The sequence below is a fragment of the Hyaena hyaena genome, unplaced genomic scaffold (genome assembly GCF_003009895.1).
Source record: "Hyaena hyaena isolate Hyena2069 unplaced genomic scaffold, ASM300989v1 scaffold_613, whole genome shotgun sequence".
Taxonomy (NCBI): Eukaryota; Metazoa; Chordata; class Mammalia; order Carnivora; family Hyaenidae; genus Hyaena; species Hyaena hyaena.
The window spans coordinates 392,182-453,129 of record NW_024081245.1 but is presented as its reverse complement, the minus strand read 5'-3'; the positions used below and the strand labels follow the sequence as shown (position 1 = coordinate 453,129).

The following is a 60,948-nucleotide window of genomic DNA, read 5'->3' as shown; positions in this document are numbered from 1 at the left end:
CCAGAACTCAAGATCCTTATCTCCAATTTCTGGTCCCAAATATTCAGGAATGACAATGGTTTTTCAATCATCATTAGCCTATTACCAGAGACTCTAATGGTTGCACAATAGTAATCTCACAGGAGGAGCCGAGTTCCTAAGAAATCTGCCCTGGTAGATGAAGCATGGATGGAGCTTTAGACCAGTTCCCGAAGACAGACTATGAACTCTCTTGCCCTTCCAGTACAAATTAAAAATAAAAATGCAAATCTCTAGATGTTTGTTTAAACACCAACTTTCAAAGTCCGTACTCTCTTGCTGCTTTTTTTTTTTTTTACAAATAGTTTATTGTCAAGTTGTCCATATAACACCCAGTGCTCATCCCCACAAATGCCCTCCTCCATGCCCATCTCTCCCCTCCCCCCCACACCCATCAGTCCTCAGTTTGTTCTTAGCATTGAAGAGTCTCTCATGGTTTGCCTTTCTCCCTCTCCCCCACTATTTCCCCTCTTCTTCTCTTGCTGCTTCTTAAGGACTCTAAGCTCAAAAACATGGAACAGCTCTGGCTCTGTGACTTCCTCAAAGGCTGTTTAATCTCATGAGTAGCTCCACACTAACCGTAATGGCCTGGCCTGTGCAGGGTTAATTTCTACTTTCCCAGACCATCTATTCAACATGAGATTCATGATGTACATGGTCTGCTCATTTCTGGAGTGAGGATTAGTGGGAATTTAGTCATGAACTTTAGCTTAAAGGAAGCTAAGGAGACTCATGTGAAGAATCAGTGAAACTTGAATTTGTCTGGGTTCTCCTAGCCTGTGCATTCTCATTTGTGGTCTCTGCACAGCATCATATTAATCCAGGCATGATATCCCCTAAAAAGCTGCACCATCAAAATTTAATGTTTGGTAATTCTGACAAGTTTTGGTGATGGGAGATATCAAACACTGCATGTCACTCCCCTTAATGTTTCATTGGTTCTCTGTCCTGCCTTGACCTCTCTTCTTATGTCTTAGAGAATTTTTATTCCTTTTCTGAGGTCTTGGAGCCAGGAGACATCTGTGTTCCTCAGAGGCTCACTTTATCATTTAAGTGGATTTAAGACATTTTCCTAACAAAGAGATTGCTTGTTAAGATAAATTTTCATACTTTAAGAGAAGAAAAGTCTCCTTAAATTCCATTTATTGATTTGGAATCAATAAATATTGGTTAACACAATATACCAGGTGTTAACATTAAACACTTTATGTACATTATTCCGCTCAATCCTAATAATCCCTTGAGAGGCAGAAGTACTACAATTTAGATAAAACTTCTGTCAAAGGAGGCTAAGAAATTTGCTTGAGAGAATATAAATTGTAAATAGTGAAGTTGAGATTTGAACCTAAGACTGACACCACAGCCTGTGTTCTTAATCACTGCTGCTTAGTATATTCCTAGCACATAGTATTTGGAATATGCAGTACTCTTTTACTATGCACAATATTATGGTGGGACACAAAAGAAATTGCTCTCAATAAGGCAAAGGATTCAGTACTCTCGAAAACAATACACATATATATGGACTATGGAAATTTTAAAAATTTATGAATATGATACTACTTATTTTATGTGCTACTATGAAATCTGTGGCAGTGTAAATAGTTAGAAACAGTTCCATCGTTTTAATATAGAGTTGGCTGTGGGACTGAGTCTGTGAGTCTAACATCACAACTTCCTATTTACTGAGTACTTCTCTGAGGATGACACTGTGTTTTCTGGGGGGGTATAGAATGAATTATAAAAGATGAACCAGGTCAAGAGCTTATTGTAATTGGAGCAGACGCTATGTATCCTTTAAAAGTTATTGCAAAATTGCAAAAAGTATACTATATTTTAGATGAGTGGTCCAGGTCGTCCAGGCTTGGAGTGGTTAGAGAAGTCTGCACGAAAAAAGGTGAAATTCCAGTCCAGTTTTGAAGAATGAGGGTTTAAATTGTTCTAGAGAAGGCTGGAAGTCCGCTCCTGGCGGGAGGATCAATGGAAACTACTTGTTTTATTCCAATCTGCTCCTGAACACAACACGGTCCATCACACCAGTTACTCGTACTTTGGCACTCAACCAGCAAGCGCCTCGCAAGCGGGCATCGCTTCGCCAGCAGCCGCCAAGCTCAAAGTCCCAACGCGAGGAACCACTCGCAGGACCACTCCTGCCTCTCCCAGCTTCCGCTTCCGGTCCTTCAGGCTCCGCCTCAGCGGAAAAGGTTCCGTGAGGAGGGGAGAAGAGGTGGGAGACTGCGCGAGCCGCGCAGGCGCACTTTGGGCCACCGCAATGGCGCTGTCGTGCTCCCTGAATAGATATCTGCTGCTTATGGCTCAAGAGCATCTGGAGTTCCGCCTGCCGGTGAGCCCGCGGCGACCTCCACGATTTCAGGACGGGAGAGGACGGCACGGTGGGGGTTGGTGTGCGGGCGGAGGCGATCTTCCCAGCCTGAGCAAGCAGGGATCGGGGGTCTGTGCTTGTTGGGGGTATCACGGGCACCCCAATCCCGCGGTCCCTGGGAACGATCTGAGCTTGGCGGAGGGTGTGTGAGATAAAAGTCCAAGACAGACTCTCTCAGCTTTGCCAAGTATTTTCATTCATTCTTTTGCCCATGCGCCAGGTATTGGAGTTAGGTGAATATAACCGGTCCTCTTGCTCGGAGAGCTCTGCGTCTAGCGGAGAATAGACAGTCGACAGAAATAAATGCCCAAGGCAGTGTTTTAAGTGGCAAATATCATAGTCCGTGGGGCAGGGTGGGATTGCTGATGGTGGTAGTAGGTGGTAGGGGTTAGATGCTAGAGAAGTTGGAAAAGGTGTTTTATTCATTCAAGAAACATTTTCCGAATACTTGTAATTGCACGTGCTGGACGCTGGGGATATAAAGAGGAAAAAGACTTTCTGTCTTCAAGGAGCTTACTGTTTAGGCTAAGGGCTGAGCAGATGTATAAACATATAATGAAATAACGTTTGTAAGTGCAGTGATAATGCTTTGGGAAACATGAGAGCATACAAGAGGAATCGAATCCACCTGTGGAGTGGAGGATGTTGGTCTTTAAGATTGTTTCCATATGACACTTGAACAGTAACCAAAGTATGAGTAGGAGTTAGCCAGGCCAAGCAGAGAAATAATAAGTAAATTAGAATTACAATTCATTATTATTGGATTATGAAATATGTAACTGAGAGTGAGAAGAAGAGAGCAGGAGAGGTAAATAGGGGCCAGAAAATTCAAAGCCTTGAATAACACCTTGGAAACGAAGAGAAAATTTATTTAGCTGGCAAGGGAAATTTACTGAAAAGTGTTAAGCAAGGAAGTGACAATCAGATTTTTCCTTAAAAATTACTTTGGTGAGAATAATGAGGACAAATTTGAGAGGAATTTGAGTCTAGAATCAGAAACCAGTTGGCGTAGTTTTGTTAATAGATCAAGGAGGCCTGAACTCTGACAGGGGGTAAGAAGATGGGATAGACCGAGAAAATATTTAGGTGATAAAAGCATCAGGACTTGATGATTGAACATGGGGGAAATGGGCCAGTTAAGAATGACTCCTGGGGTACCTATAAGAGCATCTCTTTTTAAAATGTAGCAGCACAGGCAGATAAAAGATTTGAGTTTTGGTTATGCCAAATTTGATGTGTTTGTGTAGTATCATTAGAGATGACCGTGGGCAGTGAATATATGAGCACTCACAGAGTACAGTATACTGATAACAAATGTTTGGGAGGCTTCTGCATATGAATACTAGTAGTAAATGAATACTAGGGGAGAAAGTGAAATTATTTAGAGAAAGCACAGTGTCAAAAGAGTGATGGGCCAAATGGAGGTGCTTGGAAGCACTGATATTGAGGGAAAGTGAGGAAAGGAAGTCATGAAGAGGACAGGTAATTATCAGAATAGGAAAACTGAAGACACAGAAATCAGGAGGGTAAATTTTTAGGAATTTTGCTAAAGCTGTTGTGTAGAATTTTAGGGGGGTGAGCTAGATTGCTTGGTTTAATGGTCACTGAGAAAAAAGGGAAGATAGACTGCTCCTATAGCAGTCTAGAGCATAAGAAAGTAAGAGATTGGTTAAAGTCTTTTTTTAATTTTTTAAAATGTTTTATTTATTTCTGAGAGAGAGAGAGAGAGACAGTGTGAGCAGGGGAGAGAGAGAGAGAGGGAGACAGTGTGAGCAGGTGAGGGTCAGAGAGAACCATGAGATCATGACCTGAGCCGAAGTCGGATGCCTAACCGACTTAGCCACCCAGGCGCCCCGAGTTTGGTTAAAGTTTGAGGGAGGCCTAGGGTCAAGCAAAATTTATAGACTGAAGAGAAGGAGAAAATGGCTCTAAGAACACAATGGGGGGTGTTGGCCTTTCACTACAAGGGGAAAACAGACAAAGGAGAGTTAGTTTGGATGTGGGGTAGCTGCCAGAGGGTCTGTTTTCTAGGTAATGAATGAGTCAGGATTATTTCTTGAGAGATTAGGGACCAAGCAGTTGAGTGGAGAAATTGAGAAACATAGTTTAATTTAAAATAGTCATTGGGAGGCGTCTGGGTGGCGCAGTTGGTTAAGCGTCCGACTTCAGCTCAGGTCATGATCTCACGGTTCGTGGGTTCAAGCCGGTTCGTGGGTTCAAGCCATGCGTTGGGCTCCATGCTGACAGCTAGCTCAGAGCCTGGAGCCTGCTTCAGATTCTGTGACTCCCTCTCTCTCCCCCTGACCCTCCCCTGCTTGTGCTGTCTCTCTCTCTCTCTCTCTCTCTCAGAAATAAATAAAACATTAAAAAAAGTAAAATAATAAAATCGTCATTGAGAGCAAAAGAGGGAGCTGATCAGTTAAAAAATTGAGAACACAGGTGTTACAGCACATGCTGAAAATCTAGCTGAGGGTGAAGAGCATGTATTTGTATTGTGCCTGAGATTCTCTGATTTTCTTCAGTTTTGCTAAGTTCACTGGCCTTAGGAATTATGAAGGAAGACTGTGGCATTGATTCAGGATTATCTGTTTTTCTGGGCTGGTGCATTAGCAAGATAGAGGTGTAGGGCATAGAGCTTCATGGAAGAAGTAATATCTTAATAGACATTAATTGATAAAGAGTTGTTTTGATGGTAAAGAGGACTGGAAAGCCCACTTGAGTAAGAAACAAAGCGAGTGTAAAGGCATGGAGGGAGTTGATTATGGTGGTGGTGTGGGGTTTGTGGGGAGTGAGGATGAAGTAATGGGCAATGAGGATCCAGATTTTGGAGTATTTTGAAACTATTACAAGGAATTTGAATCTTATTTTAGATTTAATGGGGAGCCATTGATTCTTTTTTTAATCCAGGAAGTGACCTTTTTTTTTTCTTTTTAAAACCAGTAAGTGACCAACAAGCATTGGTGTTTTAGAGAATTCTGGAGTACCAAAGAGAGGATATCACTTAGAAGATACAGAAGTGGAAATAGAGTCCACGCAGGGTGCGTCCTCCCTAGTCAGGCAGTGCAGTAAGAGTCTGTGGCTAGGTTGCAGTCTTCACAGCATCCCCAGTGCTTGGACATTTTACCTCTTTCTCCCTCTTTAAATTATTCTTAGTCAATGTCTTACCCTGGTGCCAGTTTAATCTCCCAAAAATCTCAGTTCTATTTACATTCTCATTGTCCCAAGGCTGAAACTTCTTAATCTGGCGTTAACCTACCATTGCACGGTTCTTTTCTCTGTCTCCCTCCCCACCTCTCCACCTCCCCACTGCAGTGTGACCAGAAGTGAATCCTTATCATTCCCTGAATGATGCTCTCAGGTTTTGTACTTTGGCCTATGCTGCTTTTTGTCTGGTTGGCCCTTTCCTGTTTCAGCGTTCAATCTGTTGATTTTACATAGTCAATATTCATTGAGATTTACCCACATATTCTATTTCAGGTTTAGTTTTTACTTGTTTCTTTTTCAAATCTGCTATTTTCTTAATAGGTTTTCATCCTTTACCAAAATTCTTAATTATGTCTTTTATCCCTTTCAATATAGAAAGCGTAGTTATGTTAAAAAGGATAAAAGGAGTCCTGTGGGTCTGTTACCGTTGTGTATTATTTCTCTTGGTTCTTTTTCATATGGGGGCTGGCTTATTTTTAAAATATATGTTAGATGTATTTGTAAAGTTATTTAAAGAAATTACAGGACTGGGATGATGTAAATCCTCTTGAAGATAGAAACATTAACGATCTAGGATGGCTTGAGCTCATTTTCTGGTATTAAGTTTTGTTTCCGTTCTGATTCACACATGCTTCTTTAGTATGTATCTTTTGGGGATCTCAGTCCAAACTGAGCAGTTTATCAAGCCATCTTTCTTCTCCATGGATGGCCCAATATTCTTCTGTTTCTCTAGCTCCGTTAAACTGTTAAAAGAACTTTCCATCCTCACACTTGCTTTTGGAATTGATAAATGCCCCGGGAAGCAAGTGGTTGCACCTTGGGATTTTTGTCTTTTCCTGAAGTTTGGTTTGGTGATTCTTAAAATCTCTGCATGCCTTCAAGCAGATGCTAGGTTTCTCTAGTTCTTCTCAGCAGAAGGCTTAATCTGAATTACCTAGTTTGCCATCACCAGAAGTGCTTCTGTACAGATTCTCTACAAATTACAGGGCTTAAGTCGGTTTCCATGAAAACTTCTAAAACTGAAGTAATCGTTTGTCCCTTGAACTCTAACATAATATGTTTTTTTTAATGTTTTTTCTTTTACTTCTTTAAGAGCACTTACTGTTTTACACCTCACATTTCAGTTACTAGATTGAATGTTTTGTCCTACTAGACTGTAAGCTTTCTGAGGATAAATGTGTGTTTATCTTTACATAGCTTAGTGCCTTGCACATGATCATTTTTCAGTAAGTATTGAATTGAGTGAAAGGATCCTTTTGGGGAAGGAGTCAGGAGGACTGTCAACACTTTTGAGCCAGTCTACTGTTTGAGAACTGCGAAGGGGGAAAGTTGTAATGAGTAGCTGCCTTTATGATTTAAAACGAGAGATTAGGAATGTAAGTGTGGTCTGGTTTTACCTTTGTAGAGTTAATCAGGGCCAATTTTAGTTGGCGCCTGCTTTATTGTACTGAAAGTACAGTTCAGACATCTGGGTTTTATTGCTGGCTCTGAAACAAAATAAGTGGGTGAAAAAGTGAGTGGCTAAAAGAACTGAAAATCTCATATGAATAAATGCATCAAGCATGCCCAGATCAGGCTGTATTTTTATATCCAATATAAATTCTTTTGTTTCTAATGGAGAAAGATTCCCAACTAGAAAAGTGAGTTTCCATAAGGAGAGTAAAAATTTTGTGTTTTGCTTTTTCCAAGTAGATTGAGTAGTTTAATATAGGTTTTGCTCATAAATTTGAAACTTGGGTTATCATATTTACTCTCAATTTTAAGTCTTTGCTTAAGTTCTGGGTAGTGGAGCTAATGTTGTGCCCTAAACTTCAGTAATCCTTCACTTTTTTTTTCAAACTAGGAGTTTTTAAAGGTTTTTTATAAACCGTTGTGGGTTTTTGGCCTGTTACAATTTTTTTTTTTTTTTTTTTGAGAAAGCATGCACACATGCACACAAGTAAGGGAAGGGCACAGGAAGAGAGAGGGAAAGAATCTTAAGCAGGCTCTGTTGGAGAGTCCCCAGTCAGTGCTTCATCTCACAACACTTAACTGACTGAGTCACCCAGGCGCCCCAGCCTGTTACTGATTTTTAAGAAGATATCTCAGGAGCAGCAAACTTTGATGTTTTAAATGTAAAACTGATTTTGGGGTGCCTTGGTGGCTCAGTCAGTTGAGTGTCTGACTTCAGCTTAGGTCAGGATTTTGCAGTCTGAGTTCAAGCCTCACATCTGTCTGTGATGACAGCTCAGAGCCTGGAGCCTGCATCGGCAGATTGTGCCTCCCTCTCCCCCCACCCCCCACTCTTGCTTTCTCTCTCTCTTTCGCTCAAAAATAAATTTTTTTAAAAATTTTTTAAATGTTTTTTTATTTATTTCTAGGAGAGAGAGAGAGAGACAGCCTGAGCAGGGGTGGGTCAGAGAGAGAGGGAGTCACAGACTGAAACAGGCTCCAGGCTCTGAGCTGGCAGTCAGCACAGAGCCCGACGCGGGGCCCGAACCCACGAACCGCGAGATCATGACCTAAGCAAAAGTCGGACACTTAACCGACTAAGCCACCCAGGTGCCCCTCAAAAATAAATATTTTTAAAAATGTAAAGCTGATTTCACAATATGCTTTAATACAGAATGAACAATAATTGTTCTAGACCAAAGTAACTTAATCTATAACTTCATTTTTTTTCTTTTAAGAATTATAACTGTCAGTCTTGCTGGATTTCTTGAGCCACCAGACTTAGTGTTGTAGTCATCATCTTGATTCCTTTACTAACACCCTGGTTTCTGTGCTCCTGTTGCGCAGACCTCCTTACTTTATGAGGTAGCTATGATTCCCATTTTACAGGCGAGAGAACTAAGAGTTAGAAGACCAATGTCTTGTGTAAAACCACATGGTCCTTATTTGGAAGAGATGAAAATAAAATTGTGGTCCATCTGACTCCCAAGTCCAGTGATATACCTCCTATTTAAATATGTATCACCCATGTTGCAAAATGACTCTTGGGTTACTTTAAGTGATTTACTCATAGACTGTGCTAGTTCTTAGTCTTAACATATAATTCAGTTGAATTTATCTCCCCTAATACCAGGGATTAAAATAAAAAAGATTTGTTTCATAGACAAAAGGAAACACAGGGAAGGCATGAGTGCTCAAACCTTTCTTTTTGGTCTTGAAGTGGAGGTTGTAGGTGGTCTAGGTATGCTCTGTCATGGTGGCTGTGGCTCATGAGGAGCTTGGTGTTCAAGGCTCCTTGTAGTTGAGGTGAAAGGGGGTTATAGGCACCCAGCACAGGGGACACATCTCTAATTAAGTTACCTCCATAAGACATACAGAGACCAGTGGGACTCTACCTCTTTATGTTACTTGAGGAGAGACAATTTGTTAGCAGTACAAATTGTAGAATTTGTATAGTCCTCTTGTGTTTCACAATGCAAAGTGATTGCTTCATAGAATATACATACTATCTGAACAGATTTCAGCTTTGCATTCCTGATTATTTTTAAAGTAGCTATTGTTTTCTCTTTCTAGTTCTTTAACTTTATCCAGAGAGAAGAGGAAGTTAACTTGCTATTAACTTCTGTTTAATGCATCCACAGTGATGCTTCCTGGTTAATCGCTTATTTCTTGTCTAAAAATGTTAAACTCATCTGTTTAATAATGTATTTTATTGATCACTTGTCAGAGTTGCTAATCTATAGTTTTTGTTATCCAGTTTTTTCTAAAATCAGGGCATTTTCTGACCAAGTCTTTTTGGCAATCCTCTTGTCTAAAATTTCTCAGAAATTATTTATTGTGGTTGTGACTGTAAAGTTTTTTCAGAACCTAGAGTTGTAATTTGTCTGGTGTTGAAATTTAAATGCTCAGGTAGATCACCAACTCACTCTTTAAAAAGACCTAATTATACCTGTATCTGTTAATAGACTTAAAGTTTCCTGTGTTAAAATGTGTTCCTTCTATAATATTTTCAATATAGGAAATAAAGTCTTTGCTTTCACTTTTTGGAGGTCAGTTCACCAGTAATCAGGAAACTTATGGAAAGGTAAGTTGAATTTATATTTTTCATTAGACCACGTGCAGTATATTTATAAATAGAACCTTGTGTTTGAAGAGAAGAACAGCAAATCTTTTTTTTTTTTTTTTTTAATGTTTTTACTTCTGAGAGAGAGAGAGACAGACAGCATGAGCAGGGGAGGATCAGAGAGAGAGACACACAGAATCTGAATCAGGCTCCAGGCTCAGAGCTAGCTGTCAGAGCCCGACGCGGGGCTCGAACCCACAAACCATGAGATCATGTCCTGAGCCATAGTCGGACGCTTAATGGACTGAGCCACCCAGGTGTCCTGAAGAACTGCAAATCTTAAGTTTATATTTGTATGGTTACTTGTATCTGTTTCTAGGGGCAATTGAATAAAAAGGATATTTTAGGGAAAAAAATAGTTGTCGTTTTGAAAAGCCATTTATTTTCAATACTCATTTAGTTTACTAGGTTTTTTTTTTTTTTTTAACTCAATACCTGTACCATATTTGGTATCTGTCCCTTAATTGGAAAAAAAGGGCTGTCTTCCGTTGATGAGGTATGATTAGAATTTCAGACTCATATTGAGAATTATTTAAAAATTTAAAATTGTGCATTTATGAGAGTGTGAATTGATGAGGTTTGTATTTTGTATTTGACAGTTTGTCAGTGTATTAGAAGTTTGGAAAATAGAAATAAATCATTCACGAATCTTTTTCTTTCACATGACTTATAATTTAAGGGTACTGCCTTCCAATCTCTTTTCATATGCTTTTTTCCCCTTCAGTTCTAATATTATGAACTTCTGCAGTCTCTTTCACTTGATATTGTTAATAGAGGCACATATTGCTATATAGCCTTCATCACTAACAGGGTTATATAATATTTTCCATTGATTAGTTCTACCATTATTTATCTATTGATTTCATTTCATTCAGAGTGCTTTTAAAATTTTCGTGATAATAATAGTACTGAGATAACCATCTTTCTTGTGTTTGAATTATTTTGAATTTTTCTGTAGAGTAGTATAAATACTGGAAGAAGAAAGACTGGGTGTGGAAGGGAGGATTTCTTCCAAAAGATGAGAAAATTTAGTTGAAAGTTGGCTAGGGTTGGACTTTATTCCTGATTGACTTTCATATATTGAGAGAGGAGAAAAAGAGGGAGAGTGTGGATATAATTGGGTGAGGGTGATAAACTGATGTCAGGAGGCTGCTTTTTTTTTTTTCTGTGTTCTGGCAAGGTGTTATTTGGGTGGAGATGAAAAGTACCTTAATCTTGAGGGTTGAAACAGGATATAGCAAACCCTCCTGATGCACCTGGAACTTTTTTCCTTAGATAAAATAATAATAATTAGTGATAATTTAATAACATACCGTATGCTTTTCCATCATAGTTATTTCAAAGTATTCCTTTTCTACACTCTCAGATGACCACAAGTACCTAAAAAGAGGGATCATTCAAGAAATACATTACTTAGAAGTGAGAAATAAAATAGCTGCATTATAAGGAATGATAACAGTAAAAAAATTCTGAGATTATACTTTGGGGTAAAATTTGCATCCTATGCATTAATTATTTTGCTCAAAATACATAAGAGAGCAAATACAAAATTAATTTTAAGCTTAACTTTGTATTTGCTGATCTTTGCACTTATAGCCACTTATAAAAATGTTATGACATTGCACTTTAGTATCCTAACAGATAACCTGTTAAAATAATTTACTTTTTTACTATTGGAGCAATTTTTGTTTTGGTTAGAGTGAGATCATACAAGTTGCAAATAGGAATCTCCCCTTATTGACTTCTTGAATAGAAGCATATGAAACCATAAAACCAGTTACAAGTAAGTTGTATATTGTTATTTTTTTTCAGTCTCCTTTTTGGATTCTTAGCATTCCCTCTGAAGATATTGCCAGAAACTTAATGAAACGAACAGTGTGTGCCAAGTAAGAGAAACTGATAATGTTTTACTGCAGATTGTGCACCGTACTATACTACTCTGTCCTCCTTTTTTGCTCTATTGGCAGAATATAGAAGTTGTGGGGAGCTCACGGTAGCCTGCCATTATATGAATTTACCACTGGGTGGTGGTGGTAGAACAGAGTTCTCTGCTGAAACTGAGGGTGGGGGAATCTTAGTGGTGGAATGCATAAATACTTATTTTGGGATATTTTTTTTAAACTTCTGCATTAAACAGGAATATGGTATGAGTTGTAATTGCTGTTATTACATAGGATAAATGCCACATTTAATTATAACCAAAGTATACAAAGCCTAAAGATGTTTTTCTTATAGGTGGCTTTTAGTTGGGTGAGCAGATTCAACTTGAAATGACAAAAAGTGAAGACTGCCATAAGATATGTTTTGCTATTTTATCTGTTAGAGAGCGGAATCCCGACTGTTATCTCTTATGTGAAAGGAAAGGAAGATTTCGTTTTCAAAGGATAATATTCTTAATCCTAATGGCAGCATTAATTGCAGTTATAAAGCAGTTTGAATTTAGATGCACAAAACCCCTCTACTGTGTAGATAGCAGTTCCATTACAATGAGTTCTTGCTTGTAATGTTTGTAATGACATTTGCTTGTAATTGTCTAAATGTTCCTGGAAATTAATGGAAGCTTTAGGATTAAAAAAAATTCTTTTTGAACATTCATTTATTTTTGAGAGACAGAGACAAAGCACGAAGGTGTGGGGGTGGGGGGGCAGAGAGAGAGGGAGACACAGAATCCAAAGCAGGCTCCAGGCTCTGAGCTCTCAGCACAGAGCTCAATGCAGGCTTCGAACCCACAAACCATGAGATCATGACCTGAGCCGAAGTCGGACACTTAATCAACGGAGCCACCCAGGTGCCCCAGATTGTTTTTATAGTAATTTGTTTTTTGTAATCATTAGAAAAGTAACTAGTAGTTACTAAATGTTAGTAAGTAATAGCTATGTATTAATAGTAACATTTTAACTGGTCTTTTTTCTTTTTGTTTTATGGAGAAGACTGAGAAAATTGGATTTACTGTAGTTTTTCACCCTGTTTCACTAAAATAAATGATGTTACTGCATGATATGTATTCTAGTATGAGAATACAATGATGAAAACCTGGAAAAATCTTTTGACTTATGTTACATTTCCCTCCTGTGTAAAGTGACACTTCTCTGTGTAATTTGGACTAAAGCTATGTTGATTTTTAGGACACATTATTCATTTCTAGCTTAGAAAATATAGATAATAATTGTATTAGTGGAGCAAGCTTAAAGAACTAGGTAAGTAACTGTTATATATTACTGCACAAGCTTATTACTGAGGTTAGTACTGATGATTTATTTCCTAGGTCCATATTTGAACTATGGGGTCATGGAAAATCTGCGGAGGAGCTGTATAGTTCTCTTAAAAACTACCCTGTGGAGAAGATGGTGCGTAGTGAAATGTGGTTTTATATGGGTGTATCTATAGATACTGTAGAATTACTCAGTTTAAAAGAATTTATTTCCATTTTTTTAGGTTCCATTTCTACATTCAGATTCTACATATAAAATAAAGATTCACACATTTAATAAAACGTTGACACAAGAAGAAAAAGTCAAACGAATAGATGTAAGTGAATTTAGTTAAAATAAAAAAAACCTATGAGAGTATGTAGTCTGGCTGCTGTTGATATATAGCACACTATGTCTTAAGTAATTTTTATATTTTGTCTTAATCCTGATACCAAACTTACAAGACAGGTATTATTCTATAAGAACTATTTTTCCTTGAATATTCTGATGGGACATGAGAATTACTTTTATTTTTTAGGCACTTGAATTTCTGCCATTTGAAGGAAAAGTGAATTTAAAGAAGCCACAGCATATATTCTCTATATTGGAAGATTATGGTTTGGACCCAAACTGCATCCCTGAGAATCCACATAATATTTATTTTGGTAGATGGGTAAGCAAGATTTCTTTTTACTTATTTCAGATTGTTTCTTCAAAAGCTTAACTAATGTTAGACCTTTGAAGACTCAGAACTACTGTATGAAATAAAACCAGTGGAAAATATGTGGTTATGGGTTTTGTTTTTTTCAGAGATTCCTATGAAGTGCAAGAGGCTTGTTAGATAGAGGACCTATGTTGGAGGTGGCCAGGAAAAAATAATGTAAGGCTTGTCTGAAAGCCTCAATTGCTTTTTAAGCAGAGAGAAGGCAGAATGCTGTGATATGTGAAGGATCTCATTTGTGGAGCTCTAATCTAAGTTTACCTTCTGAAAAGAAATTACTGCAGAGCAGTTCTGCCCTCTTAGCCTAAGGCTGTAAGTGGGTAATGGAAGCTGGGGCTTCTATTACAGAATTTTGTTATTTAGGAGAAAAAAGAGGTGGGTAAAGTTTATTCACCACCTACCCTTGGAAGTATTGTATTCAAATTCAATTCAAATTTAGTTTGAAAAGTCAAAGTCAGTTGCAACACACTAACAAATACAAGGTATTTGTCCATAATCACTTCAATCAGAGTTTTTAAATGAACAAGTTTAGAGCAATGGTGAGTGGAAAGAACTTTTTATGATTCAGATCCTGTGGTTTTATTGTGAATAATGATCTTAAATCTGTTAAACAGTTACACTAATTTGAAGAATCTCTGATCTAGATTGCAGATGGACAGAGAGAGCTTATTGAGTCATACAGTGTTAAAAAGAGACACTTTATTGGAAATACAAGCATGGATGCTGGTTTATCATTTATCATGGCCAACCATGGAAAAGTGAAAGAAAATGATATTGTCTTTGATCCATTTGTTGGAACAGGTATTTTTATTTAACTGTTAAAATAGTGCATAGATGTTACTTGTTTATATTAGTCAAGATCATAGTAATATTTTTGCTGAAAGATTAGTACATTTGGACAATAATCTTAATTATCATTAGACAGTGGCTGAGAGACAACTGTGTATTTGTGTAATAGCCCTATATATAACACTTTTGCCACTTCAAAGATGATGCTGATACAATTTTGTGAACTTTTTCCCCAAGTAAGCCACTAGGTGGAGGAGCATACCGTCCATTGCAATATCATGCACTGTGGAAATGTTTTAAAGCTACATAGTTTATTTAAATAGGAAAACTCTTGGGTGGAAAAAAGAGTGACAAGACAGAAAAATGTGTTCATCATTTAAAATTGATAACCATATACTTACATGGAAAAAAAAATGGACAGTGTGGCTTATCTTTGATTTGGCTTGTAGAGGTCTATAAGTAAGTGTGAAAATAAGAAAAGTGACTAATTACCAATGGGTAAGAGCCTGGCTGTTGAGGCTGTAATCTAGGTTTTCTGTATACACTCGATTAGATGTCCTTATAATTAACTGTGTGTAGAAGTCCTAAAATTCCAAGTTTACTTCCTATGACTCTGTGAAGACATTTTCCTGCTGCACCCCAGTTTTTGCTGAATCTTATTCCTACCTAGGGAATACTCATTTAGGTTTGTCTGACTAAATTCACTGTGATTCAGATTTTGTAGGAACACATTATATTTGTGGTTGGAGTTTCTCTCTGTAGCTGTCTTTCCTCATCAGAAACTTGGGAAGCATTGTTGATGTAATAGCTAACATTGTTGAAGTAAAAAGAAAAAAGAAAACTTCCTGAGGAGATTATGGCACAGGGAGAGGTTATGTGACTTGGCCAAGGTTATACAGTGTATAAATTTCATGACTATACTAGAGCTGTCTCCTTCTGCGTTAGGATCTGTTGGCCAGCTGTTACACCATAAACTAACTTGAGGAATGTGTCCACATGTGATTAGGAAGAAACAGTATCAAAGTCAAGAGATTTCTAACTTGGAATGATTTTCTGTGTTCATTGTTGAATTAATCTGCTAGTGAGTCTCCCTTCTCCCACTCCACCAATGTCTCCATATATCCCACATCCAGCGTACTACCTGTTTTTCTTATCTTCATTATCCTAAGTGCCTCCCCCCCACTTTTTTTAAAGTTTATTTTATTTTGAGAGAGGAAGAGAGAGCAAGCACATGAGAGGGGGATGGAGGGAGGAGAGAGATGGGGAGTGGGGAGAATCTCAACCAGGTTCCATGTTATTAGCACAGAGCCCAATGCGGGGCTCAAACCCATGACTGAGATTATGACCTAAGCTGAAATCAAGAGTCGGACACTTAATCGACTGAGCCACTCAGGCGGCCCCTTACCCCCACTTTTTTATTAAACTCTTGTTGGAAATAATGCCAAACTTACAGTTAAGATATAAGAATAGAAATAGAACAGAGAACACTTGAATATACTTGACCCAGATTAAACTATTAACATTTGGCCTCATTTTGCTTTATTTGTTTTCTTTTTATGTTTTTTTTTTATGGAGACACGTTAAAACCACGTAAATATTTTATTCCACATCTAATTTACCCCTCATCCCTGTCAGGGTGTCAGGTTTAGCATTCGTTGATTATTCTTGCCCGAACAAGTCTTATCTTTGATGGTTACAAAATGGGATGATTTCTAATAACGGCATCACCTCTGCAATAACCCTTTGACACTCATTGTGTTATGAGCAAGAACCATTTTTTTTCTCTTCTATGTATATATTATTAAAACAAACTTGTAGATTCCCTTTTTCCCCTTAGCGGTCTATAATTCATTAATTATTTTGTTGCTCAAACTGTCCCACATTTGCCAAGTAAGAGCCCTTTTGCCCTGGATCTGTCTTTGTGACATGTTTCTATCTTATTTTATTTTTGAGCACTTTCTTACTTTCTGGCTTATCTTTTTACCTGCCCAAATCCTGGAATCAGTCAATTCTCCAAGGGACCAGTTTTTCTTTTAGTGAGAATGGGATTAGAGACCACCGAAGTCTGGGTGCTAGATGTCTTTGTTTCTCAACTCTTTCAGCAGATAAGCTAGGATGCTAATGTGTATGCAGATACCTGTTCCTACATATATACTGTGTGTGTACATGGATATACACACAAATATTGTAGAAACTGTGAATTTTCATGTACACTACAGATTCTAGTTTATGCCAACTTTCTGCCTATTCCTATTCCATTTTTACATGTGCCTCCTTTCACAGTGGGAATTTTGTTTTTTCTCATCATCTACACATGTATTCTTTTGCTCATTCCTATAATGCATCTAAAATAGTTTCAAAATTGCTTTGCATTAGCAAAACAGTTCAAAAACCCTATCAAAATGATACGTTTTTAGGATATGTATTCAGTTCTCTACCTAACAGTCAGTAAAGTCAGATATTGTGCTTTCTTCTTTTTCTCCTTCATTTACAAATCAGTTTGGAGTTCAGTTTTTCTGTTTGCCATCAGTTTTAGATTTTTACCTCCTTCCATTCTTGTTGTTTTATTTTTAAATATGTAGAAGATCAATTTGCTTCCAAAAGTCAGCTATAAAAGAGGTGTACTCATACAAATGTCACTCCACTCCTTGTCTCTTCCATCCTCCCCCCTGCCCAATCCCTTGTAGATAACCAAGTTCTTTGTTGATTGTTCATGTGTGGTTTTTTTTTCTTTTAATGATAAGCAGATATATGTACATTTTATTTCTACTTCTTTCTTATACAACTTTGCTTTTTTCACTTAAGTATTTCCTGGAAATCACTTTCTGTTAATTCATAGAGATTGTCTTCATTCTTTTTTATAGTCATATTCCATGGGTGTATGTACTATAATTTATTCAAATGGTCTCCTATACTTGGACATGGGTAGTGTCCAGTATTTTACAGTTATAAATAATGCCTGCAATGAATAATCTTTTGTATATATACTCGCATAATTTTGGAGATGTGGCTCTAGGGTAAATTCTTAAAAGTAGGATTGCTGGGTTGAAGAATGTATGCGTAAGTCGTTTTGTTAAACATTGCCAAATTCCTCTCTGTTGAACCATTTTATATTCTTGCCAACAGCGTATGAGAGTCCTGTTCCCCCACAGCCTCACCAGCACAGTTCATTGTCCAGGTTTTCAGGGGTTGCCAGTCTGTTGGATGAAAATGTTATCTCGATGTAGTGTTATTTTGTTTTTCTCTTATGAGTGAAGTTTAATAATCTTTTATATTTTAAGGGGCACTTTTATAACTTTTTTTGAATTATCTTTTATATCTTTTTAATATATATTATATTTATATATTATAATATATAATAATATATAGTATACATTAATCCAAGCAGCTCCACACCCAGTGCAGAGCCCAATGCAGGGGGTCACCATCTCCCTACCACGAGATCATGACCTGAGCCAAAATCAAGAGTCCTTCAACCAACTCAGCTTTCCAGGCACCCTCCTTTTTGTCCCCCTGTTTTTATATATGTATTGTATAGAAAATGTATAAATATGTATATTTTGTGTGTGTGTATGTGTGTGTGTACACACACACACAAAATTAAATCTTTTCTCTCCATTTGCCATTTAACTTTGCAAGTAATTGATTTTTTTGCCTTGCAAACATTTTCCCTACATCTAAGTTATGCAGAGGAATCTGGCTGTGTTTTTCTTTTAGTGCTTTTATAGTTTTAATTTTTTTCTTTTAAATCCCTGGTTTATTTGGAGTTTTTCTTGTATGCTATGAGGAATGAATCTAATTTCTTTTTCCAAGTGTTAAACCCTTTATTAATCTTTAATTTGTTCTTGGAATTTAAAAACTTTTCCTGTGAATTGAGAAGTCTTTGAGATACATACATGTACATAATACTTAATAGGTATACATACATGTAGACATCACCATAAAGTTTAAAAATAGAGTTCCTAGTACACGTAAAATTTCCTTCCCTTGATGTATACAAGATTTGGTATATTATGAAGTGCTAACTGCCTCAGCAATCAAAATGGTGATTACCTTCAATGTGGTTAAGAGGCAAGGAGCCCTGCCTCTAATTTGCTTTAGAGCAGCTCCTTAGAATGGTTAGGATATCTTGGTCATGTGACTGTTTACATAGGAAAATTAATGGAAAATTACAGAGAGGAAGATCTTTGGAAAAAATGCTGCTAAAGTATATTTTGTAATTTGTGTTTGTAGTTTAAGCATAGATTTCAAGCTTTATTTTTTGGTGGTTTAGTTTTGAATTTGGTGATAGTCCCTAACTGTGATAGACACAGTTCTAAGTATCATTTGTCCTCTTTCTTGGGCCTTTGTCTCACTGATGGGTAGTACCTTCTGAAGGACTGCAGAAATAGCCCTGTGCCCTCTTCCATGGCCATAGTTTTTCATGAAGTATTTGATGATATTTTTATCCTTATGCTTCCTTTTCTAGTATTTAAAAACAAAGTCAAATGTATACAACCCTTTCTTATTTTAAAGGCACAAAGTTAAAATGTATTACTTTCCCAGATGCTTTATCCACCAACTTCTCAGGGAACCTGTGATTTTTCTCACTGTTGTAGAGTAGAAAGCTTCTGGGAAACTGAAAGAGAGCATAATCTTTTCCTGCCTAAATGCCTTTCCTTTTAGACAGTCTGCTTTTGTTGTCTAGGATGACAGTATGAGCTGTAGAAACACATTCTTTTTCCATTTTAGTGAATACATTAGCTTCCATTTTAATAAGATTAGAATTTTTTATTTTTTATTTTTGAGAGACAGAGACAGAGCCTGAGCAGGGAATGAGCAGAGAGAGGGAGAGACACAGAATCCAAAGCAGACCCTAGTCTGTGAGCTGTCAGTGCACAGCCCGATGCAGGGCTCGAACTCACAAAACAGTGAGACCATGACCTGAGCGGAAGTCAGACACTTAACTGACTGAGCCACCCAGGTGCCCCTTAATAAGATTTTTTAAAAAGTTGTATGTCTCCGTTTTTTTTTCCCAAGGGGGAAGATACATATCATTGAAACAGCTCAATCCTCTTAGTAGTTAGGAAGTCCTGTTGTTCTAATATGAGCACAGCTATAGGATTGAAGAGCATGAATATGTTGAGTACCTGTAATGGTACCAGCCTGCCTGTGATATACAGGAGTTGTGAGTGGTATACAAGTCTTACTAACTGAGTGTGCCCCTTTACTTACTTTGTTTGATAACAAATTTTACTTTTGTTTATCTAAGTGCTAAGCTAAGTCTATATTTCATTTCAATTGGTGCTGAACCCAAAGGAAATTAAATGGTGTAGAGAAAAGAGCAAATAGAATGAGTTTAAATCTTTACTCTATCAGTTATTATGTCACATTCTTGTCTGAGCCTCAGTTCCATCATTGATAAAATGGTAATAGAAATATATTCTGAGGTTAAGTGAGATTATATATACACACACACACATATATATATAAATATATATATATATATGAAATTCTTAGGAAGTTGTCTGACACATAGTAGACATTCAGTGAACTGTAATGGTTATCATTATTATTTTTAAGTTATTATTTTGTTAAGAGCATGGATGCCTTTTTGGTGAAAGATGCTAGTTAGATATAGCCAATATTGCTTGATGATAATGAACAATTTGTCCATGAACTCATTTTCTAGTCCCTTCTTTGGCTAATTTCCAAGATACTCATAATTTGCAACTGTTGGTAAATTTTAACAACAGGCGAGGAAATTGAGGGTTAAAATCATGAACGTTTAATTCTTTGTAATGAAAATAACTGGTGCAAGTGTCTGTCAGTTGCTCTAGGTAGCTGTGGTATGATTTTAGGACAGAGCTTCATAGATACACTTCTGATTCCTTTTCTCCTCCCCCATCTCAGGTGAGTCAGCTGTTATGGTAATTGAGAATATAGCCGGGAGACTAGTAAGTACTCCTTGGCTGCTTCTACCTTCAGATGATCCATAGTGTAAGGAAAGGACTGTAGCTCCTTTTGGAATTTCATCATTGCAGAATGATAGACACAGGTCCCAGGTGTTGGGAAACTGACTGTCCTGGTCCTGGGAAGAGACCAGGGGGAAGAGACAAAGATGGAAGAGATCAGTGATCCCTGTAGTCTGTGGAATAGTCTCTGCTTCCTTCTCATTTTTGTCCACAACTCTTTGTAGTTTTCTTTTCCTTTTCTTTTCTTTGTTGGCTCCATTGTGTATCTAGTAAAATTTTTATTTTCTAGAGATATCCTTTTGCTCAGGCTGCTGGTGTGATTTGAGTTCTATTTTTTATTTTTTGTATTTATTTTTTTTCTTTCATAGTTTATTGTCAAGTTGGTTTCCACATAACACCCAGTGCTCATCCCAACAATTGCCCTCCTCCATGCCCATCACCCCCTTTCCCTCTCCCCCACCCGCATCAGCCCTCAGTTTGTTCTCAGCATTCAAGAGTCTCTCATGGTTTGCCTCCCTCCCTCTCCCCAACTATTCTTCCCCCTTTGAGTTCTCTTTTAGAAAGGATAAAGTAGACATAGTTGCAATCCATTTTTCCTCTTTTTCTCCTTTTCTTTCAGCAAAACCAAATCCCAGTTTCTCATTTCTACACGTTTGTGAGGCTTTTCACTTAAATCTCTAATGATGAAAGTCATACATTAGTTTCTATATTATAAAGAAGTTTCACTTACTGCGTCCTTTTGCCTATACGATATTGTCCTAACCTTAAAGTGGTTACAGCTTAAGTAAGGAAATACTAAAACACTGAGTTTGTGATATTTGTACACTTGAGAGCATAATAAGAAATTGGGTGAATCACATTACCTGCCCTCTCACCACTTCACGCCTCCTTTATCACCCATTCTTCCACCAGAAAGCATCAAGGAAACTCCAACTGGGATAGAACTAAATGCACAACAGTGCTTCAGTTTAATTAAGAAGACAGCTAGATGATTAACAGTGATTACCCACTGACCAGTTCAGAGAAACTAATTTATAATGATTTTATTTAAAACTTTGAAAGCTCAAAGGGCACAGAGTTAACCAGCAGATGCCGTCTAACGGATTATCCATCTCCTTTCAGCACTGTACTCTAAATTGGCTCTTCTCAAAACTCACTCTAACCAAATGGATAAGGTTCTGTTTAAGGAAGCACAGGAAAGCTTTTCTGTTTCCCTTGACAACTAGTTCTTCTAGGTGAGTATCTGCCTTAATTGGCAGAATTGAAGTAATTCCTCGTAATTTGGGTGAATTGATTTTGTGAGTATTCCAAGTCATCACAATACAGTATCTTTCCTAAATATGGACGGTTCCATTTATAGAGCAAGAGTAATGAGGTCACAGCTTACCTCTTACACAAATACTTCTTGTAGGTACTATGAGGGAACCTAGGTTTTGGTTTCTGCTGTACTTTTAGTCCTTCATTTCTCTTCTTCATGGACTTCAATAATAGCAGTTACAGTATTTTTCACAAGCAGAGCATATTTAAGTACATGTTCCCAGACTGTGTTTTAAATGGCGATGGAAGGAACACTATTCATTTATATATCTTGACCCTCTGGAGGCACTACCCATCTTCATTTTAGAGATTACCTTTGTAAAGGATGTAAGGGAAAATACGTAGTTATTTTCCCTTATCTGAGTTGGTGCATAGTTTAAGAATATATTTCTGATGTCAGTTTTACTGACAGACCTTTCTACAGTATAGCTGTTAGGACAAAGAACATTTTACTTTGGATGATTGAAAAATGTAAGGTTCAATGAGAGGTACAATTATTAAAATATTTAACTTTGTGATTTTTTTTCCTTAATTTAAAAATGTTATTACCTTTAAAGAGCTTCTTTAACTTTTAAATCTTCATTAGGATTTTCTTTGTATGTGAGCTGATCACAGCTAACAAGTTACTTAGTTCAGTCAAATTGCATTGAGACATTTGTTCTTACTTTGGTCACAGCACTAAGTAAACAGAAAAGTTGTATTATTTTTGTGTATGCCTGACATTAGTTATTCAGAAATTCATATTCATAGTTTAAAAAAAGATGATTGCTTCATTGGTTAACGGAATAACTATTTGTCTTAATATTTTAATTTTTGTAGGGATTAATGCCTTACATATTAATTATGCCCTCTTTAGTTATTTGAAACCCTGACTTCATTGGGAATTGAGTCTAATTGTCAGAATTTCTTTGTTGCCAACTCTTTATATAGCAGTCTTGTGTGCTCATTTGTAAGCAAGGATCAAGATGCTTTGTTTAGACCTCTCAAAATCATATGAAAACGTCTAAATATACATTATTTTGATCAAAAAGTAATTTTCCCTAAGCAGTGCATTTAGAGTAATGATGCCAGGACATACATTAACTCCCTATGTTGTGACCATTGTAGTGAGCACAGCTTAGGGGTTTGTTTTTTTAGGTCTGAGGACTGCTAAATATGGTCAGGACCAGTGTTACTTCCTGGTACTCTGCCTACAGCTAGTTAGTAAGAGTCTAGATCATATTAAATAAGGGAAGAAACAAGAGTCTGGGACTTTCTGGTTAAAAGACCATAATTGTGTGATTTTTTTTTTTTCAGGTGGCCTTCTGATAGCATCTGCTCATTTTGGTGCATATGTATGTGGGACAGACATAGACTACAATACAGTTCATGGCCTAGGTGAGTAGAGGTTCTAGACAGTGTTACAGTCTTTGTTCTTGTACCAAATGTGCCTTTAAAATAATTAAACAGGTTTATGTGGTATTATACATCTATCTTTAGTGTTAAGATACAGAGTTGTGGTAGAATGTAGTTTTACTTATTACAAACAGTAAGATTTCATTGGTAATCGGCTTTTTATGAAGTGATCCAGTATATACAGAGTGATCTCCTGGGTAACACAAAGATGAATAAGAAAAAGCTCTCCCCTCAGAGGTTTTCATGGTTTTAGTAAGAGAGACTTTTTTTCTCTTTATTTCATAGTAAGATTTTTAAAAAGTTGTCAAACTACAAGGCTATGAACTTTAGGGTTGGGGAAGGAGTAGGAGAGGGACTAGCCATTTTATTTATTTTTTAGGGAGAGGGCACAATGAGAGAGGGAAAGAGAGAGGGGAGAGATAGAGAAGCAGAGCTCACTCTAAGTGGGGCTCTTGCTCACCTAAAGTGGAGCTCAAGCTAATCTGATGTGGGACTTGAACTGATGAGCCATGAGATCATGACCTAAGCCGAAGTCAGATGCTTAACTGACTGAGCCACCCAGGCGCCCAAAACTAGCCATTTTCTAGTCAGCATGTCCATATTAATAAAACATACAGTGTTTATTTAAAGATTGTCACCATTTTTATTCAGTAATCATGTTATGTGAAGACTAGATTAATTGCTAGTCCTTGAGTACTATATCGTTTTTTATTTCATAACCAACCAAAATATCTTTGAAACAGTTAAGGTGACAGTAACTTAGAAGATTCTGAATTAGATTGAGGTTAACTTGAGATGAATGTTTGCTTGCTTTTGACGTAATTTTGAAAATTATTTTGAAATCTAGACACTTTGCTAATGATGGGATTGGATGGAATTGAATCAAACTGGAAAAAGTATTTCCATATACCTGAGTGGTACTAAAAATGTCAAGTTTCACTGATGATTTTGAAATTCTATTTATGTTGGTATTCCATTATTATAACTAGAATCAACCCTTGAACACCCTTTTTCTGTTTGTCACCCAGTTATTCTCAAGTTATTATATAAGTACGAGTTTATCATACTACTTTTTTATTCTGAAACAATTTGACATATTGTGCTTGATGAGCAGTTTTTTTTTTTTCCTAACTTGACTGTAAGGAATTTAGTATATTTATCATAAGGAAAATTGGTTATATTGTATCAAGTTCAACTAAATGGGCTATCCAGAAAAAGATATTCTTGGTAATATGTTAGAGTAGACAGAGTACTAAGAATTATTCCAGTTAGCTTTTAGTAGAAGCAATATGTTTGCTTTAAGGGGATTGTCCTATATAATTTATTAGAATTCTTATTTATGAAAGTTAGGTTTGAAAGTTATGTTATAGCCTTTCAGTTTGCTTGTGTAGAATACTGACTGAGGTTGACTTTTCTCAGAGCTGATCCAAGATGGCTGATAAATATGCCCTCTGTTTCTTTTGCTTATAATCTGTGCACTTTCAAATATTCTCAAATTTCTGCTATTTTCAAAATACAAGACCTTTTCTATCAGTCCTCTAGGAGCCCTCTAGCTGCCCGCTTGTTTTCCTCTTCCTTTTGCCAAATCACATCTTGAAAACTAGTGTTTATTTGCTGTCTCTTTTTCTTTACCTCTTACTGTCTTCTGCCCAGTATTTTCTAACTTCTATGCCTGCTGAAATCTCTTAGTAGGACCACAAATCTACAGCATTTAGCAGTGTTGACCTTTGTAAAGCCTCCCTTGGTTTCCTAGACAGTGATCTCCTCAGGTGATACTTGCTTGACTGTTCCGTCTCTGGCTCCTTAGGGCCCTGCAGTTTTCTCTGACCTGTGTTAACATGTTGCTTTTCTCAAGGCATCTCTCTTTGACCACTTCTCCTCTCACCATGCATGTTATTCAGAGTCATGTCATTCTTCTCCTTTTGATTTTTAAGTTTTGTTTTTATTGTGAAGTAGATCAAGATGCAGAAGAGTGTATAAAAATAGAATAACTACAGAACGGACACATAACTGCCACCCAGGTTAATAAAAAAATGTCGTTCGCTCTTACTGATTTAACTTTTAAGTGCATGTATTCTGGCCTATACCCACTAAATAGCTCTTTCTGACAAGCAAGATTGATACATCTCAAGTGACTCTCATTTTCTCCCTTAAGCTAGTTTTTCCTCTTGGTTTCTCTGATCTTAATCAATGCTGTCATCATCCACTTGTGTCTCTTAAGCCAGAACTTTGAACTTCTTCCTTCAACCCCCACTTTAACTTTTCTTCTGTAATGTCTCCATTTTGCTTCCTCTCTCCCTGGTCCTAGAGCTCCTGTATTTCCCAAGTTAACTGTCTTCATTTCTTTTTCATATATCTGATTCACCACTATTTCTACATGGCGCTATTTGCTCCTGCAGGAAAGGGATCATGTTCTATCCAGCTCTGTATCTTACTTGTACATGCTTTGAGTTTGGTAACTATTGAATGAGTGTTTTAAGGCGGTTTTGCTTGAAAGGTGACAGAACAAGATCAAGCAGACAGTACATTTTACTCTTCAAAATCTTATTTGTAGTAAGTGGAAATAAAAATAACTGTTTTTGTAAATAAAATTACAATTTTAAATGAAAGTGTGTGTTATTGTAAATATAGGTGTAAAGGAGTTAAAAGTTACATCTAGCTAGACAACAAGAAATAAGAATGCTTTATTTGATTTAGTAGTTTCTGTATTCCTTTTTCTTTCCCTTCAGGAAAGGCTAGTAGGAAAAACCAGAAATGGAGAGGACCAGATGAAAACATTAGGGCAAATCTTCGGCAATATGGTTTAGAGAAGTATTACCTTGATGTCCTGGTTTCAGATGCATCTAAACCTTCCTGGAGGAAGGGCACATATTTTGATGCAATCATCACTGATCGTAAGTTTATTTTTATACAAAAGTAGGAGTAGAATTAATTCCCTAAAGTCATTTACACTTAAAATACAAAATTTGTCAACATACATGAAAATGTCAGCCTTGTACTAATCTCCCCACCCTAACGTCTTCACATTTCATTATTTTTCCCTCTGGAACAATAATATCCAGTCTAGTGTCAGGTATTGCATTTGGTAATCTCTTTTAGGCCTCTTTTAGTTTGTCATGCTTTCACAGCCTTTCTCTTTTATGACACTGACATTTTTGAAGAACACAGTGGTTTGCTGTCCCTCCAAGTGTTTTAAGTAGAATGTTTCTCATCTTGTGCATTCTTGGCTGGAATAGTTTTAGGCAGCAGTGCATTCCTTGAATGTCTAGAGACCCATAATGTCCATCTTTGCCTCATTGGTGATTAGGTGACTTTTGACTATCCACGTTATGTGTTTTCTGTCTAGCCCCATATGGTATCAGAGAATCTACAAGAAGAACAGGCTCTCAGAAGGAAATACCAAAGGGGATAGAAAAATGGTAAGTGAAAGTTAAATGTGATTTGTTACTATTTTGAGAAGAGCATGTTTTTCTTTTTAATTAGCTTAGTTTAAGCCTTAAGTCTTTTAATTAATTTTGAAATTTTGTTTTCTTTTTCTAGTCCGGAAAGCCATGTTCCTGTTTCCCTGAGTTATCATCTGAGTGATATGTTTTTTGACCTGTTAAACTTTGCAGCGGAAACCCTTGTATTAGGTGGAAGATTAGTCTATTGGCTACCAGTGTACACACCAGAGTATGTAATGTTAAATAATTTTATATTTAATTTCACTTTTGTTATGATATGTGTATATCTAGCACATATGTTCCCCTATTTCTAATTGTATTCAGGGTAGATATCTTTGTGTTTAGTGTTTATAATAGTTTTTGTTTATCTACATATGTATATAAAACTGGCCCTTTTCACTTATTGATTGAATTGCTTTGACCTTTTTATTTTATACCAAAAGTTGGCAAGCTATATAGCCTGTGGGCCAGATGTGGTCCTCAGCCTGTTTTTGTAAGGCACGTGAGCTAAGATACGTTCTTAAAGAGTTGTTAAAAAAGAAAAAAAACAACAAAGAAAAACATGTGACAGAAACATATGTGGTCCACAAAGGCTAAAGTATTTATTGTCTGGCCCTTTAGAGGAAAAGTTTGCCAACCCCTTTTTTATACCATCCTTATTAACTCAGTGTCTGATATATTGTAGCTGTTCAGTAACTGTTTTGCCAGGCCACAAACATAGGTAATTTTTTTAAAAAATATTTTTATAGTTTATTTATTTTTGAAACAGAGAGAGACAGAGCATGAGTAGGGGAGAGGCAGAGAGAGAGGAAGGCACAGAATCCGAAATAGGCTCCAGGCTCTTAGCTGTCTGCACAGAACCTGATGCGGGGCTTGAACCCACAAACCGTGAGATCATGACCTAAGCTGAAGTCAGACACTCAACCAACTGAGCCACCCAGGTGCCCCACAAACATAGGTAATTTTTAACAGCTTAGTTCAGTGATTCATCTATACTAGCTAGCTTTAAGTATATATTGGCTATTATGATCACCTTAAATGCAATATATATATATTTTTTAATTAGCACATGCAAGCATGGGAGAGGGGCAGAGGGAGAGAGAGAGAGAAATCTTATTTTTTTAATGTTTATTTACTTATTTATTTTGAGAGAGAGTGAGTGAGGCAGAGAGAGAGGGGCAGAGAGAGAAACAGAGAATCCCAATCAGGCTCCATGCTGTCAGAGTAGAGCCTGACACAGAGCTTGATCCCACAAACTGTGAGATCATGACCTGAATTGAAATCATGAGTCAGATGCTTAACCAACTGAGCACCCAGGTGCCCCAAGACAGAATCTTAAGCAGGCTTCATGCTTAGTGAGGAGCCCAGTGCAGGGCTCAGTCCCACAACCCTGGGATCATGACCTGAGCTGAAATCAAGAGTTGGATGCTTGACCGACTGAGCTACCCAGTCTCCCTAAAATAAATCTTTTTATTTTAATGTTTTGTTTTTCACATGCACACATGGGTAGGGAGGAAAAGAGAGAGAGGGGGACAGATGATCCAAGCCCAGTAGTGAGCCCAGTATGGGGCTTAGACTCACAAACTGTGAGATCATGACCTGAGCTGAAGTCAGATGCTCAAACGAGTGAGCCACCCAGGCACAACCTCTTTTTTGAAAGCTAATACCAAAATAAAAGTTGTGGATATATTTAAAGCACTGATTATGTTCAACATTATTGGCTTGGGTTTTATTATTCAGTAATTATTAATTATACACAGCTGTGTATAACAACAATGAAACAGAAGATGTCTTGAATAAGACAGGATCTTTAGATTTGAAAGATTAGAATTAGTCTCAAAATTTGTTGGTTTCTTCAGTCTGCCATAGAATCATTTTCAAAAAATTATTTAGTTCCTCTATCTACTTTACATAATTATACAGAAAGCATTTTAGAACAATTGTTCACTTTTTGTCTTTTCAAAATGAGGATGGTCCTTCAGCTGTTGGAAACCGTGTTGGTTTTTGTTCTATAAAAGTTGTTTTGGAAGTTACCATGGCCTAACCTTAGTCATGCATTTGTGTATCAGCTGATAAGACTGCACACATTCATGCCCAGACTTCTTAACACTGGCCAGTAATAATCTCATTTAATCCTTTCATTTTAGAAATAAGGAAAATTACTTCCAAGGAATGAAGTGACTTCTCTAAAGTTAATAGCTGGCTAACTACTTGGTTTCCTTATTCCCAGGGCTGTATTCACTTAATTTAACAGTTTACCAGATCTCAGGTGCCTAATGTGTGGGATAATAGATGGGGTTTTATTAATATTTTCAGAGAAGAGAACATGTGTTTTTCTATACACAAGTGGTTCCTGCTTTAGATAAGCTGAATTCCAGCAGCAGGCTTGCTGTTTTAATTCAAGTTTTAGGGCTAGATTAAAAAAAAAAATTTATTTTGAGATAATTTCAGACTTAGATAAAAGTGTCAAATGTAGTGCAAAAAATACCCCTCATCCAGATTTCCCAGCCATTAATGTCACCTACTGTATCTTGTTTTCTCATTCATTACATAATTACATACCCATTGTCATTCACCTTTTTCAAACTAATTAAGAAGTTGCAGATAATCCCCCATCACTTGTATTTCTCAGAAGCCAGAACATTCTTCCCAAACCACAGTCAACCCTCCAGGTTTGGAAATCATTATTGATAACACTGTTGTTAAGTACATGGACCTTATTCACATTTTACCAGTTGCAGTTCCATCTGAGAAAATGTGCTCCATTAACCCATCATGTCATTCTCCTCCAGTCTGGAACATGTTCCCCTTCTTTTCTTTTGTGTCCTTGACAGTTTTATAGAGTATACAGCTTATATTCTAAAGGTGGACCCTCAACCAAGGTCCATCTAATGTTTTTTTTTAATGACCAGATTCAGGTAATACTCTTGGTAGGAATACTATAAAAATTATACTGTGTCTTTCATGAATTGTATCATGGGCCACACAGAGTTAACTGGTACTAGAAATCTTAAACTTCATCATCTAGTCCTATTCTCTGTGAGGTTTCTCCACTGTGAGCCATCATTTTCTCCTTTGATTAGTAGTTCATCGGGGGAGATAGCCCAGTATTACATCACTATCTTGTTGATCCAGTCACTATTCACATTGACAGCTCCATTGTTGACAGCCACCACAATGATGACTTTTCTGTTCCATCCTTCCTTCTGCATTTCTAAGTTGGCATTCTGTAAGGAAGAATTTCTCTTCCCCCAATTGCTTACTAATTCATTAATTTATATTTTTATGGAGTCATGAGTGCTTATATTATTCATTGGGTTATAATTTATTACTGTCATTATTTTGTTGCTCAAATTGTCTCAGATTTGATCAGTGGGAATCACTTTGAGGTGGTTCCTCTGTCCTTTTGAAATATTCCCATTAGTTTTTGGGTACTTCTTATTTTCTGGCATTTCTAACTGCCCATTATTTTGTAGTTTTGTATTTAATTATAATTGAAGTTGAATGTGCTAAAGAATATCTTTTGTAGTTCTTTTCTTTCTTTCTTTCTCTTTATACAAAATTAAATTGGAGGTACTTTTAAGTATTTTTAATATTTCTAAAGACCTTACAAAATGGACACTGGGTATTTTTTTCAGTGACTTCTCAATTTTAATAATTTTCAACAATGGGAAATTTCCAAATGCATATAACTAAAGGGATATTTTAGAATTAGAAAAGGGATACATGATTTTATCACTTTTTTTTTTTGCCTTAGATATTTATCAAGGGAAAGCTTTCATCTAGGTATGTGTCTAATGCACACATGGTAAAATTACTATGTTATTTACTTCCCTAACTTCATCTCTCAAGAAAGTTATGTCCATGTCCCCTGATGTTCATAACTAGGCTTCTGTTGTTTTAGCCTCCCTGTACTTTTTATTTGCATTTATTTTATGCAGAATTTACTCCTGGGCCATAAGTTTTTATTTCTTCAGTTTCTTTTATATTTTTTTAATGTTTATTCATTTTTGAGAGACAGAGAGAGACAGAGTGCAAGCAAGGATGGGGCAGAGAGAGAGAGAGGGAGACACAGAATCTGAAGCAGGCTCCAGCCTGTCAGCACAGAGCCTGACACAGGGCTCGAACCCACAAACCTGAGATCATGACCTGAGCCAAAGTCAGTCGTTTAACCAACTGAGCCACCCAAGCACCCCTTCTTCAGTTTCTTCTGGGATATCTTTTTCTTCTGTGCAATCTCCTCTTCTGGTTTAGGAACAGTCAGTTCTTTTTCAGTAAGAATCATCTCACTGAATTGAGATCATATCACTGAAGTGTGTCAGGGAGAGCTCATCTATGGGTTAATCCCACCAGGGGCCCCATAAGTTCTACACCGCATCTTGGGGGCTTTGTTCACTTAGATATGCTCAATGACCAGAAAATCTACATATAAACCCTTAAATTCAGCATTACTCTCTGCATTAAAAAAAAAATTATGTTTTATTTATTTCTGAGAGAGAGACAGCATGAGCAGGGGAGGGTCAGAGAGAGAGGAAGACACAGAATCTGAAACAGGCTCCAGGCTCTGAGCTGTCAGCACAGAGCCTGACGTGGGTCTTGAACCCACGAACCGTGAGATCATGACCTGAGCCAAAGTTGGACGATTAACCGACTGAGCCACCCAAGCGTCCCTACTTCCTGCATTTTTAATCATCTGCAGTAAAAATTCAGCTCTCTTTTTGGGCCATTGACTCTGTGCAGCCCACCCTCTGGCCTGGGCACACCTACCACCTCCACCGTTGTGGCAGTGCTGTGGCACACATTGCTCTTGCAAAGTGGCATCCTTCAGATACTTGGTGACTTTTCAGATATGCACACCCTTGATTGCCTGGGCAGTTTCACACGTGTTCTTAAAGTGAACATGATGATTTGAACCTCTTGATTTGCATGATTTTGTAGGGTGTTTTTGGGTCAAGTGAGTAGAAAATCATTTTCAGAAATCATCTCAGGCCTCTTCTGGGAAGAGGAAGATCTTCCCTTTAGCCTAATGTGACCTTACTAACGAAATATTAATTATTATTACTGTTAACTTATTAATGAACTTAGTTTGTCTTGTGTTAGAAAATGAATTATTTTTACTTCTGTATTATGTGTCATCCAAAATCTTTGTTCTTTTTAAATAAAACAATATTATGATGAATTTAAGACTAAAATCATCTATAAAAGTTTGAAATAATGTTCTTGGTTCCAAATTAAATAATTTAAAATTAGTTTGGTTATATTGTATTGAAATTATAGCTTTTTAAGAATTAAAGATTTCATTTAAAATACATTAGCACAGCTTAATTTTAAAATGTGTTTTTGGTCTATTGAATGCAGGCTTTTAGTCCTACTTCTTTTTTTTTTTTTTTTAATTTTATTTATTTCTAGGAGAGAGAGAGAGAGAGAGAGACAGCGTGAGCAGGGAAGGGTCAGAGAGAAAGGGAGTCACAGACTGAAACAGGCTCCAGGCTCTGAGCTGACAGTCAGCACAGAGCCCGACGCGGGGCTCGAACCCACGAACCGCGAGATCGTGACCTAAGCGAAAGTCGGACGCTTAACCGACTAAGCCACCCAGACGCCCCTAGTCCTACTTCTGAATTCAGTTACTCAGCTAAATTCTGTTACATGATTCAAGTTTAAAAATAATTATTATATATTGTAATCAAGTTCAGGTATTACTCTCTAAACCCAGGGCATTTTGAAAAGTATAAAAATAAAGACATGATAAAAATAAAGTACTACCTTTAGAAGTTAGTTATTTGTGAGGAATTGTCAGAGCTGATGATTGGAAAAGGATTTTCTGTTTGGCAATTTAAACTGCAGTGAAGAAATTGCCACTCAACAAACTTGCTGTATTTCCCTGAGTATGGATTTTCCCCACTCTATTATATCAGATATTTTGCCAGCGTTAGGATGCTCTGTACACTTTGTATCTTTTCACCTTTGTTTATTCTGTTCCCATTGCTTGATAAACCATTTCTTCTTTCCTCAACTGATAAAATTCTAGTAATCTTTAAAGGCCTGGCTTAACTGTCACCATCTCTATGATACTTTTTGAACCCTTCTTAGTAGAATTAATCTTTCATCTGTGCTCTCATAGTAGTTTATTCTTATCACTCCTAGAGACTGACCACATAAAATTACTGGAAACTGTTGGTATTTATGGGTTTATTATTCAAAGTTGCTGCTACTTGCAAGTGACCCTGAAGACTTCTGTCGTTAATATTCACCTAGATGACATAACTTCAACTCACGTGTGTTTGATGTTATAGGAATTGCTAAGCTGCAGAGTACAGGTGTTTGCTCAGGCTTTATGTATCCATATTGTGTCATTTTCTTATTGACATTACACACAGATAACTCTCTTGAGGTGATCATAAACTGCATTTCTTTGTAAAAGATGTCCTTTAATAGAAATCCCACTGCTAACACTTGTGATAAAAATGCCAATAAAGTAAAGAAGCTCAGTAAAGTATGCCCCAATGTAGGATTTGGGGATACATTTTTTTTTTTCCAGTTTTAATGAAGAAATACCTGACATATGTCACTGTATAAGTTTAAGGCATGTAGCATGATGGCTTGATTACACTGGGAATCAACAATAACTCTAGTAAAATGAGTTTTGGAGTGGCTCAGAGCAGTGAAGAAAACATATTTTTCATCTCTTAATTAGGAAACAAGAAAAAGTGATCTCTTGAACTCTTTTCAGTGAGTGCTTTAATCAGTGCAAAATCTGTTTTCAAATGGGAGGTGAAATTCTAGTGACATTTGGAAATAGCTTAAGGTGTGGAGATTCGTAAAGAGACGAGTGTCATGATTTAGGGAAAAGCTAGGGGCCTATACACAGTTTAGTTTTGCTTTTGAAAAAAATAACATAATTTGTATATCATGAAAGTCACCTTTTTACAGTTTACGACTCCATGGTTTTTAGTATCCACAGCGTTGTTTAACCATCACCACTTTCTAATTCCAGAACATTTTTATCACCCCAAGAGAAACCCCATTCACATAAATAGTCACCACTACTTCTGCCCCTGGCAACCACTTATTTATCTCTGTGGACTTGTCTCTTGTGGCTGATTTAGGTTTTAAATAGGGGTATAGTAATAGAAATTAAACAAAGATAACATACCATAAATAGTACATATTAAAGGCCTTAACACTTTGCAAACAGTTTTTTGCAGTATATTGGTATGAAATATATTAGTAAATCTATAGTAAAGAATTTGGGGGGAGGGTGCCTGGGTGGCTCAGTAAGTTAAGTGTCTGACTCTTGATTTTGGTTCAGGTCATAATCTCACGGTTCATGAGATTGAGCCCCGTGTCAGTCTCTGCACTGACAGCATGGAGCCTGTGTTGGATTCTCTCTCTCCCTCTCTGTCTCTCTGACCCTCCCCAGCTCATGTGCACTCTGTCTCCCAAAATAAGTAAATCAACATTAAAAAAAGAATTTTTTGTTAACTGATATTTTCTTAATTCTTAGCATGGTATTTTGGGAGTATACAGCTAAATTGGTTCTAGTATAATAGGGTGTGGTTCGAAACAAGCTTGTTAATGATAATGGTGACCCAAATAATGATCTTTCATTCTTAAACTTAAAGATCAAGTCAAAAAGGCAATATAAAACACATAAATATGTTTTTCTGCTCTTAAGCCAAATGCCAGTGACTTAGTTTCAACAGCTTAGCATCATTCGTGTCATCAGTATTAATTAAAATTGTACTGGTTTTGTACTTTTGATTTGTAACTTTGGCTTTATAGCTAATAAGGGATGTAAGCATATGGACTTTATATCTAACTTATGCTTATACATCTTTAAGTTATATTTTAATAAGGATACTTTAACTCTGTCAGGAAATGATTTTATTTCCTTTAAAAAAAGGTACATAACTAAGTTTGACAAATATTATTTCAGACATCTACACACCCTGCTTTTTCAAGCTTACGGTCAAGGCTATATATTTTTCCTGTTAACCATGGTGTAGGATATATTTCTTTATATCATAAATGCTTTGTATGAAGACTACAAATTTGATATCAACTAATCTTATGAGAAATACAACATTTCTGACTATATAGTGAACTTTAGAGAATTGTTAGGTCAGGCAAAATCTGAAATGGTCATTACCTACTGGAAAGCCCAAAGGAAGGATGCAGAAAATGACTTCAAGGGAATTCCTTCCACTGATAATACAGTGAAGTGCATTATGAATGTTGCTTTGTAAGTGGGTGATGATGGTTTTGAGCATGTGGTTGACGTAATGAGGGAGAGCTCACTGAAGGTCAGAGGGACTAGAGAAGTCAGTAAAAGAGTGGTAGTGAAGACCATGTTGACACATTGGAAAGGGCTAGCTGGATGGTGATCCTTTAATAGGAAGTGCTAATTGGCACCTTTCCTACTTTGGACCAGAACATGAAAATTTCCCATATAATAAATGTTTACAGAGGCTATCTAGAAAGGTATAAAGATTTGCCAAGGAAAAATAAAAACTAGGTATCACAGTGTTCTTAATGGTACCCATACCGAGTGAGTGCCTCCCCTGCTGTTCTTCACCATTCTCCCTTGGCTGTTTCCCCCTCATCTGCCACCTGTTTCTTCTGCCAAGAGTGATGCCAACAACCTGTCAGTTGTCAGGTTTAGAAATACTGCATCCTGACTGCCCTGCTTTCTAGGTGTCATCAACTCCATACACATAGTACCTGGGCTGCATAGCAGCAGTCACCATGCTCATTATCGTGGCTTTGATTGTATTCTATGGTTAAGGTGACCATGTAGTGCTTATTTTATTGCTAGTTTATTTGAATAATCCTATAAATGAATTTTCCTGTATTTACAAATTTAATAGAGATCTCAAGATGCCATTAAAATTTTGTAGGGGCACTTCATTAAATAGGGAAAATATATGCCGTGTAGACTTTATTCTTTGGGAATTCATAAAAATCTCCAGATGAATCAGTCCCTCATGAATATCAAGGAATTATTACAGAATATATTTCTGTCTTATGTGCTCTTGTGGGACCCTTTAGGGTGGAATCTTTGTCTTGTTAATGTTAAATTGTTAAATGCTTGGTGTTCTTCTGTAAAACATTCTTGCATTCTCTCTTATTCTCAGTCCACAGGTTAAAAAAAAATTAAACTACTTTTTTTCTTGGATGTGGTAATATTAAAGTACCTTTTAAAAAGTTTTGTTATGGATTATATAGTCAGTATATGTAAAATAAAATGGTCGAGCATGGAGTGGGAGGATGTCCATACCACACTAGATAAGCCCATGACGATCCTGTGTGGGGTGAGCATGTGAGTGTTCCTAAAAGTCAGCTGTTCTTTCCTCAGATACACTGAGGAGATGGTCCCCTGGCACCCTTGCCTGCAACTCATTAGCAACTGTGAGCAGAAGCTTTCCAGTCACACATCAAGGCGCTTGATAACCATGGAGAAGGTGAAGACATTTGAGGTGAATTATCTTACTGTTTTTTGGATAAATTCTGGAAGAATCCAAAGGAGATTTTTCTAGTTTTCCTGTAATGGAGTTTGAAGTTCAGGAGTTTTGCAATATTTGGTGGGATTTACAGGGAAAGGATTGGATATAGAAGTTAAATAGCAGAATAGAAATAGAAGTTAACTTTAACTCATCTTTGTCACGAATGCAGCTAAACAAAGAAAAACAGCACACTTAATTAAACAACTATTGTCTAATTGGCAATCTACTAGTTACTGTTTTTCCTACAAAGCAGACCTACTTGATTGCAGACTATTCTGCAAAGAAAATGTCACTTTATATAATAGAAAAAGTAATTTTCTCTCATCTGTTAGGACTCAATGAATGTGCTCTCTCTGACACACAAACACACACACACACAATTTTTGAGAACAAAACATCTGTTATTTCATATCCAGATCAGAACTGATATGAACAGTGCCTCATAATGAAGCTTAATTAAATCTACAGAATGCTCCTTCAGCTGTACTTATCTGGATTGACAACCACAGCTTTCCCAAATTCACTAACCTTGAGTGAGCCCCATCTTTATTTTTGATCTGTACGAAAAGCAGGAAAAAACAGTGTTAATGCCCGAAGACTTTGTCATACTCACCTCTACTCTGCATTTGAACTTTTTAATCTGATTTACAGCTTATGCACTCATTCACAGCAGTGAAAACTAATATTTGTACAGTGCTTTTTGGATATATTATGATAGACTTCTTGTTTTTGTCCTTTGTCATTTTAATTTCCATTTGCTGTCTATCTCATTTAGACTCTTATTACCGTATGCCTGGTTAGTTCTGGTCTCCTAAATTATCTTTTCCATTTAAAAAAAAAATTTTTTTTTATGTTTTTATTTTCTTTTGAGAGACAGAGACAGAGAGCGAGTGGGGGAGGGGTGCAGAGAGAGAGAGAGACAGAGAGAGACAGAGTCCGAAGCAGGCTCCAGGCTCAGAGCCACTGGCTCAGAGCCGCCAGCACAGAGCCTGACACGGGGCTCAAAACCACAGACTGTGAGATCATGACTTGAGTTTAAGTCGGACGCCCAACCAACTGAGCCACCCAGGCGCCCCATCTTTTCCATTTTTTTCACACCTCTAGCTCTTAATTGTTAAATGACTTCCTAAAACACTGCATTGATTATCTTATTTCTTTATTCAAAATTTTAGTGACTTATTTTAATTACTGAATAAGATTCAATGTGACATAAACTTTCTTCATTAATCAGACTTCAGTACTGGGGCATTTCAGAAAGTAAAGTTGTTTATGTATAGAAATAATTGATTTGTGTTCACTCAGGGATAGGGGTATATGTGGTTATTTACATACATGTATATGTAGAGGTAAGTGTGATATAGTTAATATAAGTGTCTGGTTGTCATTTTTAAAACAACAAGTTTATAATCAAATGATAGATATTCTTGGGGTGGCATCTTGTACTCCTTATATTTATATCATTCCTATTCAGCATATTCTTGAAATTTTTAGATTTACATTTAAAGAGAGACACCTGGGTGGCTCAGTTAAGCGTCCGCCTTCAGCTTAGATCATGATCTCATGGTTCGTGGGTTCGAGCCCCACGTCGGGCTCTGTGCTGACAGCCAGCTCAGAGCCTGCAGCCTGTTTCAGATTCTGTATCCCTCTCCCTCTGACCCTCTCCTGCTCACACTATCTCTCTCTCTCTTAGAAATAAATGAAACATTAAAAAATTTAAAAAAAGATTTACATTTAAAGAAATATATTAATGTTAAACAGTTATTTTGCTGTATAGTAACACTTTGTTTTTTTTCAAATTTTATCACTGGACTTTGGTGCTCACATTTTATAGCAGACCCATCACTTAATTGTTGTTTTTTGGAAATCAAATCCTGTTCCAAGACTGATGATCTACCACTGTATATTTAAAACATGAGGCAGATTCAGAAATTCTAAAAGAGGAGTTTCCATATTGTAGGGCACAGTGGCAACCTTCTGAAGTGACAGTTTTGGATGAGTAACATTTATTTGGATATACAGTAGAAGTCCTCTTAACTAACCTCCATTTCAAACTCAGTTGATTGTCTAATACTGGCCATTTTTGATCTAAAATACCAATACCTATGCTTGTAACATGTTACATAATTCCAGTTGGTGAGTTGGTTGATATCTACTGTATCCGTACACTTCTGTACCTACCAACTGAGTTATCTGCCATGAGTCAGTTGTGTTTGTTTTGTGAGTTGTTTATGCTGGTTGTTTTTTTATGGTAATTATGTGATCTAATTAAATGCTAGTTGTCCCAGTGAAATGGGAGTGTGAGAATAAAGTTGTCACTTCTATAAAGGCTGAGTGGAATACTTTAGAAAGACGGGACAAAGTGATTTGCTAAATAAGACTCTTGGACTGGGAATGAGTAAGATGAGTATAAAAGGTTAGAAAAAAGCTGTCCCAATCTAGGTTTCTGTACCCAGATTGCTTTCTAAGAGTCTTTAAGTTTTTGCATCATTTTACAGATGCCAAAACTGGAAATCTTTGTGGGTCTTGATTCTATATCAAAAGATTGATAAATCAATATAAGTTTTCCAAGTTAAGATATTAAGTATATTTACAAAGAATTATCATTTTTTCCCTGCCTTTACCCAACTTTTTTAGTGAACTATGTATTAGTTGGCTTGGGCGGATATAGCAGAAAACCACAGACTGTGTGGCTTAAATAACTGAAGTGTATTTTCTCATGGTTCTGGAGGCTGGAAGTCTGAGGTCAAGGTGCCAGAGGATTTGGTTTCTGATGATGCCTCTCTTGCTGGGCTGCAGACAGGCTTCTTCTTGCTATGTCCTCTGTGTGTGTATACTCTTGGTGTCTGTCTTTCCTTACTTGGACATCGGCACTGTTGGGTTAGGGTCCCACCCTTCCCGTTTCCTTTAACTTTAATCGTCTCCTTAATGGTCCAGTCTACAGCTACAGTCATTCTGGGTGTTAGGGCTTCACTATATGAATTTGGGGAAACAACTCTGTCCGCAACGCTACCAATTACCCACATCTATCACAGTGAATAAAATGCTTCTGTTGCATGTTAGAGTCTGCTCTTCTCATGTTGTCTCAGTTCTCATGTAGTACATGTTTGTTGAGGGAAGTAAGGCATTTGATAAATAGTAACACTGCAGCTCTTAGAAATCACAGCATCTTAATTATTTGAGCTACTAAATATAGTAATAGTAACTAACATTTATATGCCAGGCATATGAATAATACATATAAAAAATAGAAATATTATCTGTGGATTTTAGAGTTGTTAAGTCTTGATATTAGGAAGTAAAATGAATGACATCAGTATTCTTTGTGGCCGTCATAAATAGTATTTGCACCATATAATGGTTGTGCTGGCTTGAAACACTGTTTCAAATATAAAGAAAGGATTCTTCAGTCATTAATGGGGCCACATAATAAGCCAGTTATTTCTATCTTTTTTTAATGTTAATTTTATTTTTTTCCCCTTTTTTAAAGTTCATTTACTTATTTTTGAGAGAGAGAGAGAAAGCAAGCAAGCAAACAGAGGAGGGACAGAGAGAGAGAAAGGGAGAGAGAGAAAATCCTAAGCTGACAGTGCAGACCCCAGTGCAGAGCTTGAAACCACAAACTGTGAGATTATGACCTGCGCTGAAACCAAGAGTCAGGCATTTAACCGATTGAGCCACCCAGGTGCCCCACCAGTCATTTCTATCTTAATGGCAAAATTGAGACCTATTGTCAACAATTTCACATTTGCTTTCCTGTAAGTTTAATTTACTTAAAATCTTTTTTTCCAGTATTTTTTTTCAGATTTATAATGTTTCTCTAAGCAATTTATTTGTTACTTGGAAGAAGAAATAGAGAATGATCTAAGGATGTTTCTGACAGTCTTCTACGTAAAAATGATAAATTAGCACACTCACCTTAGATATTTTTAAACCTATAAAGGCAGTGTTAATTTTTGTTTGGTTGTTTTTGTTATTTTACTCTTGTCCTTTTCAAATTGATCTAAAAGAATCAGGGGAAAAGCCTAATGCTTTTTTAAATTTATTTTTTAAATGTTTATTTATTTATTTTGAGAGAGAGCATATGTCCATGTGAGTGTGAGAGGGGTAGAAGGAGTAGAGAGAGAATCCCAAGCAGGCTCCCCGCTGTCAGCGCAAAATCTGACATGGGGCTCGAACTCATGACTTGAGCAGAAATCAAGATGCCTAACCAGCTTAGCCACCCAGGCGCCACTTTATAAGATCAAATTTAATCAGTCAGTTTTAACTAGTATGCAGTGTACTATAACTGAAAATACTTTGTCATGTTAAATTAATCGTGTTTGGTTTTTAATTAATCACTTCATTTCTACCTTCTGTTTGTATGGAGAGGACTGTGTGTAATTGCAGCAAGATCCTAGTCCTTTATAATTCAAGCGATGACAACATTGTCAAACAGTTCTCATACCCGTCTAACAAATTATTCTCAGTCTTGTTCAGCGTTGTTGATTTTGGCGATAGAAGACTATTAATTGTAGATTCTTACACTCTTGTGTATGGTCTCTCTGTGCTTTTGGTTTGTCACTTGTTAGATTTAACCTCAGTATAACTTTCAGCCCACTTAATACATTTTGTTATAAAAGTGTTCTCCCTCTCCCCTTTTAGAATGTAAACAAGTTATAAATGCAAAAACTATCTAAAGAATATGGGCATTTTATAAAACTTTGTATCTTTCATTATTGACTGTAGCTTTTAGACTTGCTTATTGGGCATTAGTAGCAAAGAAGAAAATTTTTGCTGCCCAAATTAATGAAGATGCCTGATAAGAAACACCATCATTCCCTGTGGATATCCTCTGAAAGAGTACATAATATAACACTTTTATGCCGTTTATTGTTTACAAAACTTTCAGGTCCATGTAAGCACATTATTTTGCTAATTTGAGAGACTGGGAAGTGACTCAGTTGAGACCAAAACTCTTTGTACTTGAAATTCTTTGTCCTATGTTATGCATCATATTACCTCTTTACCAAAACAGATTTCTACGTTTGGAATATGCCAAGGTTAAAAGGCAAATACTCTTGAGTGGCATATTTCTAGTTTCTGTTAAAGATCATTTTTCCTCATTGTTCATGGGCCCATGGTAGAATATGATTTGTTTTACTAGAACTCATTTTTCCTGTTGATACAAGATGTAGTCGACGCTGCTATATATAGTTGTGGTCACAGTGGTTACTTCTATAAAATGTTTTTCCCATACAAAACTCATTGGGAAAAGAATGCCAATTTGCAGAGCTGTCCAGAGAGGACCCATTGTAATATGAGTGTCATGGTTGTATCTTCAGTGAAAACAACCTGTAACAGCATGCTGTCTGCCTTTTCTACCAGTATACTTGGACAGAGGAAGGAGTACCCAAGGAGCCCATTTTGAAACTTCTTGAAATCTGTTTTTTTTTTTTAAACACTCATGCAAGTTTTGAAGTCTGTTCTATAGTATGTTTAAGTGTAAAAAAAGTATCTTAAATTGCCATTGCACTAAATGGGCCATCATGTGCCCTGTTTGTTTCGTGACTTCTTTACCTGACATGCTACCTGATAGTGATTTGAGAAGTACTGAAGTATAAGTAGATTGAATTTTAGATATTATATGGACACTAATTTAGACTAAAGTTATGTATGCCAGTTGTAATTTTACAGTTAGCCAGTATAGTTCAGGTGATTTAAAATAGGGAATGTTGGGAGGTCATAGTGACAGGTGCCGAGAGTTCATGTTAATTTTTTAAATTTTGGGTTGAATGATGAGTCCACTAAGAGGAAGCTGATGAATGCTTCACTAAGCAGAATGGAGGGTGGCCAAAACTGAGGGATTTGACTTAAGTACAGAGAGAGATTTTGAAGCTCTGGAGAGAGAAAGAACCATTGACATTATAACATGTTTTAAATGAGGAAGGAAGAGAAGAGATGCCAAGGTCACTTCTTTGAGAAAATGACTTAGGGATGGCTTGAAGTAGAAGAAATTAGTCTTTGCCATAAGTAGTCTATGTATTAGAATGATCATAGTGTTGCTAGTCATAAACTGGTATCTTGCTGACATAATTGCTGTGCATATTTTGTTATGCTTTATCCGTTCTCAGAATTAATGCTGTTTGTTGTCTTGGCAGCTTTTTTAATTAAAGATGGTTCCCCCAGGCTGACCTTACTTTCTGAAATATTTTAGTTTTTTTGCCTATATCATGCCAGGACAGAGGATATTTTCCTTTTGATTAAAGCTATGAAAAATTAGAGATTAAGTGTAAAGTACTTCAATCATATAATGCTTGGTAGGAAGGAGGTACTTATCAGTGAGGTCATTTATCAGTGGGGAAAAATAAGACCAGGTGACACTGGTAATTAGAATATGGTAGGAATATAGTAATTAAACATAAACTTTAAAGTAAGTCTGTATTAATAAAATACATTATTCATTATCATCAAAATACATATGTATAAGAGGGGAGAAAGACCAAGAGTGTTTAAAAATTATTTTTTGTAGTAAGTCAGAAGGAAACTATTTTGTATTATCTATAAGTTATGTTTTGACTTAATGTTTGAAAAAGGCTTGTAAAAGTAGATAAAAGCCTGATGATGCTGCATGTCATGCTGAATTAAGTTTTAAGGACCATGTCATCTACTTATCTCCTGTTATCTTGTTCTGAATGACTTACTTTAGCTGTTAATGGTACTTTTCCATGAATTTAAATGTTAAAGGTCATCATTGCTTTTTTTTCTTTTCTACTTCTGCAACTAAAGGATTTTGCCAAACAAACTGGATATTTTGTTAATACTATCATAATGCTTTTAAATTGTTTCTGGTAAACCAAGAAAAAGAAAAAGTTTATCGCCTACTTGCCCCAGGAAGGTAATCATTTAAGATATCTGGATTCTAGTATATGTCTCTTTTATTTACAAGAAAACACAGTTCTCTGGGTAGAGAGAGCATCTGCCATTATACTCTAGCTATAATGATCATATTTTCAAGTTATGACAGTAAAACAGTTTTTAATATACTGATGTTACATTATAGAATCTTAGAGGTCAGTTGCAAAATATGATCTGGGAGTCCCAAGGTATGAATGGTTTAGGGAAATGGGAAATTTGTGTGTGGAATCTGCACGATCTTCTGGAACTCCCTTAAAATTCGTGAATGGCAAAATTTCTACTTGGTATCTTGTGTGTGTATGTTTTGCATGCGCGTGTATGCGTGTGTGTATTTTTCATTCTCTATTACATGCGTAACTTAGAATTATCTTCCTAGCGTTTTTGAAATTCAAACATGACCATACATCTTCTTCCCTCCTCATGACCCACCAAGAGTAAAACTGGGAGATTTTTAACATATATTCTTTGCCTAAAACATGAGTGTGCAGTTTAATGAATCATTATAAAGTGAACATCTGTGTACCCACCACCAAGGTTAGGATTATAGAGGAGTCAGCACCTCACAAGGGGGTGCTTCCGGTGGCTATTTCTAATCATAGATACCTCCCCCCAGTATGACAGTCTGACTAGTATGGTAATCAGTTTCTTATTTTCCATTGTACTATCATTACTATTGAATTGATCGGCAAGCCAAGTAATTTTGCTTGTTTTTGATCTTTACGTTAAATGCATGTGTATTTTTGTTAATTTTTCTTTTAATGGGTTGTGACAGTTTATAAACGTCAACTAGGAAAAGAATAGTCTCCAATTTAAAGTGGAAGAGTATGTATGTGCATGCCAATGCATGTTTTGGTCTATTAGTCATCCTTTGCCACTGACTTACTTAGTTTTAATAAAGCATTTAGATATAGTAACTAATGAGTTGTCATAGCATTTTTATCTGGTGTGTTGGTCCGGTATTCTTTTAACATTCAAAGTTAAGTTTTGAGGGGTGCCTGGGTGGCTCAGTCAGTTAAGCATCCAACTTTGGCTCAGGTCATGATCTCATGGTTTGTGGGTTCGGGCCCCGCATTGGGTTCTGTGCTGACAGCTCAGAGCCTGGAGCCTGTTTTGGATTCTGTGTCTCCCTCTCTTTCTGACCGTCCCCTGCTCATGCTGTCTCTCTCTCTCTCTCTCTGTCTCTCTCAGAAATAAATAAAACATTAAAAAAATTTAAAAAAAAACAAAAAAAAAACAAAGTTAAGTTTTGAATTTTATAAAGTTAATGTATTTTTAGTGGAAAGCATGTAAAAAATACTTAGGGACAACTGAGTTGTTCAGTCGGTTGGTGTCCAACTTTGGCTCAGGTTAATCTCGCAATTCACAAGTTCGGTTCGAGCCCCATGTAGGGGGGCTCTGTGCTAACAGCTCAGAGTCTGGAGCCTGCTTCATTCGGATCCTGTGTCTCCCACTCTCTCTGCCCCTCCCCTGCTCACACTGTGTCTCTCTCAGTCTCTTTCTTTCAGAAATAAACATTAAACAATTTTTTTTAATAAAAAGAAAAGAAAGTACTTACAGGACTGTCTCATCATAATAGCATGAATATCCATGATGGTCTCTTTACAGTTAGAAAGAAATTATGTGCTGAGTGCCTGATATCAAAGTTGAATCATTAAATGTTACTCATTTTCAGAACTCAGTGAAGATTTTAATATATATTAAAATATTTTTAATAGACTTTAGGTAACCTAATATCTTGCAAAGTAATGAAAATTTTTGCAAGTACTGATTATATATGAATACCTAATTTAGAGATGAAGATGTCCAACCTTACCTTGTTCCCATTAAGAATAATGTTAGAGGTTTTTCTTAATAGTATTGGATGCCAGACTTTTGACCCGCTTGTCCTTGGTTTGGAAATGGCCTAGTGCTGTTTATAGTTGTATAACTTTAGCACAAGTGGTTTCTATAGCTACTGTCCAGTACCAGATGTAGAACAGTGGGAAGCTTTGATAAGGGGAGTAGGATTTTTAAACAAAAGCCGGACATGGGTAATTACCCCGAAGCTGAACTGAGGCCCGTTATATTCAGCACTGTCATTTACCTTTCATTTCACTCTACTGATTACAAGAAAGAAAATCTACCGACTGTTTTTCTCTTCCATCTCTTTGCCTTCTTCCTCTCACCTTATGTAAGAATATACATCATAGCTTTAATCTGTTTCAAGAATACAGGAGTCTTTCTTGACAAAATCTGATGAGCATTGTTAGTTTGGTGGCTTTCGCTCTGATGACAGCATCGTTGGTTTTCACTTATCATAGAAGGAGTTTCATCGGCCATTTGTACTCTGTTGTTTGCAGTGAAACTGCTGTTTTGTATAAACTACTGTCACTCTGAGAATATAAATGGCTTAAGGTTAATACTAGTGAGGTAGAAGAAATCATTATCTCATTATCAGGAACTGCCAGTAAGTAAAAGGACAACTTGAACCTGACCTGTAATTATAATAGAAGCCATTTGGATTTCTTCAGAATGGCTGTAGACCTTCTGCAACTTCATCCCCAAACTGATGCTTTTCTAGGGGAAATCTCTTATTTTAAATGGTAATTTTATACATTGATGATTATCCTCAGATATTTTCATCAAAGTTTGGGGAATTCTATAAAAGTAACACTTTAGCAGTAAAAGGACATAGTGAGAACTTTGGCTTTATAGTCAGAATGTGGATGGGGGTGGTGTGAGAGGTAAAGAGGGGGATTATTTATAGTAACTCATACCTGATGACTCGTTTTTTTTTTCTCTGTAAAGAAGGTTGTAAGTTTTTGCTGTGAGTGAATAAACAGTAATCTAAGGTCTTTAGGACAGGTGAAATTTTGGAAAAGGTGCTATCAGAAGTTAGAGAAATAATGATTTTTTATATTCATGTACTTCTCATATTTTCGTATGTTTTCTTTTTGACTTGATTACATGTTCTCTAAGGGGAAACCCCTGGCTTTCATAACTCAGCATGTGTTTATGGGACCATTTGTGTAAGGTGATGAGGCTAAAGAGACTAAGTCATAGTCCTTATCCTTAGAGTACTCGCACAGTGAAAGAAATGGTCATCCAACCCATCCCAATCTCATGTTCAGTTCTGTAGTGATCTGTGCAAGGTGCTTTGTGAACACTGGAGAGCATCTACCTGAGAAAATGATGCTTATCAAGGGAGGAAGCCAATTGGGGCACCTGGATGACTCCCAACTTTGGCTCAGGTCATGATCTCAAAGTTTGCAAGTTCGAGCCCCACGTTGGGCTCTGCTGACAGCATGGAGCCCACTTCAGATCCTGTTTCCCTCTCTCTCTGCCCCTCCCCTGCTTGTTCTCTCCTCTCTCTCTCTCAGAAATAAATAACATTTAAAAAAAGAAGAGGAAGCCAACATTTTAAGCAAAGGTACAGAGCCATGAGAGAGATTGTGGAGCGTTCAGGGAACCCTAGTCATTTTTATCACAATTGAAATACTAAGTATTTGGCGGACCAAAGAATGCCTAGTGTTAAAGGTCGTTAGATGCTAAAGAACTTCAAGTCGATCCTTTTGGTGACAGCAAGCCCATGATGGATATTAGGATATTAGTTAGGAGAGGAGCAGAAGTTCATGTTTTGTGAAGATCGCCTGGGCTTTAGGATGCAGGTAGGTTTGAGTTGTGGAAAGATGCCTGTGGTAGCTGTGTAGAGGCTTCTGGCATGGTGGTGCAAAGATGATGAAGCTGTAAACAAAGAAGGTTGAAGTGAAGATTGTAGAGGAGCTAATAGAATTAAGAGTTTTGGGGGGAGGTAGACATGACAGAATTTGATTACTGATTGGATAATTGGGTTGAGGGCAACAGGAGTTAAGATAACTTCCAGAAATATGGCTTGAGATGAGTGGATGATAGTTTTCTTTCATTTTTTTCCCCCTTTCACATGGGGCAGTGCTGCTTTCCTGGGCTCTTGCAATAGTCTCCCAACTGGTTGCCCTCCTTCTGCAGTTTCTTCTGCTGTTATATTTCCTATACAGTAGCTAGAGGATCATAGGTAAGCTCTTACCTCTGATCTCATGGCACGTTGGTATGTCAGTAGCATGTCTGACTCCAGAATGTAAATAGATAATGCAGCTCCCCCTGCTTAAAAGTCATTAGTGACTTTCTGTGGAATTTAGAATAAAATTCAGAATCTTTCACATAACCTTCAAGGCCAGCCTGATCTATTTCTGGCTTGTGTCGGCCATTTCATTGTGTGTCACCTTCGCTTTTGTGTATCAAGCCTTAGCCATGCTGGCCTGTTTTTAGTTCCCAGAATGTATTTATCTCTTTTTAGTCTCAGAGTCCTCTCATATTGTGTTTCCTCTCTCATCCCCTCTCATCCTAGATACTTACGTCTCAGATAAATGTTGCTTCCTTAGGGAAGCCTTTTTTGTCCATACTCTTCACACCATCTTCACCCCATCTAGGTGGCTGTCTTATATTATAGCATCTCTTTCTTCCCAGTGTTTAATCACAGTTTGTAAGAATATGTTTGGGTATGTAGTCTTTAGTATCTGTCTTCTACTAGCATATAAGCCCTGTTTGATCTTGACTGTTTTGCTCAACTCAACAGATACTTAGTGAATAGTAGCTGTTCAGGGATTATTTGGGGCCCTTATAGAATAAAAACAATCCAATTCAGCAATATTTAAATCATCCATTTGAAGGAAGAGAAGGAACAGATAGTTATGGCTAGCTAAAAGTTTTCTCTTTGAAAGTACATGGGATTTTGTCATTACCCTGACATCACTCTTCAGAAATCAGTGTTACAAAAACATTTGAATCCCATGGTACCTAGACTTTATTTCTCATGAGAAGCAAACCAAAAAAGCAGCTAAATCACCATATTGTAGAATATCCTAACACCTTCCGTCTGTTAAAGGAGGAGAGGCTAACAAAGAATGGCAGGTTTCAGGGAGAAAGCAGTAACTACAGGATAGTTTTACCTAAGTGGACTTCTCAGTGAAGAGTCTTTAGTTCCTTTAAAGTCTGAGCAGTTAGTGATGCTCCGTTTGAGAAACACACTTACATATGTGTATTCTCAGTATAATTCAGGGTGTCATTAGTTTCATTTAAAGTGTCCATTTCAAATGTTATTGCAAAACATACAGTTTTGTTTTCTTGAGAATTTGTTCCCATTTAGATTAAAATAAATTGTAAGTGGCTGAAGTACTTTCCTTTCAACGTCTTTTTGTTATTTTACTCCTTTTGATGTAGAGTTGTAAAAATATTGAATAAGCATTAACTTGAACAATGTCTAGTTTATGTACTTTTTCTTTCTTTTAGTAGAGAATAATTTGCAGTTCTAAGTTAGGCGTAGATGACCATGATATACTTTAGAATCACCAAAGTGGATATGTATTTGTATATTTCCAAATCATTCTTTAAAAAAATGAAATGGTATGAATAAATGCTGACATTTCCTGAAGTCAAATGGCCATCCTGATCATGTTGGTGCTCTGTGACTCGAGGTATTCACAGCAAGCAGGACTCACAGACAGTGAGGGACTGACTGTCAGCTGGGCTTTAAGCAAGCTATCTTTACCCGCATTAGGAAATACTCTAGAGAAGGATTTATCTACTTCAGCCAGCAGAGGGCAGTGTACACATAAAAGTACACTACCAGTTGGTTTCTTTGGCAAGTGTGTTAAAATTCTTCGAGTGGTTTATGTTTAGAATTAGCAGTACTGATAGGACAGGAAATTGGCTGGGTGGGACAGTGGTTAACAGGGTTCTGTCTAAAAGTTTAGATCAGAAATATGTGCTACCATAATGTTACTGTTCTGTGAAGAATGTCCTCTAAATGTCAAATTCCATTTTGAATGACCCACTGATCTACCATGTGGGAAGTTAACTCTTTAGCCATTGTTTTGATATAATTTCTACTAAAAAAAGAAGTGTAATGGAAAAAGCATGGGCTTTGAAGTCTGATCGAGGCTACAGTTCTACAAATGCTACTTACTGGCTGATCCATGGCAGATTATTTAAACTCTTTCAGTCTCCATTTCCTTATCTGCAAAATTTAGATAACAATCTGCTAGGAAAAGATGCAGAAAATAATTCACTTTTGTAAAACAGTTGTAAATATAAGCTCTTTCTTGAATCAGAATTTATGTATTTCTTGTCATAGTTATGCTGTTTGTCTTACATGGTAAGGGGTAGACCTAAAAGCAGTGTATTTCCATTATGTGGCCATCTGAGACTAGTACAAATTTTCCTGCAGATACTCTCATAGAAAACAACATGTTCAATAAGGGGTTAATGTTCCAAAGTATATAAAGAACTTCTATAGCTCAAGACCAAAACAAACAAACAAACAAACAAAAAACAAAGCATGAAAGCACAAACAATCTGATTAAAAATGGGCAGAGGACCTGAATATACATTTTCCAAACAAGACATCCAAGTGGGCAACAGACACATGAAAAGATGCTCAATATCACTAATTTTCAGGGAAATGCAAATCAAAACCGCAATGAGATATCACCTTACACCATTCAGAATGGCTAGTATCCAAAAGACAGGAAATAACAAGTGTTGACGAGGATGTGGAGAAACGAGGCTCTTCACTCACTGTTGGTGGGAATGTAAGTTGGTGCAACCACTGTGGAAAACAGTATGGAGATTCCTCACAAAATTAAAAATAGGAATACTGTATGATCCAGTAATCCCACCAGTGGGTATTTACCTGAAGAAAACGAAAACACAAGTTTGAAAGTATATGCAGCCCCTGTGTTTATTGTAGCATTATTTACAATACCCAAGACAGGGAAGCAGTCCAAGAGTCCATCAATAGATGAGTGAATAAAGAAGATATGGTATATACGCACAATGGATAGCTATAAGAAAGGATGAGATCTTGCCATTGTGACAACCTAGGTGGAACTAGAGGTATCATGCTAAGTGAAATAGGTCAGAGACAAGCACTGTATGATTTCACTTATATGTGGAATCTAAAAAACAAATATACAAAGTGGTGGTTACGAGAGGAGAAGTGGGTAGAGGGATAAGCAAAACAGGTAAGAGGGATTAAGAGTATAAACTTTCAGTTATAAAATAGGAGATGGCAATGAAGATGTGTACAGTGTAAAGACTATACTCAATAATATTGTTAATATTGTGTGGTGACTATACTTATTATGGTGAACATTGAGTAATGTATGTTGAATCACTGTGTTGTACACCTGAAACTCGTGCAGCACTGTATATACACTATGATTCAATAATAACAGTTTTTAAATGGTGTCAAAAAATAATGTAATCAATAATCTTAATCATTTATTCATATTCCCTGTAACTACTAACCTCCAAAATTTAACTAGTGGTTAAATTTGGGAAGGGTAATCTGTAATCGTTCACTGCCATAATTTTCTCTCTGGGCATTTCCTAATTTGTGTGTTTTTATTTTCAATGAAGCATTTCTTGCTTACTGAAAATAAGCAGAACCGATTTTATGCTACATAGGTGATATAATGACTGATAGCAATGGGCAGGTTTAGAAGTGTTAGAGAAACCAGAAGTCAGACACTGGGGCAAGCTTGAGTTATGAGGGACGTCAAGGGTTGTGTTGCTTGAGGATACTCTTCTCCTTTTAAGTAAATACTTTGGCCTTTAGAGATATGGAGTTGAAAAAAAATCTGCAGATATTCTTGGTTTAGATGGGCAGGGAATGTGAATAGAGAAGAGTCATGAAAAGGTGATGAAAAATATGTAGAGTTGAGTATCATCATCTCAAGTGTGAGCCCTGGTAAACTAAAGATAGGATGAAAGAGAGAAAAAAGAAAAAAACGTACTGAGTTTGCCATTTTCTTCAGCATCTAGGTAACTTAAATTCTGAGCAGTTGCACATGGTGTATTTTTTATGGAAGGGATATATTTTAAATGTGTATTATTCATAAGTATATGATATTTACATGTGTATGTGGTAGACTAAAAATATACTAAATGTTTCACATGAAACATTTATGAACCATGACTTTTCCACTTAGATGAAAACGGTAGCCAAAGCCCTGGAGTGTCTTGCTTACCCTGAAGCAGGACTTAGGCCACTCGGTACTGGAATGTCTCTTGCCAGATCTCTGATTGCACAAGGGATTTGGAGCTTTTGGGTTTCTCCACAAGTTTTTGTTATGATTGTCTTATTTCACAATCAGCCTTGTAGAAGGAGGCGTTCCAGCACAGGGCCCATACACATACCCTATACTGATTATTCCCTAGTCCCTGAGAGATAAAAATAGTGATTTCTTTCTTCCCCTCCAGAGGTTGCATTTCTAAGGTTAAAGCCTTTCCTAACTTTTCTAGTAGCATGTATTTCTCTGTCACTCGGTCTCTGTACCACTGAACACATGGTCTATTAGGGGCTTTTTTTACTTTTACTCTATTCTGAGGATATCTTGTGATCTAAACTACCCAGATAAATATGCTATAGGTAGTACATGTTTTCTAGATAGCCATTACTTAGCACAGGTTTTAATTACCACTAGTGAGTCTTCTGGGCTCCTGTTGTTCATTTCCAGTTTCTTACTCTGATCATCATATTCTTTGCTCTTTATCACCAGTTTGTCCTATTTATATGCTTTAGGTCAAAGGCCAGCTGTTTTGTTAAGATGTCTCTTTGGTCTGTGAGAAAGCCTGTCTCCCCTTGTGTTTCAGCTTTTGTGTCCTGTGCACCCTGCTTCCTCAGGTGAGCTGCGTCATTGGCAGCAGAGTGGTGTAGGCCCACTACTAGCTGAGCCTGTGTCAGTCCCCAGCCCGTCCTCAGCTGTCTTACCATGCTCTGTCTGCTGAGCCTGCATGCTGGAATCTATCTATCTCATCCTCCTCACCACCGTGGCTGCAGAGCATTCTCCAAAATAGTCTGCCATGCATTTCAACATAGAGGTGGTCATGCATGGGCTGGAGGAGTCACAGGGAGAAGAGAAGACAGAAGGCAGAGCTGGGAGGGACCTCATTGCCAGCTGGTGTCGTGATTCCTCCTGTGTGGGAGAGGAAACTGAGGGGACGTTCAGCAAACTGATGTGTAGTTGAGTCTAACTCCCAGACATTAAGGGGAAAGCGTCAGAATTGAGAAACGTTTGAACCCATGTGGGTTTTAGCCAGGAATGCTGGCACATTAGGTTTGCATTTTAACAAGTTGAGTTTAGTCTCAATATGGAAAATAGACTGGAGAGGGAGCTGCTGGAGGGAGGGCAACTGGCCATTGAGGGGGAAAGAAAGCAAGGAGAGATGAGGGAGTTTAGACTCCAGTACTGGAGTTGTGGGTGAAGAGAAGTGGATTTGAGACATTTAGGATGGAGAATCAAAGATTTTCAGACTGGCCGAATGTGACAGGAAAAGGGAGAGGCATTTGACTCAGGCTTCTGATTTCCATGTCTAGGTAGAGAATGATGCAGGGAGCTGTTGGGAGGAGTACAGCTGCTTGAGATGTCGGCATCTGGACAGAGCTTTAAATAGACGAGCAACAACATTTCTGCCAGGAGTAAGCTTGTGTGGCTCAGGAAGTGGACAGGTTTTCTAGCCGTCTTTCTTGATAGAAGGACAGAAGTTGGAGGGGTAGATAATGGCATGTCCCTTCCTTTCAGATGACTCTTCAGTCAGACTTTTGATGAAAGTTGAAATGTACAAGCCAAGGTTAAATGCTGGAACGTTGTTCTGTATTGCCGCTGTCCGCGTACAGTTCTGAGATGCAGACCAGACCGGAGTCCTCCTCTGAAGTCCACTTTGCCCCTGGGGGTGTGGTATCCCTCAGATATCTTCATGGCTCCTTATTTGTCTTCCAGCTATAAAGATTTTGTGTCACTGAAATAATCCTCTTAGTGGCCAGAACGAAGTTAAATAGCACTTCTGATCTAGTTCTGTTGCTTTATGGGTAGGCAGCTTAGTGATCAGAGCCTTAGTTTATCACTTATTTATTTCCAGAGATACCCCTTCTTGAGTTGAGGAAAAAGTTAGCTCTTGGAGAAAACCTCATTATGTTTTAGTTACAAGCATGGTATCGGGTCAAATAGACCTGTGTTTAAAACCTAGCTCTGCCACTTACCAGCTCTGTGATCTTGGGCCTATACTCTAATTCCTCGGCTGTAAGGGATGCTAATTATGTACTTATCTCTTAGAGCTGATGAGTTTATATTAGGTAGTTCATATGAAAGGTGTATAGCTTTGGGCCCATAATAAATACCTAGTAAATGCCACATTTCATTTGGTGTTCTTTAATTGTATACCTGCAGGTTGATCTGATAATCTTTATCTTTATCTTTTGCAAGTTACATAGCATGGATTAGTAACCATTGGCATGTTTTCATATGCTTACAGAAATATGTAATGTACTTAGTGTCATAAAATTTAAGTAGCTACCTATTTTCTAAATTTGGTACTCCACCTGTATTCTTATGGTTATTTTTTTAATGGCATGATTATAAGAAGCAAGATAAAATAAAGGTTTAGAGCTCAAAATTTGAAATCTTGTTTTTTTTTACTTGAGTCATGTGACCTTGGGCAAGTTAGTTAACCTTTCGGTGCCGCAGTTTCCTTACCTGTACAATGGAACCAGTTGCAGTATTGTTCCTACATGGTTATTATAAGGATTGAATGAGCCAGTGGACATAAAGTACATGACACATAAGTAGCGCTATACCTGTTCTTTTTGGGCTATACAGTTAAAGCGCCTCAGGCATGGTATTTTTTTCCTCTTGTGCCAAGAAAAAGAAGTTGTAACTTTTTACAGTCGATTGGATAGTATTATCTGTACAATAATCCCTTTCAGAGCTTGCTGAAGTACTCAGAGAATGGGGAGCTGGCACACCCAGTGGGAGTACGGGAGAGGGATTCAGGACAAGGTGATGGGCCGACAGCACAGGTCGTCTTCTTCCTGAGACCATGAAAAGAGGATAATAAAGAAACTCGCCAGAGAATGAAGCCTTCACGGCAAAGAGAGCAAGAGAAGAACCAACAAAATTCCTAGGAACAGTGTGTGCAGAATCCAGTGGAACAGTGCAGTGGAACCCAGCAGGCTGCAGCACAGGATGGCGGCAGAGGGGACCACAGTTAACACCTTTTGTCTTTTTCTAAAGTGAATCAGGGAATCTGGGCATGTTTAATAATTCGGATTTTGTATAATTTAAAAAAAATTCTCTGACAAAATAGTTTCTGAATAAACAAATCAGCCAACATAATTTTATTTTGGCTACATCTAGGATTTTATTAAGTATTAGGTATGAGGAAAAGGATGAAGATACTCATTTCATACAGGAATAAGGAAAAATACGAAAAATATTTGAAGATTGTTATGTTTCAGATATATTCGTAGATACCATTCTGATACTGAAACCAGGATAAAAGATTAGGCTTTGTATTTTCTAATTGTATCTTTACATCTGTTCTCAAGATCATATCAATTTACTTGCAATGGAATCTGATTTTATAGTACATAGGAAGAGAGATTTTATTTCTAATTAGATTTTTTTTTCATAGTTTGAGATGGCAAGTGAAATTGGATCAGAAGATTAATTAGCCCGCAGTTTTCTAGGCTGAAATACAACATTCTGACCCAGATTTGTATTTCCAGTGTCCATACATCAGTCTGAGCACTAGGCCTTACCTGCCTCTGACATCTGAAAGCGTGGAAATCACTTGTTTAGCCTATATCTTCATCTACTGTGGTGAAGTTGCCAGAAATAGTTTATTTCATGAACTGACTACGGTTTTACTTCCAAATAGCTCTCTCTGTATGACATCATATAAATCACTTGGTGTTAAATATCATTGGAGTAGAAGCTTCCTTGTGTGAGGATTCTTACTGTCACAGGTGATTTCACTTTGGCTCAACTGTGGATCAGAAGCTGCACGTAGTTGTCTGGAGTTGTGTTGCTTGGGGTAGTTCTCTGTGCCCTCCCTGGATCTCTGTTTTCCCAGTGAAAGTATTTGTTCTCTCCGTGCAGAGGATTGTTGTGCAGATCACACGAAGTGAAGCAGTTGGGAACACTTTTGAATACCCAAGCAGGATACAGATATAGAATGGTGGTGTATTTCTAATTCAGATAACAAAGAAAAACAAACATGCGCCAGAGAGCAGGATTTTGCTTAAAGTAAATGGCTGCTTTGGTTTCAAGCTAACTAAAGAAATAATTCAAACATCTTTGTGTTTTATGTTTTCCTACCAACCAGAACCGGGACCAGTATTCACATCTGTTAAGTGATCACTTTCTCCCATACCAAGGTCATAATTCCTTCCGTGAGAAATATTTCAGTGGCGTAACAAAAAGAATTGCCAAGGAAGAGAAATGTAGCCAAGAGTGAAAATGAAGATTTTGACAATGGAAAAAGAGTAAGGATTTAACAGAAAAGACATCTGGATGTGAACTTCCATGTATGATACAGAAAACATACATTGTTTTAAATACTTTTATATTATGAAATAAATGCTACAAAGTAAATTGAATAATTCTTTTACAATTAGCTTTGTTTTATAGACTGTTTTGTTGTATGTGGTCTTTGGAACTGTATTTAATTTATATTTGTACTTTCAAGTATTATGGAAATTGAAAACAGTTATATTTTTGGTAATTAATTTGCAAGGGGAACTGATATTGTTGACTTTTTAAACCGATTCCTGCCAGATATGTTATAAGCAGTTAACCATGGTCGATAATTTATTTGTTTAGTAGGTTTGTTTAATTTGGTTTCTGATTGTGATTGAGTTATGGTGCCACTAATAAAGTTTACTGAGGATCCCTAAAGTGGTGTTGTATTTGGTGCTTTTGGGGAGGGGGGATGTGATGAAGGAAATGAATTTTTATTTATAAGTTCCAGACTAGTATGTAATGATAGTGTAATGGGGATGAGGAGAAAGGCTAAGACCTGGCAACCTGAAAGCTCCCCAACTCCTTGAGGCCTGTCCACATCTGAAGCTTGTCTGTACCTTGGACTTGCTCCTGCATTCCTAGAACTTGACTGTCGGTCAAGTTAACTACCCACAATTTCTGGTTTAGAAAGTAACTGATAGTTAAAAGCAGTAACAACAACACAAGTCCTTGATGGTTCCCTAATGGTATTAGGCCTAATCAGAGCTCTTTGAAATAGAAGCTATATTTTTCTTGAAGGGGAAACTTTGCTGAGTCTACATTGTGTCCATCATGAAAATATCTTGTTTGAAAACCACTCTACCCATTAATTCAGGATGCTAATAGCTTTCCTGCTTTCGGTGGTCAAATGTACCTCAGCAGGGCGGCAGTAAACGGATCCTCTCCCTCTAACCATAGCCTATTTTTATTTATGCTATTATTATTATTATTTTAATATTACTGCAGGCTTTTATGGACTTCCCATTTGAATTTGCATGGCTTAGGACCTCCAAAAGACCAGTGCTGCCCAAGCAGACAGAGAGAGAGGGCCATTCTCTTAGTTCTCTTTCCTTTTCTTGTCCTGCAACCCTGAATCTCAGCAGCAGATCTCAAACATTTCAGGGATTATTTTGTTTGGGTTTCTGGATGTGATTTGTGGTACACTGGGGAAAATCTAAAAGTATTCAAGGATAATTTATTTTCAGTATTTCTGTTATAAACCATCTTATTTAAAATTTTTTGAGGTTATATGTAGGGTGAGTTTGCAACTTTGTAGCTGACTAAATTTGGAACATGAGATTTTAGCCTTGCCCCAATTTTTGCTTATCACAAAAATTAGCCCAAATAGTTCTGGAAAAATTACAGCATTAATTTTAGGCACTTTGTCCTTAAAATTATCCAACGTTAAAAAAAAAGTCTTCAAATTATTTCTTATTACTACTAACTGAGGTCTTCTAATCTTTAATTCTTCATCATGTTTATCATAAGTTCAGTGTTCTATTCTTGAAATGTCAGTTGGCTTAAGGTGGAAATGTGTGTAGTTATTTTATAGTTGGTGCCCAGAAGTGAAAATTTCAACCAATTTTGATTTTAGAGCAGAGGTCTCCACTCCTTATTCCACACACAAAAAAGAGACTTTAGTTTCGGGCATCAGGATCTTCTTACGTTTTGCATAAGTTCTAGCAGATCATCTCCAGGAGTGCTTTGGTTTCTGTGTTTTCCTTATACACTTACCAGCAGGAATGTCACCTAGCAAATACCTGCATGTTGGATAGTCCTGTAGTATGAATTTGCAGTATAATCTGTGTATGAACGTTAGGTGGTATCTTGGCTGGCCTATTTAATGTTTACAGTATGGCACAATCTATATTTTTTCTGGTATATATTAAATATCCATAAAATCCAGATGGGTACCTTGGTGGTGTTTCATCAGAAGTAACCTCTTTCCTCCCTATTCTCGTGGGGATTTTTTTTCCCCTACTCTGATGATGTTTGTACTTTACTAAAACATTGAGATCTTCTCTAAAACAGAGTGGTTTGAGAACATAAGGTCTAGAGTGTAAAGTACTAGTGGAGTAGATGGTCTTTGGTGTGTCTAGCCAGAGTGGTCAGTGGATTAAAAAAAATTAAAATCGGCTACAGATTTCTTAGCCACTTCCTGCCCATTGTGACCCAGGTTTTGGCCAGCTTGCCTCTAACTTCTGAATGACTAATTCTTTAAATACAAAGATTGAGCAATAAAATATTTCAGACTCTATGAAATTCTGGGAGGTAAGTCAGTGTTACCACTGTTTTCTTATGGAGAAAACTGTTAAAATTTGAGATTCTCTTCATATTTATGAATGGTGATTACAATGAAAAAGAACCTTATTTCAAGTTTGGTAGGGAAAGTTGAGGACAAGTTAACATTACCAGATGCATTGTAGTGAAATGTGTTTGTATTACTGGATGAAAAATTCGCTTAAAAGTTTGAGACTTAGAAACAGCTTTTGAGGTAATATGTCTTATACTCTTATTATAATTAAATTAAAGAAGCAGGGGTTAGACATTTTTAACATCAGGAAATTAGATATTAAGGTTATATTATCTAGGTGCCAATATAAGCAAATCTGGCTCTTGAATCAAAGACCTCAGTTGTTTTGAGTTAGAAGAACTGCTGACATCCTATGCAGGAAGTATTATCAGGTATAGCTAATCCAAAAATATATGGAATTGAACATGATGTTTATGTGTTGAAAATTGAATGTGGCATTTTTGGGGGGGAAATGATCTTTCTACACCAGTTTAGTCTCCATAAAAAAGTACATTGGAACTAAGCTGATGTTAATGGTTCTACTAGGAAAAAATTCTTTGAAGATAAAGCAAGGCATAAAGAAATAAATTCATTAATGGAGTATAGGGGTGGAAATGGAGATGGGTGTTGCTGAGAAAATTGATGACCTCATTGTTGATTTTCCTGTTTGACCCAAAGGGAATAAATTACACCAGAATAAGGACCTTGGCTCTTTTTACAAGAGCATGGTTTTGCTCCATTATAAAGTTATTTAGAAAACTTAAACACTTTTAAGAATCTTTTTTCTTAGAAGGATTGTATTCCTAGAATAAGTTAAGTCGTACTTTCATTTCCAACTCACCCACTCCCGTTTTTCTCAGATATTTATCAAGTAATGTGGTTTGTAATCCAAACAAACAAAAAGAAAATACCTTAATCCAGAACATACACATGGACACAATAACACTACACTGATGATGTTTGTACATTACTAAAACATTGAGATCTTCTCTAAAACAGAGTGGTTTGAGAACATAAGGTCTAGAGTGTAAAGAATTGTAATGGAATGCTAAACATATCTGTGATTCTATCTAGCCATAGAATCATAGAGACAGCACATTCCTGTCTATCCTTTGGGGTGAAAAAGCTTACCAGGGAACCTGACCCTATTCCCTTAACAGAGGTCTGCCTCAGGATGTTCATATGTTTCATTGTGTGGGATAAGCCAATTGACATTCAGACATAACTAAGACCAACCTGGAATTTGGCTCTTATCCCTTCCTTCATGAGCCATTGAAGACAGGCTCTTAGGGGAATGGAAGCTAAATTGTCATGGCAGTTTCTTAAGAAGCCTGGTTCATGGAACAAAATGGAGCTTAATAGATGAATGTTAAGATAAGCCAGCTTCACTTTCTGTAACTGCTAGCCTTATTTCTTGGGATATTAGGACATACTTAGTATATTTTTGTCCCAGAAGTTGAATGTTCTCACTAAGATAATATTGCAGTGATGTCAAACTGCATTGCCTAAAAAAAGGAATCTGCTTTGAGCTCTATTACTTTAAGATCTTTCCTTGAATCAAGCCTTCCTGGAAGAACTCTTTTTTTTTTTCCAAATATCCATCAGTGAAGATTAGCTGGGCTTATGTATGAAGTTGGTCAAATTAAAACAAACAAACAAAAGATGTTGCGGAGAAAATTAGAATTGAAAATGGTAAATGGTACTTGAGTTGGGTTTTGTTGGACTATGCAAATATTTAATGTGTTGTAAGATTGTGAAGTGGGTCAAGATGGTCAAAATCAGTATTGGTGAGCTTTAGAAATCTGAAAGCTCCTTACGTATGTATTCATTTATAAATCAGCGACTGGAGGATCTCACACAAGTCTGAGTTCTACTGGCACAAACATCAGAACTTTCTCTCTTTTTGGGGGGGGGAATTATTTCATTTTTCTATAACTTCTATTTATGGGGAGATAATTCTCCATAGATATCTTGCATCTCAGTATATCTAAGGAGGTACTGACTATCTTTGGAGATGTAGGAGCACTGTTAAAAAAAAGAGATAGTGTCTCCACCTCCTCTGCCTCTCCCCCTCTGTAAAACTATTAGCAAGCGACTATATTTTTGTCTAAACTGAACACCTTGACCATCGACCTCTTATTTCCATTGTGGAGGAGATGAAAGAGACTCATAACTACCAAGGTGAGAAGAGCCCAAGCCTCACTTGTCAGATGGAATTGATATATTCAGAAATGCAACTGGCTTAGCTCCATTGGCATCTTCGATTTACATGAAAAAGTGGCAGCTATACATTCAGGGAAAACTATCTGTCCTACCACTGTCTGAGACAAAGGTGCTGGCTCAATGTTATCTTTGATTCATAATTTAGGTTGCATTTAGGAGATTCCTTCAAATGCCTGCTACCCCTTTCACTATTGGATTGGCTCAGCTGTAGCCAAGTGGTCTTCGGCGAGTTACTGTGGCAGCTTAAACTCAGTGCCAGGTATACAGAAATAGAAATGGACGGGGTTGCCCTGGTCAGTGGGCGGAATGCAAAGCTGCTCTCATAGCTCTGGTTACTACCCTCCTTGCTGAGCCTTGTTGTATTTTTATTGACTCTTAGGCTTCTACTAATGACCTATGGTTTGGTCTGTCAGTTGGAAAACTAAAGCTTGGTAGGTTAAAGACATCTTCCTTAGAGGCTACAAATAGTGGAAACAGATTGTGGCTGCTGACAGAACTGTCTGGGTCATTTTCTGATGAGACCTAACTAGAATAAAACTATTGGCTGAGCTGGCACCAACCAAATTGCTATCACTGTTGTCTGGATCTGGCATTATCTCAAACACATCCACCATTGTAGATGGGACATAAAATGAAGGACTGTATTTCTGATGCAGACCTACCGTTTGGTGCCAGGCTTGTGACTCCTGCCAGAAGTTGACCTGGTTGCCTTGCGGTTTAGGAGACCACATTGCATGGGTGTTGTCCAGCATGCTCCTGGCAGACTGATTACTTCAGATCTTTGCTCCACTCTGAGAGAGCTGTTGGTCGTGCGTCACTGCTGTTGACAGTTTCTCAGGTTACAGTGTTGCTGTTCCAGTCCAATCAGTTGACTCCAGCCACACCACTTTAGCCCTTGAAAGTAATCTGTGTCAAGTGTTTGGCTTTTTGGACCATCTGGTATGACAATGGTATTATACCTTTTATTGCAAAAGCCACTCAACCATGGGCTGATAGTCAAGGTATTTGATAGACTTTCTATGCTCCCTATCCAGAGACATGTCCCTATCCAGAGACATCTGGAATTTTTGAGATTTGGAAATTTTCTCTATATTTGTTCTATGTTTTCTCTGGCAGTCCTTGACCAAGCCTTCTCAGAAAGTCTCAGTACATTGCTCCAAAGTTAGCTCGAATAGTGCAGTGTTTTGTCCTTTGTCAGACACCAAAATCT

General features: G+C 37.1%; 1 protein-coding gene across 2 annotated transcripts; it reads left to right on the top strand.

Annotated features, from left to right (window-relative positions):
• Positions 1-2,264: 2,264 nt before the first annotated feature.
• TRMT11 (tRNA methyltransferase 11 homolog) lies at positions 2,265-55,603 on the top strand. 2 transcript variants are annotated; one of them, XM_039257349.1, is made up of 13 exons: positions 2,265-2,362; positions 9,555-9,620; positions 11,472-11,545; positions 12,925-13,006; positions 13,095-13,187; positions 13,389-13,523; positions 14,216-14,372; positions 22,928-23,008; positions 25,756-25,920; positions 26,373-26,445; positions 26,567-26,698; positions 35,825-35,945; positions 55,047-55,603. In XM_039257349.1, exons 1-13 carry the CDS (start codon positions 2,291-2,293, stop codon positions 55,176-55,178), a joined length of 1,383 nt encoding a protein of 460 aa, XP_039113280.1. In that variant the 5' UTR covers positions 2,265-2,290; the 3' UTR covers positions 55,179-55,603. The 2 variants fall into 2 exon arrangements, with proteins under 2 accessions (XP_039113280.1, XP_039113281.1); XM_039257350.1 differs by lacking the exons at positions 2,265-2,362; positions 9,555-9,620; positions 11,472-11,545; ... (1 more) ...; positions 13,095-13,187; positions 14,216-14,372 and having other exon boundaries at positions 13,470-13,523.
• Positions 55,604-60,948: the final 5,345 nt, after the last annotated feature.

What these genes read in the sequence shown, in the direction of transcription:
- TRMT11 (XM_039257349.1), top strand. Translation starts at nt 2,291, where the DNA reads ATGGCGCTGTCGTGCTCCCTGAATAGATATCTGCTGCTTATGGCTCAA. An exon ending in ATCAGGAAACTTATGGAAAG is followed by an intron (nt 9,621 to 11,471) that starts GTAAGTTGAATT and finishes ATTTTTTTTCAG; the next exon opens with TCTCCTTTTTGGATTCTTAG. An exon ending in ATATTTATTTTGGTAGATGG is followed by an intron (nt 13,524 to 14,215) that starts GTAAGCAAGATT and finishes TCTCTGATCTAG; the next exon opens with ATTGCAGATGGACAGAGAGA.